Source organism: Rhinoderma darwinii, chromosome 2, assembly GCF_050947455.1.
Source record: "Rhinoderma darwinii isolate aRhiDar2 chromosome 2, aRhiDar2.hap1, whole genome shotgun sequence".
Classification (NCBI taxonomy): Eukaryota; Metazoa; Chordata; class Amphibia; order Anura; family Rhinodermatidae; genus Rhinoderma; species Rhinoderma darwinii.
This window is the reverse complement of record NC_134688.1, coordinates 110,845,799-110,917,887: the sequence shown is the minus strand read 5'-3', so window position 1 is coordinate 110,917,887 and position 72,089 is coordinate 110,845,799. Positions and strand designations below refer to the sequence as shown.

Here is a 72,089-nt window from a genome sequence, read left to right as displayed (position 1 = left end):
ATTTTTGTGTGTTTGTGTTTTTTTTTACAGGTTCGGTTGTTGGACTTCGGATACGAGGACTTCAATGACGGCGTGTTTTTATTCTCAATAAAATGGTTAATGAGGGTTGTGTTTTTTTATTTCAATAAAATATTTTTTCTATGTGCTTGTATCTTTTTAAACTTTATTATCACCGCCTTAGTAATGGCCGCTGGCTGATTGACAACCTCCATTACTAAGGCGGGGCTTAGTGTTAGCCGGTGCAGAGGCCAACACTAACCCCCATTATTACCCCGGTACCCACCGCCACCAGGGGTGCTGGGAAGAGCCGGATACGAACCAGTACCCGTCCATCTGTAGTGACAGTCAGGCACCGGGGTGGCCGCAGGCTGGTAGTATTAGGCTGGGAAGGCCAAAAACAGTGGCACCTACCACCCTGGTAATGCTGCCTGCTGCTGCTGTGTTGAATCCGGCTGGTTATGAAAATTGGGGGGGACCTGACATCGTTCTTTCCAATTATTTTTTTTAAATGACGTGGGGTCCCCCCCATTTTTCATAACCAGCCAGATACAATAAAGCAGCAGCAGCCTAGCATTAACAGGGTGGGAAGGGCCACTGTTTTTGGCCTTTCCCCTCCTGATAATACCAGCCTGCGGCCACCCCAGTGGCCGACCATCACTACAGATGGTCGAGTACTGGATGGTACCCGGCTCTCCCCAGCACCCATGGTGGCGGTGGGTACCGAGGTAATAAAGGGGCTTAGTGTTAGCCTCTGCACCGGCTAACACTAAGCTCCGCCTTAGCAACGGACGCTGTCAATCAGACGGCGGCCATTACTAAGGCGGTAGTAATATAGTTTAAAAAAAAACACAAAGACATAGAAAAAATATTTTATTGAAATAAAAAAAAACCCACACAACCCTCATTAACCATTTTATTGATAATAAAAAAAAAGCCGTCATCGAAGTAGTCCTGGAATCTGCCGTAGTCCAACGACTGAACCTGTAAGAAAACACACAAGAAAAACGATTAGTAACACATGTGTTAGGCTTACATACAGGGCCCATGTGTGATACTGTCTGTGGGACCCTGTATCTAAGCCTACCACAAGGTCGGCTTAGATACAGGGTCCAGCAGACAGTAATCTTATACAGTATAAGATTACTGTCTGCTGGGGCCCTGTATCTAAACCTACAGTGTGGTAGGCTTATATACAGGGCCCATCAGACAGGATCACACATGGGCCATGTATCTAAGCCTACCATGTGATTGGCTTAGATACAGGGCCCAGCAGACAGGATCACACAATCTGTGATCCTGTCTCATGGGCCCCCTAAGCCTGCTACATCGTAGGCTTAGGGGTTGTGCAGTCCCTAAACATTGATGGCCTATCCACAGGATAGGCCATCAATAGCTGATGTGTCTCCCGGGACCCGCAAATCTGCTGTTTTGAAGGGGCCGCAGCACTCGTACGACAGCTGCTTACCCTTCATTTCATTACTCGCTCACACTGTGAATCGCCGACACCGATTCACAGTGTGACCGGAATGAAGTGACCGGAATGAAGGGGAGCAGCTCTCGTACGAGTGCTGCGGCCCCTTCAAAACAGCTGATTGGCGGGTCCCGGGAGTCGGACCCCGCCAGTCAGGGCTAATCTTACCTTCCTCTTCGGCCGCGGCGGGAGTTCTGTCCTCTCGATGCTGTGCGCGGCGCATAGCGCTGTGACGTCATGCGCTGCGCACAGCGCTTGACGTCAGGACCTCCGCTGCGATCCGGAACCAGGAAGGTAAGTACTGTCTGTTACTATAGTAACAGGAGCCCGCGGCCCGAGTTACTATAGTAACTATTTATTGATGTGGTGCGGGGGGTTGTGGGCCCCCCTGGCTTCGGGGCCCGGTTGCGATTGCGACCGCTGCGACCCCTATAGCTACACCAGTGACAGTTATCTATGATCATAGTCCCTCCCTTCCCGTCGGAATACTGTCCCCGGTCCCGTACTGAAAGCATCATTACAATATGGGGCAGTATTCCCGCGGAGGGGCAGGGACTCCCAGCAAACACTGATAACTATGATGCTAGGAGTCCGGCTCCATGAATTGTGGTCAGCCTGGGAAATACGGCCGATACACGCTCAGTATGTCACGGACCGAATGCGGCTGTCTGAATAAGACCTTAGTCTAGTTACACAGTGCGGTGAAATCCCATTCTTTTGCCACAATTTTTGCAAAATCGCGGCAAAAACGTGATTTGACCGCATTGTGAGAATATAGCCTAAAAGCACTTTTCAGGTCTTGTATCCTTTTTTTTATGCAATTTTCGTAATTGCGGCACAAATCACGCAGATTTGCCGCGATTTTTATATAATCGCGGCAAAACTGCGCCATTTTTGCCGTGATTACGAAAATCGCGGCAAAAAAAACGCTATGAAAACGAAAAAATACCCAAAAACATTTTTATCAACTTTATACATACTACAAACGGGCTCAGGGGGATGGGAAGCAGGAAGGATAGGGGAAAATACTCATCAGCCTGCAGGTCCGTTCGGCAGTGTAGAGGAGCTGGGGGGGCGGGATCTCCACACGGAGCTTCAGCACATGCTGCCTCTTCCCCTTCCAGTGAAGCTACAACAGGTATGCAGGGGGTGCCGCGAGCCTTTCTAGGGGGTGCCACGGGCGTTGCTAGGGGGGTGTCGCGGGCGTTAGTAGGGGCGAGGCGCGAGCGTTGCGAGGGGGGCCCGTGAGCATTCCGAGGGGGGGCAACAGTCCGAGGGGGGGGGCAACAGTCCGAGGGGGGGGCAACAGTCCGAGTGGGGGCAACAGTCCGAGGGGGGGCAACAGTCCGAGGGGGGGGCAACAGTCCGAGGGGGGGGCAACAGTCCGAGGGGGGGAGACAGCCCGGCGGGCCCCTTTTCTTCATCCATGTGGCCGGGCCCCTGACGGGAGTACCAGTAATACCCCCCTGATGGCGGCCCTGCCCCCATGTTGATTCCACTGACCACTTCCTAAATTCAGAGCAGTATTCCTCTACCGGCCTCTTACCCTGACGAAGTCCCCCTAACTGAGTTTCAGCTAACGCTGTCCTGTCGGGTTCATCATGGAGATGTCCCAGGTCGGAAAAGAAAGCCTCGACAGAGGAGTGTTCGGGACTAGTGGGAGATAAGGAAAGGAGTATGTGACAGTACTCAGTCCTGTCAGGTCACCCAGGCATCTCTGGTACCAGGGACCTTGTCACCCATGGGTTCTGGTTGCCAGGGCTGCTACGGGATGTCCGAGCCTACGTGGTCTCATGTGAGACCTGCGCCCGGTCTAAAACTCCCAGATCCCGACCTGCAGACTTGCTGTATCCTTTGCCCCAAGGACCCTGGACCCATCTAGCCATAGATTTTATCACCGATCTCCCTTATTCCCAGGTCAGGTCGGTGATCTGGGTAGTGGTAGACCGGTTTAGAAAAATGGCCCATTTCATTCCCCTGAAGAAATTGTCCAATGCCAAAGAGCTAGTTAACCTCTTTATTAAACATATTTTACGTTTGCAAGGGGTACCTGTTAACATCATTTCTGACAGGGTGGTCCAATTTGTATCGTTGTTTTGGAGGGCGTTCTGCAAGCAGTTAGGACTAGACTTGTCCTTTTCATTGGCCTTCCATCCAGAAACTAATAGCCAGACTGAGAGGACCAATCAGTCTCTGGAACAGTATCTCAGATGCTTCGTGGCCGACGCTCAGGATAAATGTTTCAGGTTTTTGGCCCTTGCGGAATTTGCCATCAATAATCACATCAGCACATCGTCAGGAGTTTCTCCATTCTTTGCTAATTATGGTTTTAATCCCCAGTTTTCTTCATTTTCCCCATGTGTATCAGATAACCCTGAAGTGGAGCTTCTCACTGGGAACTTGAGCGTCATCTGGGACCTGGTCCAGAGTAATCTCAGGGCAGCCCAGGACCGACAGCAGCTTCAAGCCAATAAAAGGCGTTTGGCCAATCCTGATTTCTTGGTGGGAGATCGGGTTTGGTTATCTTCCAAGAACCACCGCCTGAGGGTACCCTCCAGAAACTTCGCCCCCAGGTACATCGGTCCTTATGAGGTCAAGGAGAAGATCAACCCGGTCTCCTTCCGCTTAAAATTGCCCCCCTCCTTCCGCATCCATGATGTGTTTGATTCCTCCCTTCTTAAGAGATTTGTTCCCCCCATCCTTCCTATAGGGAAACCTCCCATACCAGTATTGACACCCGAGGGACAGGAGTTCGAGGTGGCCAGGTTGCTGGACAGTAGAAAGGTTCAGGGGTCTATCCAGTACCCGGTCCATTGGAAAGAATATGGTCCAGAGGAGAGGACTTGTGTCCCAGTCTGAGATATCCACGCTCGGACCCTTATAAAATACTTTAATAGAAAATTTCTGAATAAACCTGGTTTGGGGGTGGAGGGTCCAGTAGCCCCTTGTAAAAGGGGGTGTACTGTCACGTACTCCCTTCCTGCTGCTCCCTCGGTCTCCAAGACTCCAGCAGTCTGCAGCCAATAGGAGCTCAGGAGCGTCAGGCCAATCAAAGCCTAGCTGATGCTCCTGAGCTCCCGCCCTCTCCTTATTTCGTTCAGCCTGGGGTAGTAGGCCTTTGCCTGTAATTAGAGTTACCTAGCCTGGTGCTTTCCCTTGTTTCAGAGCGACTAGCATTTTGACTCCTTTGTGACCTGACCCCGGCTGGACTCCTGACTTTTCTTTGCCTTCTGACTTTTGTTTTTTCCGCACTCTCCTGGTTTGACACTGCCTGCCTGACTCCGCCTTTTGCGCCCGGACTTGTCTGTGGCGCAATTGCCCTGCCTCTCCCTCCGTGTACTTCCCAGGTGACCCTTTGTTATTTCGTACTGCCTCTGTCTTATCTGTTTGTCAGTTTCACTGGTACTAGTATAGGGAACGCCGCCCAATTGTGCGCCGTCGTCTAGGTCGGGTCGTACAAGTAGGTAGAGACAGAGGTTTGGGAAGAACAGGGACCTCACTGTTTACTGTGTATTTGTTAGTGACAACACTTGAGTAATGTTAATGTCTGTATAAGTGACTGCACATAGTGATCTAGCTAGATCACTATTGCTGTGTAAATGAATGGAGAGAAGTGTATGTCGCTGATTGGTCAGCGTCATACACTTCTCTCCACAACGACCACTTGGTCAAAAAGTAAAACACGCCCAGTTGTCCATTAAGAAAGTCATTAGCATAAAGCTAAAATAGGTCATAACTCCCAAAAATGATCGTTTTTCTAAATAAAAAACACTGCTGTAATCTACAGTACATTACAGCGCCGATCACATTATGTACAAGATAGGGAACTTATAATGTGATGACAGAGCCTCTTTAAGGCACTTTAGCAGTAAATATTGGGAAACGTCACTTATACTTGTGGATGGGGTTTACATAAAAATAAATTCTCTGACACACTTCTCAAGTCTCTCTTAGGAATCTTAACTACTTGCTGTCTATGTAGACACATCATGGCGAGCATCATTGTCATGATGATTGTGCAGGTATTGTTACTGTGAATGTGCGATGAGGAGCGAGGCAATGGCTGTAACACACATGTGCAGAGAAATGTTGGTCCAAGAAAATGTGTTGGAAGAAGGGGGCTGATTTACTGCCTCTGCATCATCACAATGCCAGCCCCTAGAAACAGGGCAGGCCTTTAGGGTGTGCGACCTCTGCGATCGCACATGGCGCATCACACCAGCAAGAAGAAGGGGGCACTGCGCTCGCTCCCCTCACATTTATGAAGGACCTGGCAGTGCCACGGGCCCTGTAGTGGCTGCTACAGGGCCCGCGGCATGAGGGCGCCCCCCAGCCCGGCACACAATATAACGGTTATCACCGGTTTGTTCGTGGATCCTCGGTGTTGTCTGGGAGATGGTGCTTGGAACCCAGGCAATGCTTGGCACAGCGGGTAGAGGCGGTCGGATGGATAAGCAGAAGTCAGGACAGGCAGCAGACGTCATAACGGGTATGGCAGCAATAGGTCAAGGCAGGCGGCAGGCGTCTTAACGGGTATAGCAGGAATAGGTCAAGGCAGGCAGCAGACGTCGTAATGGGTATGGCAGCAATAGGTCAAGGCAGGCGACAGGCAAGGATAGTCAAGTTCAAGCAGAGGTCAGTAATGGGAAATCCAGACAAAAGGCAGAAGGAACGGAAATAGGGAACTAGGGCACAGGGAACTCATGGGGAACTTGGTTGAACAAGCAGGAATAGCAGGGAGAAGGAACCTTAAATAGGAATTAAGGCGCGCGCTGGCCCTTTAAGGCAGGATGAGTCAGCACGCGCGCCCTCTAGTGACTACAGCCGCACATCGAGGATGCCAACTGTGGAAGGACGTAATGGCTGCAGTCATCTGACGCCGTCCAGGGCCAGCAGAGCGTCCGGACCGGGTAAGTGGAGCTCGGGATGAGCAGGTGATGAGGGAAGGCGCCGGAACCGGAGCAGAGGCCGTGGGAATCCGGTCTATGTAGGACTGAGGCAGAAGAGAAGGCAGCTTTGAGAGCTTGGAATGTGGCTTCGGCCTCTGCGGTCCAGTCTTTAGCATTAACCCCTTTTTTGGTCAGAGAAGAAATAGGAGCCGTCATAGAGGAGAAATGAGGAATAAACTGGCGGTAATAATTTGCGAATCCTAGCAGGCGTTGGACCGCTTTGAGTCCTTGTGGACGAGGCCAGTTGAGAATTGAGGACAGCTTGGCTGGATCCATTTGAAGACCCTGGTCGGAAATGACATACCCCAAGAAAGGCAGGCTGGTTCTCTCAAAGAGGCATTTTTCTAGCTTGGCAAACAGAGAGTTCTCTCGCAGACGTTGTAACACTTGGCGCACATGCACACGATGAGTTTGAATATTGGGAGAAAAGATTAAAATGTCATCTAGGTATACCACCACACAGCTGTACAACAGATCTCGAAAAATGTGCCAAAGGGCATGACAAGGTATTCAAAATGCCCATCACGAGTATTGAATGCGGTTTTCCATTCGTCTCCCTCGCGGATACGGATGAGGTTATAAGCTCCACGAAGGTCTAGTTTGGTGAAGATTTTCGCCCCCTGTAGACGGTCAAAGAGTTCTGAGATCAATGGTAGCGGGTACTTGTTCTTTAACGTGATATTATTTAATCCTCGGTAATCAATACAAGGACGCAGGGAGCCATCTTTTTTTTCCCACAAAGAAAAACCCTGTGCCAGCAGGAGAGGAGGACTTACGGATGAATCCTCTCTCCAGATTTTCTTGGACATACCTAGACATGGCCTCAGTCTCGGGCAAAGACAAAGGGTAGACTCTACCTCTGGGAGGCGTGGCGTTGGGGACCAGGTCTATGGCACAGTCGTATGGCCTGTGAGGAGTCAGCGATTCATCTTGTTGTTTGCAGAAGACATCCGAGAAGCTTTTGTATGGAGTAGGAAGTCCTGCTGAGCTAGGTTCTGTAGACTGAGGCATAGGTGAGAGAATAGATAGTAGACAATGTTGGTGACAGAAGTCACTCCAGCGGGTAATTTGACCTCCAGTCCAGTCAATAACAGGAGAGTGCTTCTGCAACCACGGTAGACCGAGAAGCAAAGGGTTCAGAGAGTTCTTTAACACATAGAAGGAGATACGTTCCTGGTGCAGCGCCCCTGTTAACAGGAGAATGGGCTTGGTGACTAGATAGATAGTTTCCTGTAGGAGCCTCCCATCTACAGAAGCAATGGACAACGGTTTGGTGAGTCTTTGCACTGGGATTTGGTAGCGATTTACCAAGGACTGGCACAGAAAATTTCCAGTGGATCCTTAATCTAGGAAGGCTTGAACATCGAAAGTGGTTCCTGCAAAGGACAGCTTCGCTGGTATGGTCATCTTCTGAGAGGAAGGTATTCCACCTAGGGTAGCCTCTCCTACTTGCCCTAGGCATTGGAGTTTTCTGGCCTCACTGGACAGCCTCTGAGGAAGTGCGTTTTTCCACCGCAATACAAACACAAATTCAACTTGCGTCTACTCTGGCGCTCCTCAGGCGTGAGTCTTGTTCTCTCCACCTGCATGGGTTCGTCCAACCGGGAGGAAGATGAGGCCAGAAGAGGTCTTTGGAAGGTTGGCGTCAATCGCGATGTCCGATTGCCTCGAGCAGATTCCTGTTGTCTCTCACAGAAACATATATCAATACGATTAGCTAGAGTGATCAAGTCATCCAAGGACAGTGGAAGGTCTCGGCCAGCAAGTTCATCCTTGATTCGGCCCGCCAGACCCTCCCAGAAGGTCGATACCAAAGCCTCATTATTCTACTGGAGTTCAGTAGCCAAGGTGCGGAATCGAATGGCGTATTGGCCTACAGTGGAGGTTCCTTGTCGGAGCTTGAGTAGAGAGGAAGCTGCAGAAGTGGCTCAACCGTGTTCTTCAAACACCCTTTTAAACGTGGAAAGTTCTGAATGTTGTACATGATGGGGTCGTTTCTCTCCCACAAGGGTGATGCCCAAGCCAGCACTTCACCAGACAGCAGGGACAGGTTGTAGGCCACCTTAGCCCGGTCTGCGAAAAAATGATGTGCCATAACTTCAAAATGGATGGTGCATTGGTTAACAAATCGCCTGCACGTCTTGGGGTCTCCCTCATAGCGGGCAGGCATAGGTAGGTGAAGTCCGGGACTGTAGACAGGAGCTTTTTGCGGTGGTGGTGGTATCGGAGGCGCCGGAGGTGCTAGTTCGTTCAAACGAGTGGACACATTCTGCAGTAGCTGAAACAGCTCATCTTGGTGGCCTCGTTGTCTAGAGAGCTCCTGAGCCATGTCAGCCGTGTCAGGCAGGGCTGTGTCAAGGGGATCCATGGCTTGTTCAACCTATAACGGTTCTCACCGGTTTGTTCGTGGATCCTCTGTGTCATCTGGGAGATGGTGCTTGGAGCCCAGGCAACGCTTGGCACAGCGGGTAGAGGCGGTCGCATGGATAAGCAGAAGTCAGGACAGGCAGCAGACGTCGTAACGGGTATGGCAGCAATAGGTCAAGGCAGGCGGCAGGCGGCGTAACAGTATGGCAGCAATAGGTCAAGGCAGGTGGCAGACGTCGTAACGGGTATGGCAGCAATAGGTCAAGGCAGGCGGCAGGCAAGGATAGTCAAGTTCAAGCAGAGGTCAGTAACAGGAAATCCAGACAAAAGGCAGAAGGAACGGAAACAGGGAACTAGGGCACAGGGAACTCATGGGGACTTGGTTGAACAAGCAGGGATGGCAGGGTGGAGGAACCTTAAATAGGAATTAAGGTGCGCGCTGGCCCTTTAAGGCAGGACGAGTCAGCGCGCGCGCCCTCTAGTGACTGCAGCCGCACATCGAGGATGCTGACCGTGGAAGGAGGTAATGGCTGCACTCACCTGATGCCGTCCAGGGCCAGCAAAGCGTCCGGACCGGGTAAGTGGAGCTCAGGATGAGCAGCTGATGAGGGAGGGCGCCGGAACCGGAGCAGAGGCCGTGGGTACGGCGGAGAACGGCGCGGCAGCCGTTACACATAACATGCCTGGTGGCATCAATGGAACTGGGGGGTGCTAGCAACTGCCACATTCACTTGTATCTGCGTCCTCAGGCCTGCAGCCTATAAGACACTGGGACAGAGTCCCTGCGCAGGCCGGCGTGATGACGTCACTGCATCACGCTGGCCTACACATGTGTCCTGTCTGGAGGATGTGGATCGCTCCGTTTGTCGCGGGAACGGGGCTGAGTAAGTAAATTTGCTTTTGGGGGGGCTGCATATCTAAAACAGCGGGGATTGCTGTGTGGCACTATCTACAAGGGGGGCTGTGTATCTAAAACAAGGATGGGGGAGTTGCTGTGTGGCAATATCTACAAGGGGGGGCTGTATATCTAAAACGGGGGATTGCTGTGTGGCACTATACAGGGAGAGCTATCTGGCACGATCTACAAGAGGGCTGTGTTGCAATATCTACAAGGGGGTGGCACAGTGTGGGAGGGCTGTGTGGCACTATACAGGGGGTGTGGGGTTTGTGGCACTATACAGGGGAAATGGCTGGGTGGCACTATACAGGGAGATGTCTGTGTTGCATTATACAGAGGGGGGCTGTGTGGCACTACACAGCGTGGAGGGCTTTGTGGCACTATACAGCTGGGAGGGCTGTGTGGCACTACAGGGGGAGGGCTGTTTGGCACTACAGGGGAAGTACAGGGGAAGTGCTGTTTGTCACTATCTAGGTTGGCTGTATGACACTATCTAAAAGCAGGGTGTGGCACTATCCACAAGGGGAGCTGTTTGGCACTATCTACAAAGGGGGGCTGTGTGGCACGATCTACAAGAAGGGGGCAGCGTGTGTGGCACTATCTACAGGGGACGTAGTTGCACTATCAATGGGTCACAAAGGGGCATTATTACTGTGTGGGGGCACAAAGGGGGCACGGTTACTGATGAGACACTTTTATTGTGTCAAGCACTAAGGGATCACTATTACCATCTGGAGCACTGTGGATTACGAGTTTGTTTAGAGGGTGGGGTATAGGTGTAGAGGGTGCTGGAAAAACGAGAGACCAACATGTCTGTGTGTCAAATTCTTCAGAGATGAGTCGTGACTGGAATAAGTTGTCAGAGTGGTCTGGGCTGGATGGAGAAAAAAATGTAAAGTGAACGACTCTAATCAGAGAAAACTTCACCTGTGAGTCACTAGATATAAATGTGCTGTAATCACTTATATCACCTGCAGAGCTCCTGTGTATAACTGACATATACCACTATATGGTCGCTATATGGTATTAATATTATATAGTCTGCAGAGCTCCTGTGTATAACTGGTATCTACAACTATATGGTCACTGTTTAGTTGTTTTTAGTCAGTAACTGTATGGTGGTATTATTCAGTCACTATGTGGTTATGGTTTGGTGGTGTTATTCAGTAACAATATGTACAAGCAGAGATAAGCAGCACTCATTGTCAAAATCCAAAATGGTAGCGGGTGAAAGCGGGTAATCCCAATCCAAGGATTGTAGATAAATATAGAAGAAATCCACAGCACTCCAATGCAGCAAAAAGATGTGGTTTATTCATGTTCTTGAAAAAGGTCCCATAGTAGGACGGAAATGTTGCAGCTGTGTGTTGACTGAATAAACCACATCTTTTTGCTACATTAGAGTACTGTGGGATTTCTTCTATGTATGTATATATATATATATATATATATATATATATATATATATATACACAAAGGAAAAGCAGCAGCACTCACAATGCAATTCCAAGATGGTCTCAGGTGCAAGCAGGTAATCCCGATCCAGGGGATATAGATCAATATTGATGAAAATGCTTGATAAAGGTCCTATAGCAGGACGGAAACGTTGCAGCTTGTGCTGGCTTAATAAACTATCATTTTTTTCACTAACACGGAATAACACATATGATAGGCAATAATGCTATAAACTCAGAAGGTGGTGTACAGAGAACTGCATCGCTGATTTCTACCGCGTCTAGGAGCGTTGCAAGCCCCAAAGCATATGTGATAGAGGGGACATATGCTTTGGGGCTTGCAACGCTCCTAGACGCGGTAGAAATCAGCAATGCAGTTCTCTGTACACCACCTTCTGAATTTATTGCATTATTGATACAATAATTCAGCATTTAAGGCCCTACTTTTGACTTTGCCCAGGGTCACACTTTGTCAAAAGCGGCCCTGGCTCCTGGGCCTATGATTCTGCAGCTGCCTTCCGGCCCGGGGGGTTCGCCTCTGGTCTGATGCTGGCGCTAGACTGAAACTGACACGTCACGTTACGTGTCATGTGACGTTACAATGCAATGTATGTCAGACTCAGTGCAGCGCCGGGGGCCGAAGCAGAGAAGGAGCGGTGAGTGAAAACCAACCAACATTCACTCCCCGGGCCTCCAAAGCATTATTTATACTTTGTAGGGACATTATACTATGTTGGGGGCATTATACTGTGTGTGGGGCAATATACTGTGTGGGGGAACTAAAAAGAACATTATACTGTGTGGGGGCATTATAGTCTTTTATGTTTTTTGTTTTCTTATGATGGGGTGGGGCGCCGAAAGAAAATTTTGCACAGGGCGCCATCTTTCCTAAGGCCGGCCCTGCCTAGAAGTCATGTGTATTGACGACGTGCTGACACAACAGAAGAGGGGGAGCGCTCTGGGTCATGTGGGCATGTGCCATTAAAACTATAAGAACTACAGCTCTTCCAGGAACACGTGACTGTGTTCCAAATCGGGGGAATGGGCACACTAAAGAAAGAACATCTATATTAGTAATTGAAGCTGGATAAAACCGTAGTGATAACGGTAACCGTCAGCAGGAGTGAAGCGAGGGGCAAAGCCTGAGTGGAGGGCACCAAATAGGAGCTGACAGTCCTGCAAGAACTTCAGAACAGATTTACCCTGTGTGAAAGCTTCTATCAAGAACGAAAAAATATACAAAAAAACAAAAACATACCTAGCTTGGGTTCATTATTCTGCCAAAAAAAAAGATTTGCACTGGGCGAAATGCCCATTTATACTTATTGATATGACCCATAATTACCTGTCCTGTTATATTTATAATTGTGTGTAATAAAAACCTTTAGTCCAACACATTTGTCCAACACATTTGTTTGAGATAAGATAATTTAAAATAACTTGCAATAAAAAATAACAATAATGATAAAAGAATACTAAATAATACATGTTATAAACATCGACTCGTAAACTAGCCATGCGCGAAGTCTCCTGGCTGCACTAAGTTTGACTCTCTCTTCTTTCCTTCCTTTTTCTCAACTAATCGCCTCCGCAGGTTCCGTCAACAAGCTGCTTTTAGGCAGCAGGCTCTTTCTAGAGATCTAATTGGACTCGCCCTTACAGTGCTTCTCACTTATCCGTTCTGATTGGTGCACTCAACTGTCCGTCAAGCCGAGCTTGTAGGCGGTGATAGGTTGTGGCGCGGGTGGCTTCATACAAAGATGGTCTCGTAACAGGTAATGATGGGTTAGATATGTTTGTTTAGGAGATGGAGCCTACGTTGTGTGCTTTGCGGTCATGGACGGAGGGGCAGCAGCTATATTACCCCATCCAATGTATATATGTTGATTTTCTATTCCTATGTCTCAGTTATGCAGCTGTGCCAGTATGCGAGCTCCTGCCAGTCATCTGTCATGGCCACGTATATATATATTTTTGTTTGTAATTGCACTAAACTCTATAGACAAACATGCCTATGCTCCATTTATAACATTGTTCATTCTTGGTAATCGTTGGCATCTTGGTACTTTTCAATGGGTGGGTTGGTACTGGCAAGCTCTAACATTATGTCATGTATTGAATTTATACACATTTTAGGCAATGAGGGAAAATACTGCAAATCGACAAGTCTTTGATTGCTGCTTTGCTTACCCTGGTGGAACTTTGTCAATTAGCCTTTGAAATGTTTAGTATCCAAACTATATATAGATGGAATAAGAGACATCTGTGCTGTTGATGGTTTTGCTAGACTTGCACATTATTTTTTTTTTTTCCAGTTGCACATCCGTCGTATTTACCGGTCATCATGAATTTTGATGGGCTGGATCCAGCTCTGACGGAGTACGCCCCTGCCTTACATGCTCCTATGGATCCAGTCCTTGATCCCCACTTGAACCCGAGTCTTCTGCAGTCTGTAGAGTTAGACCATGATCGGGTTGGTCTGGATGGGATTCCAGTCCCAGAGACTGTGCGCATCATGGAAGGCATGTACTCGGAGTTGCATACGACTGTATCTGAAGTTGGAGTCCCCGTGTCAGCAGTACACTTTGATGTACATGAGGAGATGCTCTGGGTTGGGAACCATGGAGTGAGTATTAACATAACAAAAATGCAGTGTATTGCATTTTGTCTTTATTGGACTTGTGCATTTTAGTTGTCATTTATACTACCCAGAGATTAATTTACACTTCTGGAATCTTATTCTGGTGAAAAGCCTTGTTGATATATTGAGTGTGCGTGAATTTGTTTGATTTTTAGGATGTAAAAGTGTTTTAATTTAGAGGGATGTTGGCTTCTTCTGTTTTGTTAACGCACTTAAAGAGGCTCTGTCACCAGATTTTGCAACCCCTATCTGCTATTGCAGCAGATAGGCGCTGCAATGTAGATTACAGTAACGTTTTTATTTTTAAAAAACGAGCATTTTTGGCCAAGTTATGACCATTTTTGTAGTTATGCAAATGAGGCTTGCAAAAGTCCAAGTGGGCGTGTATTATGTGCGTACATCGGGGCGTTTTTAATACTTTCACTAGCTGGGCGCTGTGAAGAGAAGTATCATCCACTTCTCTTCACAACGCCCAGCTTCTGGCAGTGCAGATCTGTGACGTCACTCACAGGTCCTGCATCGTGACGGCCACATCGGCACCAGAGGCTACAGTTGATTCTGCAGCAGCATCAGCGTTTGCAGGTAAGTCAATCTTACCTGCAAACGCTGATGCAGCTGCAGAATCAACTGTAGCCTCTGCTGCCGATGTGGCCGTCACGATGCAGGACCTGTGAGTGACGTCACAGATCTGCACTGTCGGAAGCTGGGCGTTCTGAAGAGAAGAGGATGTTACTTCTCTTCACAGCGCCCAGCTAGTGAAAGTATTAAAAACGCCCCGATGTACGCACATAATACACGCCCACTTGGACTTTTACTTTTAAACACACCCACTTGGACTTTTGCAAGCCTCATTTGCATAACTACAAAAATGGTCATAACTTGGCCAAAAATGCTCGTTTTTTAAAAATAAAAACGTTACTGTTATCTACATTGCAGCGCCGATCTGCTGCAATAGCAGATAGGGGTTGCAAAATCTGGTGACAGAGCCTCTTTAAAGGGGTTGTCCGAGATATATTTTTATTTTAAATTTAAACACACAATGCACACATTAAGTATTCCCTAATATACTTACCTGTGCAATCTTGCTTCTGTTCTCCGTTCTGGCAGCTCTTTTCTGCCGATCACATATCTTCTGACGTCACCTATTCTTCCTCCTCCACTGTCGTGTCGTATCCCGATCACATGGTCTCGCCCCAGCGAGACCTCGGATGGGACACGACACGTCACTGGAGACGTGACGTTTCTGCGGGTGCCCGCCCAGCCTATGCATCTTTTCACTGTGAGCGCGCCTATGCGTGTTCACAGTGAAAAAAGTGAAGAGGGACGGCACCTGCGGACTAGAGAGGTACAGTGACCTCTGTACTTTTAGTTCTTCCCGTATCAAAGCCTACACATAGTAGGCTTTGATAGGGAATTATACAACACGATGCAGCACACGGGTCGCATGCAGCCCTTGAGGCTGTTATCTGCTGCCCGCGGGACACTGTACACTGTTTAACAACTGGTTCCCGACCGCTGGCTGTATTTTTACGGCCAGCGGTCAGGGACGGGTCCTTAAAACCCGAGCCATAGACTTTCTACGGCTCGGGTTTTAACTTGCTGCCCGCGCGATCGGGCAGCTGAATGTCGGGTCTCCGGCTGTCAGTGACTGCCGGGGACCCTGAGGAGAGGATAGAAGCAGCTTTAGCTGCTTCTGTCTTCTCCGATGTCTTTTTACACAGCGCTCAATGAACGCTGTGTATAGGAATAGAGGCAGTGGCCCCACGCCGCTGTCCCCATTCCTCCCGGTGATCATGTGACTGGTCACATGATCGCCGGGTGCCGTTACTGACAGACTGCTGCTGGGTCTTACTAGACCCAGCACAGCCCTATTAGTGACAATCGTCACTATGAGAGAGCCGATTTCCCCTGTAACTGGGGCTGCTGTGCAGCCCCAGTTACAGTGGAGAAACATGTAAAAGAAAGAAAAAAAATATATAAAGTTCCCCAAAGGTTTTTTCTGACCTTTGGGGGACAGACCATAGTAATAAAAAAAATAATAAAGTAAAGTGCAAAAAAAAATTAAATAATAAATACACATAAAATACCCACCCCAAAAAAATACCGTTCCCCCCCGCCAATCATTGTTGTAACGCCAGCGCTGACCCAATTACCCTAATATAGACATGTAATATATAAAAATTTACGGTAGACAATGACAATCACAAATAAAAGGTCTATTTTAGGGTAAAACTATGTTATTACCAAAAAAAATGGCTGAAACGTAAAAAAGCTTATTTTTTTTACTATTTTCAAACTTTATGAAAGAAAATTCTAAAATGGCAAAAAAGGGGTGTATAAAAAATGAAACCTGCATTGTCTACGGAAAAAACATCGCAAAAATCACGTCGTTAGCCATTTAACTAACACGTGCTAAAAATGGCTAAACGGTGTCTGGTCCTGAAGGCGCAAAATAGCCCGGTCCTGAACTGGATAAGATCTTCTGGGGTCCTGTATCTAAGCCTACATTGTTAGGGTATGTTCACACGAGGGCGTCCATAACGGCTGAAATTACGGGGATGTTTCCGCCTGTTTTTTTTTTTAAGTGGAAACAGCGTAGCAAAACTTGTAAAAAACGGCCCGAAAATGCGTACCATTGATTTCAATGGGAGGCGTCGGCGTCTTTTTCCCGCGAGCAGTAAAACTGCCTCATGGGAAAAAGAAGCGACATGCTCCATCTTCGGGCGTTTACGCCTCTGACCTCCCATTGACTTCAATGGGAGGCAGAGAAAGCGTATTTCCGTTGTTTTATGCCCGCGGCGCTCAATTGCCGTGGGCAAAAAACACCACGGAAAACGCAGCGAAAAACGCAGCAAAAAAAGCCGCAAAAACAACGCCAAATAGGCTACTATAAACGCCGCGAAAAACATCGCAAATAAAGCCGCGAAAAAAGAGGCAAAGAACGCCACGAAAAACGACAGGAAAAACGCAAAGAAAACGCAGAAAAAAAAACGCAAACAACGACGCAAAAAAAGAAACGATAAACTCCACGGAAAACGTTGCGAAAAAGCCGCAAACAAAGAGGCAAAGAACGCCGCGAAAAACAACTGGGAAAACGCCACGAAAGATGCAACGAAAAACGCAGCAAAAATAGCCGCAAACAACGATGCAAAAAAAGAAACGATAAACGATGCGAAAAAGGCTATGATAAACGCAACGGAAAACACAGCAAAAAAAGACGCAAACAAACAAGCAAAAAACGCCAAGATAAACGAAGCGAAAAACGGCCCGAACAAAGCGGCAAACAAAACCGCAAATAGCGCACAAAAAAACTCCGGGAAAAATTACGCAAAAATCAACGTGCAGGGAGAGGTAAATCTGCCGCAAACTTCAAGACGGAATTTTGAGGCAGATATTCCTCCGGCAAAAAAACTCTGTGTGAACATAGCCTTAGTGGAGAGAGACGTGAGATAGAGGAGGGTGGGCGAGGGTTAGGGTAGACACGAAGGGGTTTATAGACCTGAAAAGAGAAAGAAAACATAATGGGGGGAGAACATTTGCTCATCATCCTTCAAGAATGTCAGCAAGGAGACAAGTCCAGTGAAGGAGGTCAGCGGGGAGGAGCAAGGACAACTCACGTGAACTCTTGGAAGGTACGTGCACGCTCATTGCAGCCTGCAATGAGCGTGCACGGGAAAAAAGTTTCATAACAAGGAAAGATCAACAAACCAGACCTGAACTGCATGTAAACAAGCTGTGCTAAATTCAAAGCAGAAATGTGCTAAGTAGAATTTTTTTTTTTAAATAATGCTTTATTTAGGTTGTCTGTATAAGGGGTAATGTATGACACAGTTTTTGAAAACATTTTGGTATCTCGGACAACCCCTTTAATTTTTGCAAAAGTGACGAGGACAATCGTTTTGTCGCCCTAGTTAGCCTAAAGTGACATCTGACATCACTCATGCTGTGATTTTGACCTGGTGACCGCACTAGTTATCCTTCTGATAACCTTTTAGTGCATCAATACAATTACTTGCGGCGCTGTGGCTCTTTTATAATAGATGTGATTGCTGTCACACGAGTGTTTTGTGACCGTTATAACTGTCAGAATAGTCTGTCAACAACGTGAGTTTACGATCATTTATTGAGAGGCAGATTCAAGTGACATCCAATATGGCTTTCTGTTGTCACTTCTGCATAAATGGCTGCCACACTAACAAACTCCCTTCTGTGTGTAAACATGGCCATTTACTACTAAAGTGTGTGTGTGTGTGTGTGTGTATATAATAATTTTTATTTTTTCGTGCACTGGCCAATTTTACAAAAGTGCGGTCGGTTGTTACTTTTTTGTATCCTCAAACATCAAATTCGAATGCCTTTCTGATCATACATCCTTATTTGCAGCCAGTCATTCTGTGTATTTTTATTTTTTTCTAGGGTCATGCCTTTTCCTTCTTCAGTCCGGCCCTTGAGAGATATTCATCTTTTCAAGTGCATGCTAGCAATGATATCCGACAGATCCAAAGTGTGGACACTGGGGTTCTCTTCCTCACAAAAAACAATCTGAAATGCATGACACGTGGAGGACTGAACCTTTTTGACTACCTGTGAGTTTGACTTGCCCTGATTTAATTGGATATTGATCACAACATTTTAGTTAACCCTTTCAAGACCGAGCTCATTTTGGCCTTCAGGACCAGCCCAATTTTTTTTCAAATCTGACATGTCACTTTATGTGGTAATAACTCCGGAATGCTTTTGCCTATCCAAGCGATTCTGAGATTGTTTTCTCGTGACATATTGTAATTTATATTAGTGGAAAAATTTGGTCAATAAATTCATTGCTTATTTGTGAAAAACACCAAAATTTAGAGAAAATGTGCAAAAATTATGATTTATTTTTTTTCTAATTTTAAATGTATCTGCTTGTAATACAGACCGTAATACCACACAAAATAGTTACTATTTCACATATTCCATATGTCTACTTTATATTTGCATAGTTTTTTGAACATTTTTTTATTTTTCTAGGACGTTACAAGGCTTAGAACTTTAGCAGCCATTTCTCACATTTTCAAGAAAATTTCAAAAGGCGATTTTTACAGGGACCAGTTCAGTTCTGAAGTGGCTTTGAGGCCCTTATGTACTAGATAGACCCCATAAATCACCCCATATTAAAAACTGCACCCCTCAAGTATTCAAAACAGCATTCAGAAAGTTTCTTAACTCTTTACACAGGAATTAAAGCAATGTAGAGGGGAAATTGACAAATATTTTTTTTTTTGCTGCAATTCATTTGTAATACATTTTTTTTTCTGTAACACAGAAGGTTTTACCAGAGAAACGCAACACAATATATATTGCCCAGATTCCTCAGTTTTTAGAAATATCCCACATGTGGCAATAGTGTGAAAATGGACTGAAATACCGGCCTCAGAAGCAAAGGAGCGCCTAGTGGATTTTGTGGCCTCCTTTTTTTTTTTTTAGAATATATTTTAGGCACCATGTCGGGTTTGAAGAGATCTTGTAGTGCCAAAACAGTGGAAATTTCCCAAAAGTGACACGGTTTTGGAAACTGCACCCCTCAAGGAATTTTTCTAGGGGTATAGTTAGCATCTTGACCCCACAGGTCTTCTGCTATATTTATTGGAGTTTGCCTGTGAAAGTGAAAATCTACTTTTTTTTTTTTTTTTCTGAAAAAATATTAAAAAAAAAAAGATATTTGCAAGGAATAAAGAATAAAAAGCACCCCAAAACTTGTAAAGCTATTTCTCCCGATTACAGCAATACCCCATATGTGGTACTAAACTGCTGTTTGAACCCACGGCAGAGCTCAGAAGGGAGGGAGCGCCATTTGGATTTTGAAGCGCAGATTTTGCTGGATTGGTTTTCAGTGCCATGTCTCGTTTGCAACGCCCTGGAGGGAGCAAAATGGTGGAAACCCCCCAAAAGTGACCCCTTTTTGTAGACTACACCCCTCAAGGAATGTTTCTAGGAGTATAGTTAGCATTTTGACCCCACAGTTTTTTTTGCTGAATGTAGTGGAATTAGGCCGTTAAAATGAAAATCTACATTTTTCTGAAAAAACATAGAAATGTTTAATTTTTACAATGAATAAAGGAGAAAAATCACCCCAAAATTTGTAAAGCAATTTGTCCTGATTACAGCAATACGCCATATGTGGTAATAAACTGCTGTTTGGACCCACGGCAGGACTCAGAAGGGAAGGAACAATATTTTGCTTTTAGAGCTCAAATTTAGCTGGAATGGTTTTCGGGTGTCATGTCGCATTTGCAAAGCCCCTGAGGTACCAAAACAGTGGAAACCTCCCAAAAGTCCCTTTAGGGGACTGGAACGAGCGATCATTAGGTCGCTGGTACAATACACTGCAGTACTAATGTATTGCAGTATAACTGGTCAGGGTCCTTAAAACCTGAGCCATAGACTTTTTACAGCTCGGGTTTTAACTTGCTGCCCGCGCGATCGGGCAGCTGAATGTCGGGTCTCCGGCTGTCAGTGACTGCCGGGGACCCTGAGGAGAGGATAGAAGCAGCTTTCGCTGCTTCTGTCTTTGATGACTTATAGACAGCGCTCAATGAACGCTGTGTATATGAATAGACGCTGTCTCTATTCCTCCCGGTGATCATGTGACTGGTCACATGATCGCCGGGTGCCGCTACTGACAGACTGCTTACTAGACCCAGCACAGCCCTATTAGTGACAATCGTCACTATGAGAGGGCTGATTTCCCCTGTATCTGGGGCTGCTGTACAGCCCCAGTTAGTGGAAAAACATGGTGTAAAAAGAAAAAAAATATATAAAGTTCCCCAAAATCTTTTTTGACCTTTTGAGGGACAGACCATAGTAATAAAAAAAATAGTAAAGTCAAGTGCAAAAAAAAATTAAATAATAAATACACATAAAATACCCACCCCCAAAAAAAAAACAACGTCCCCCGCCAATCATTGTTGTAGCGCTGACCCAATTACCCTAATATAGACATGTAATATATTAAAATTTCCGGTAAACAATGACTGTTAGAAATAAAAGGTCTATTTTAGGGTAAAACTATGTTATTACCAAAAAAAATTCTGAAACGTAAAAAAGCTTATTTTTTTTTTACTATTTTCAAACTTTATGAATAAAAATTCTAAAATAGCAAAAAAGGTGTGTATAAAAACGCTAAAAAAAAGAAACCTGCATTGTCTACGGAAAAAACGTCGCAAAAATCACGTCGTTAGCCCAACAAATAAAAAAGTTCTAGCCATTTAACTAACACGTGCTAAAAATGGCTAAACATTGTCTGGTCCTTAAGGTGCAAAATAGCCCAGTCCTGAACTGGTTAATATCATTTTTACAGGCTCCTGTAGCAGCGCGATCGCTGTTCCTGTACATTAGTCCCGGGTGTCAGCTGTAATACACAGCGGACACCTGCAGAATATGGCACGGGCGCAGCGCATGAGCCCGCTCCATATATAACCCCCCGCACCACGACATGCTATTAAGTCGTGGTGCGCAAAGGCGTTAATGCGCAGCGGATGGTGCAAAGTGAAAATTTTAATTTTCCACTGATATGCCATTTTAACGCACAATATGTTGTGCCCAGTTTGTGCCACTGAAGACAAATACCTCATACAATGTTGAGCGGGTTCTCCCGGATATAAAATATCATATATGTGGACGTAAGCTGGTGTTTGGGCACGCTGTGGGGCTCAGAAGGGAGGGAGCGCCATTTGGCTTTTGGAGCGCAGAGTTTGCTTGGTAACTGTTCTGTTTGGGGTTTTGCTGGTATTTCAGTTTGTGTAAATTGGGCAGAGTACATCAGGACATAAGAGGGTATAATAATTTGGTAAATAAATAATAATCCGCAGATCTTATCCGCTTTTGGACACTGCACAATTTCAGTCGCCATATTCTGAGAGCCAGAACTTTTTTTTTTTTTCTTCACCGGAGCCGTGCAAGGACTTATTTGTTGTGGGACAATCTGTAGTTTTCATTGGTACCATTTTAGGGTACATGTGTGTTCTGTTTTTTTTTTTTTTTTTTTTTTTCCATCACTTTTTATTAGATTTTTTTTGGCAAGCAAAGTGACAAAAAAACAAATTATGACTGTTTTTTGTCTTTTTTTTTTTTTTTTTTACACTCTTCACCGTGCGCTATAAATGACATTTTACTTTATTCTGCGGGTCGATACGATGACGGCGATACCATATGTATATAGTTTTTTAATGTTTTGTGGCATTTGCGCAATAAAATCACTTTTCGATAAAATTTATTTATTTTTTGTCACCATATTCTGAGAGCCATAACTTTTTTTTTATTTTTCAGTCAAAAAAGCTGTGTAAGGGCTTGTTTCTTGCGGGACGGGTTGTCGTTTTTATTAGTACTATTTTGGGGTACATGCGACTTTTTGTTCACTTTTTATTCTATATTTTTGGAGGGTTGATGACCAAAAAAATAGTGATTCTGACATTGTTTTTAATTTTTTTTGCGCTGTTCACCGTGCGGGAAAAATATTATAGTTTTATAGTTTGGGTCGTTACGAACGCGGTGATATCAAATATGTTTTTTTTTTTTTTTAAATTTTCATTTTTTTTCCTATAATAAAAGACTTATAGAAAAAAAAGCATTTTTTGTTTTGGTAACTTTTATAAAACATTTTTATTATTTTTTACTTGTTTTACTCGAAGACTGGCAGCACTGATCGCTGCTATAATACATTACACTACCTAGGTAGTGTAACGTGTTATAAACTGTCAGTGTGACGCTGAGTGTCACACTGACAGAAGCTTATGAGGACCGGCCTCCGGCTGGTTCTCATAGGCTGCCGTGCATGGCAGACCCGGGGGCCGTTGTGTGGCCCACGGTTCTGCCTTATAACCGACTGCAGCACCCGCAATCTGTCCCCGGGAAAGTTTGTTGTAGCAACAAACTTTCCAGTTCGTTGCTACAACAAGCTTTCCCTGCGATCACATGACCGGGACCTGAACCAATTAAGTCCCGGTCATGTCTCCGGGACCAGAGTCAGGGGTTAATAGCGCGATCCGGGTGTCGGCGCTACTCTGAGACACCCGGATCGCGCTTTTAACACCCACCGTGAATTCACATCAGCACTGCACAGAGCCCAGCAAGTGCCGACGTGAATATACAGTGGGCGGTCAGGAAGCGGTTAAACCGTTTTATAATGCAATACTACAAGTTTTGTTTAATGATTTGATTCTCCTGTTCTATAAACAGGCTGTGCATGGGCTTTATTTTCATGTTTGACTTTATTTTGTCATTTATGCTTTTATAATGTGCTGTTATATAAATAAACGTGTTGTCCATACATATCACAAATTGCTTATACTATTAATTTGTTGTGGCTTCTAGGATGGATGAGAGTATAGACAACCACAGTCTCCTACTCACAGATAGTAATACCCTCCTCATGGGAGGTATGCAGAATCATGTCATCCAGATGGATCTGAACACTGTGCAAGAAACACAAAAGGTAACTGACTTAACTTAATATAAGAGCCTCCTAAGATATAACTTCTAAGGTGCCTGACGTCCTCTAGACCATCTTCACCCGTAGCCTTATTGTTTACATGCGGATTTGTGCTGTGCAATAATTGTGACGAACTGCTTGTGGCATTGGGGGAACACCACAACCTTGGATATAGGCCCACCCTACCACTAGGAGACTGATACTAAAGATCCTTTTGTTACAAAACAGCCATGAAAATAAAAATGGACAAATGTCTGTCTACCAAACATGGCAATTTGAAATGCAAGTTAAAGTGTATGTTCACAAATGCCAGAAGTCTAGCAAGCAAAATGGGGGAGCTAGGTGCCTTGGTACTGGAAGAAAATATCGATATAGTTGGTGTTGCTGAAACATGGCTGGACTCTTCACACGACTGGGCTGTAAATCTACAAGGTTTTACACTATTTCAAAAAGACAGGACAAATAGTAAAGGCGGTGGTGTATGTCTGTATGTGAGAAGTGATATGAAGGGGCGTGCGAAAGATGATAGTGGGTGAAGATTGTGAGGAGATTGCAACCTTGTGGGTGGAATTACAAAGTGAGGTAAAAAATTTACCCCCCCAATAACTCAGGAGATGATGGAAGGTCTGCTATATAAACAGACGGAGCGGGCAGCACAGGGGGGTGCTGTAGTGATAGTGGGAGATTTTAATTGCCAGGATGTTAAAGAGACTGTTACCAGATTATAAGTGCCCTATCTCCTACCTAATCTGATAGGTGCTGTAATGTAGGTAACAGTGGTTTTTATTTTGAAAAACTCATTTTTGAGCAAGTCATGAACAATTTTAGATTTATGCTAATTAGTTCTTAATGACCAACTGGGCATTTAACTTTTTACCAAGTGGGCGTTGTAAAGAGAAGTGTATGACGCTGACCAATGGGCGTCATACACTTTTCATTCCAGCCCAGCTTGTTTCACTGCACAGCGTGATCTTGTGAGATCACGCTGTCATGGGACTTCCTCCCACAGGTTCTTCATCGGAGCCATGTAAGACTGAACAGACATTGCCTCCAGCCACTGCATATTCGGATAAACGTCCTGGCACGGCTGGAGGCAATGTCTGACTCTCTTCCATCGCTCCAGTGAAGGACCTGTGGGAGGAAGTCTCGTCACAGCGCGATCTCGCGAGCTCACACTGCAGTGAAAGAAGCTGGGCTGGAATGAAAAGTGTCACTGGTCAGCGTCATACACATCTCTTTACCACGCCCACTTGGTAAAAAGTTAAACGCCCAGTTGGTCATTAAGAACTAATTAGCATAAATCGCAAATTGTTCATGACTTGCTCAAAAATGATCGTTTTTCAAAATAAAAACCACTTCTCTACATTGCAGCGACTATCCGATTAGGTAGGAGATAGGACACTTATAAACTGGTGACAGAGCCTCTTTAATTGGCGTCCTGGTTCGGTTTCAACTGCAAAGGAGAAATTTCCACAACCTGTTTCATGAAAATGTTATGGGCCATTTGAAGACCCGACTAAAGGTGAAGCTCTATTGGATTTGGTAATTTCTAATCATGCCGAGCTTGTTAGGAAAGTCAATGTTCGTGAACCTCCGTAACAGTGATCATAATATAGTTATATTTTACCTATACTGTAAAAAACAAACACCGGCTGGGAGGGCAAAAACACTTCATTTTAAGAAGGCAAATTTCCCCAGGATGAGGGCTTCTATTTAGGATATAGAGTGGGAAGAACTAATGTCCAACAATGGTATAAATGGGAGATCTTAAAATCTACTTTATATAATTATAGTGCAAAATGTATTCCTATAGGTAACCAGTATAAACTACGAAAATGAAACCCCACATGGCTTACACCTTCTGTAAAATGGGCAATATGACAAAAAAGTGTATTTGAAAAATACAAATCTGAGGGTACAGCTGTAGCCTTTTCAAATTATAAAGAGGTTAATAAAATCTGCAAAAAGGTATAAAATCAGCAAACCTACAAAATGAAAGGCAGGTGGCCAAGGATAGTAAAACAAATCCCAAAAAATTCAAGTATGTAAATGCAAAAAAGCCAAGGTCTGAACATGCAGGACCCATAGATAGTGGTAATGGGGAGATGGTCACGGGATCAAGACAAGGCAGAGTTACTAAATAGGTTCTTTAGCTCTGTATATACAACAGAAGAAAGAGCGGCTGATGTAGCCGGTGCCAGTGCTGTTGGAGAACCTTTCACCTCCCCATACATGTGCAGCATGTAATGGGGAGGGCTGAACAAACCCTGGGGCACTTTACAATTTTTTTTCTACCTCCCTCTGTTATTTAGATATCGGTGCCGTTATATTTGGCGCCCAATATTTAAATAACCCCCTGGGATGCCAAAGTCTTTTTGGGATGCCATTTTCACTAGCATTATCAGTGTGACCGCGCCTGTTAGGGCATTACTAAACTAGTGACAGATCCTCTTTAAGCTTTTCTTTGCTTTAGTCTCGGTTTACATCTGCGTTGTCTATGGTTCATAAGGTGTCTGTCGTTTTGACAGGAAAAAAAGCACGGATGCAGATGCAGACGTAGCCTTAGGCCTCACGTGCACATGGCAACATGCATTATTTCCTATGAGCCTGGACCGCAGAACACGGCCGTAATAAGACATGTCTGTTCTTTCTGCGGTCCGGGCTCCTGAGCTATGCACCGACTGTGGAAACCACGGTCATGTGCATGGGCCCATAGGACTGGATGGGGCCACAATTCTGACATGGATTTTCAGGGGAATTGCGGCTGCAAAATCACGTTCGTGTGCATGGGGCCTTACTTGGGATATTTATTTCAAATGGAATGAGAAGAACATTGACTAGGTCAAGCTGTCCAGCCTTACTTCAGTATTGAGTTAGGCCAGCGATGAGTGTTCTCTTTGACTTGTTGCATTGATTACATTTGGTTCCTGCTCTCCATTTATTAAAATCTAGCCCTCGTATTCTTCTTGGGCCTCTCTGGGTGGTAGGGTCCTTCATCCTGCATTCGGTCACCAGCCTCATGGCACCGGACAACTGTAACACGTGCTTGCCCCATGGGAGTGGTCAATTTTCCTTGTCTTTCAGTGCTGCAGGACAAACAATTGGGTCCTAGGTCTCCCCAGGTCCCCCATGGCATTGGAATTCCCTTCTTGACTTCGAGGGTAATACATGGTTTGCTGTGGCCTTCACAATGTGCTAAAAAAAATCGAAGGCACAGGATTAGACCACAGCGCCATCCTCCATTTAAGGAGAGGCTTATGCCGTCATGCGGTTGCCTAGGTGTTTATTATGAGAAGCGTAAGTTTTATTAACCTGATTCGTTGTGTTTTTTTTTGTGTTTTTTTTCAAATGAATAGAATTGTAGGTTTTGTATAGTTACTAAATTTTAATGTTTGTTTAACTCTTAGTATGCAGTTGAAGTTCCTGGTATCACAGTCATGCGACATTCCAACAGATTCTTTTTCTGTGGACATACGTCTGGAAAGGTATGTCTGTTTTGGAGTATAGAACACTTTCTGCAATCTTCTAAATAGAAATGTTATCTCATGTCTTTTATTGTTAGAACACATGCAGGACTCCTAGAAGTTGATAGATTCACAGGGTAATGACAGGAAACTATATGGGTTTCTAACTACAGTCTATGGTAAAATAGCCTCTGTATTATGGATGTACTAGGATCTCTTTTTGAAAAATGCATTATTTAGCTTATTCAATGTTCAGTTGTCTTAATGGAATAGAGTGCATTTTTCTTAAGAGTAGACTTTTTGTCTTAGTGCATCGCCATATCCCAGCAAGCTAGGAAGTGATGCTGAAATGTTTTTTTCTGCTTGCTCATGATAGGTTTTATAAAGCTGGGTTGGATCAGAGATCCGGCATTCTGGACTTCCCAATATGCATGTGGATAAAGTGCAAAAAAAACCCACGAGTGGGTGGACAGAGTGCATTCTTTCACCCAGTCTTCTGTATGACGTGATCTTGCTGTGTGGCTCCCATTTTAAACCATAAAACCGCACCAGCTCCATACTGCAGACAAAAACCTGGGAGAACAGATCTTACGCGCAATTCGTGTTATGTAAAAAAATATTAGTGTGGATTGTTTTTTTAAATTCTAGCTTTCCATTGATTTAGGCATATGGGGGCTTTTTTAGTCTCTGATCCCAGCAGTTTCGGCAAGAGCACGACTCTTAGACGCGCTCCTGCCACGTTCTCGTGGGTACACTGGGCAGTACCCAAGAGAACCCAGCGACCGTTATATTCATCGCAGTTGTTGAGGGATTATTCAAGAAGACCAGATCAAAATATTTTTTTTTTTTTTTATATTTAGAACTGAAGGTATGCTTTAATAGGAAGTAAATTATCTATTTGGCAATGTACATTATAATTTGGGTGAGGATTTTGTTGGCCTGCTTCCTCTATTTTGGACTGATTTTATAATGTGCTGTCGTGGTTTCCTCTTAACATTTAACTTTATCCTGGTTAACCCTGCAGCTTTCACTTCGAGATCTCCGCACATTTAAAGTTGAGCACGAGTTTGATGCATACTCTGGTAGTTTGTCTGACTTTGATGTTCATGGAAATCTTGTGGTGACGTGTGGACTCTCCAGTCGTATGAACGTTCTTGCTTGTGACCGTTTCCTGAAAGTGTACGACTTGCGTATGATGCGGGCTATCACTCCTCTCCAGGTTCACATTGATCCCCTCTTTCTGCGTTTCGTCCCTACCTACACAGCCCGTCTAGCCATTATTTCTCAGCGTGGTGAGCTCAAATGTCTTATTTTATATTTTGTGCATGGGGTTGGTTAGTTAAAACAATGTTGTGGAACATGTAAAAAAAACAAACTAGTTCCATGGAAAGCATTGGACAGCTGTCCAGTATTTATTTATTTATTGCATGGTATGAATTCGGCAGTTTTTATGGCTATACAGGCAAACGCTCCAGTGTTTCTTTGCACTAGCTTTCATTCGCCTTCCCCAATAAGTTGTCTTACTGAGGCTTGCTTGAACTCTGACGCAATAAGTCATTTGTGATGGTCCCTGTAATGCACATTAGTTACAGCATACCAGGAGATGTAAATTACAGCAGAAATACAACTGGTGTAAAGAAACTTATTTTGGGTGCAACGTGGGTGTTTTATTTATGGATTGTTTATCGGTATATTAGCAGCTGGTGTTCAAGAATTGAAGTAACCATTTTCTTCCACTGTCGTTTTGCAGGTCAGTGCCAGTTCTGTGAACCCACTGGTCTGGCTAGTCCTGCAGACATATTCCACGTCAGCACTGTAAGCCAGCTCATTATGTCTTTTGATGTGTCTGCTAGTAAACAAGTTCTGGCATTTGGAGACTCTGATGGATGCGTTCACTTATGGGCAGATACCCCAGAAGCAACGTTTAACACATACCCTCGTGACACTGAGTTTGCATTGCCCTGCATGGTGGACAGCTTGCCACATCTGGACTGGAATCAGGATCTTATGCCTCTTTCTCTTATACCTGTGCCACTGATAAATGAAACATTGCTCTCCGATTGGCCATCGGCTAACTCTACACCAGCTCCTCGGTACTTTTGCCTATTTAATTCTTTGTTCTGCAGTGGATCTGGCAGGAAAATTTAGCGCCCTGGTTATTGTGGGCAGTAAATCTGGTCCGACGGGTTGATTAGACAAACTGCAATATTTTTTTGTGCAGTTTGTCTTATTATAAATCTGTTACACTGAACTCATAAGCATCTGTCTATTTGAGGGCCTCCTGCTTCCTTCGCTCGAAGGGGGGGTTCTCATAAACTTGCCAGATAAACACAAGTCCAATGTTTTTTTGTTTTTTCCTCTGAGCACAAATTGTGATTTTACTTATTTTTTTGCCATTTGTCCTTACTGACCCTTTGGACCTAGAAGCATATCCTGCTTATGTTATGTTAGTAGGGTTAGCGAGAAGTTCAACCTATCGGGAAATCCCCAAACATACACTTCAAATGCAGCTTGCAAATTTCTTGTTCTTTCTGTTTACATAAGCTATAGTTTGTATGGTTTCTTAGCCTGTACTCACAAGGCTCTCTCTTCCTTCAGTCGTGCTCCTCCTGTAGATCCAGAGATCCTGCGTGCCATGAAACAAGTTGGGTTTATTGGCTACTCTCCCAATCCTAGGACAAAGCTCCGGAATCAGGTCTGGCATAATAACCATAACTATTTCCTTTACTCCTAAAGGGAGCAGTTCTGATACACTTATGTGTTAGGCGTTGTTTGCATTATGTTCACCAAAGTGGAATTTTTGACTTTAATGCGCGTTTTTGGTCTTAAAAGCTGAGGTAGAATCTTGACCGATCATAATGGGGGGGAAAAAATGTCGTTCTCTGAAAAAACCTCTTTAATGTTTGAGGAACACTCTCCATTAAACGGATACTCTGTTATGCCTAGTGCAGGGCCTCAGGGGGTGCAGCATTAAATTCTACTGTCATCCTCCACCCCCTTTAGGCTTTTCACTAGATGTCACTGTATCAGATTTTCCCCTGAGTGTACCTTTTACATAATGTTGCTTTTTTCAATTGTAACCTCTACAGATGTTCACCTACATTGTCACAAGTTTTTATTCCTTGTCTTTTAGGTGCCGTATCAATTGGAAAATGATTTTGACAACTTCAACCAAGTTCCAGAATCTCCTATAGGAAGAGAGGAAGAACCCCATCTCTATATGGTGCCCAAAAAGTACCGGAAGGTAGTTTAAGTTCTTCTCCTAAATTGTCTGTCCTTTAACCTCTTAACGCCGAAGGACGGATATATCCGTCCTCTGCAGCTGCTAGTTCGCGCAGGAGGACAGATATATCCGTCCTGTGATCGCGCGGGTACTGCCAGTGTACCCACGCAATCAGCGGCAGGCGCACGGCTGTTATACACTGCCTGGCTCCTGCTGCAACTGAAGGGCGCGCCGATTCCGACAGTTTAACCCATTTAATGCCGCTTTCAAGTGATGGCGACATCTAATGTGTTTGACAGAGGGAGTGAGCTCCCTCTGTCACTCCATCGGCGCCCCCGCAAAGAAATCGCGGGTCGCTGTCGGGTTTCCATGGCAGCCGAGGGCCTAACAAAGGCCCCCAGGTCTGCCTTCAGCAAATGCCTGTTAGGCCATGCCGGAGGCATGACCTAATAGATTGCCTGTCAGTTTTACACTGACAGGCAATAATGCTTTGTTATACTAAGTATACCAAAGCATTATATATGCGATCGGCAGATCGCATAGTGAAGTCCCCTGGTGAGACAAAAAAAAAAATGTAAATCCGTTAAATAAGGTTTATGAAAAAAAATTAGTCAAAATCAAATAAAAGAACTTTTTTTTTTTTTCCCAAAAAGTGGTTTTATTTAGTAAGTGTCAAAACAAATTACACATATATGGTATCCCCGCGATCGTAACGACTTGAACAATAAAATGAACACCTTAATTAAGCGCCGGATGAACTGCGTCCTAAAAAAAACCGCAAAAAACAATGGCAAAATTCTTTTTTCTCCCCTTCCCTCCATAAATTAAATAAAAGTTAATCTATAAGTCCTATGTACCCCAAAATAGTACTAATGAAAACTACACATTGGCCCGCAAAAATCAAGCCCTCATACTGCCACATTGACTGAAAAATAAAAAAATTACGTCTCTTGGAATGCGGCAATGCAAAAACAAGTAATTTTTTTCTAAAAGGGTTTTTATTGTGCAAATGCAGGAAAACCTATAAAACCTTTACATATTTGGTATCCCCGTAATCGTGCCGACCCATAGAATAAAGTTAACATGTTATTTACACTGCATAGTAAACGGCGTAAACTTATAACGTGAAAATCAATGCTGGAATAGCTGCTTATTTTCAATGCTCTCCTAAAATAAAGTTAATAAAAGTTAATCAATATATTATAAGCATCTAAAAATGGTACAATTACAAAATACAACTCGTCCCGCAAAAAACAAGCCCTTATACGGCTGTGTTGATGGAATAAAATAAAAGTTAAGACTCTTCGAATGCGACCGTGAGAAAACAAAAAATAATCCTTTGTCATTAACGTGCAAAATGGCCTGGTCATTAAGGGGTTAATAAATGCATGTCCTAGAAAATACGTTTTATAGGTCAACTGGGAACCAGTTATTGCGTTTTTTTGTTTTTTTTTAGTTTTTTTTTTCTGCAGTCATAATCTTCCATATGTCCCCTCATTTCATGCTAACCTACCAAATGTATGTTTGTAAGATGTGGGGGATAAATGGGAGTATGACTGCAGGGTCAGACTACACATGGTTTGGTGGGATAGTTTCGATTAAAACTGACTTGGAGGACCAGCCAGCTATCCGCTCACGTCTGTTTTGGTAAATGCTACTTTTCTTGGTTTTCGTTATCCCAAACCCCTGTTATTCCTTCTGATAATGAATTAATAAACCCAGTTATTCGTTTACTCATGCATTGCAAGGAGGATTAACAGAGGAACAGCACAAGTTAGACAGAGGCGTAGCTAGGTTCTCCAGCACCCGGGGCAAAGATTCAGTTTGGCGCCCCCCCCCCCCCCCAACCTCTTTCCCGACATCTCCTTCCCCCTCGCCGTGTTTGTTTTCTCTACCAATCGACGTGTCATTTCTTTTTATGTAACGCGAGCATAAAATTATTTGTACATTTCACAAGCAATATGGTTCTATACACAACACAAGAACCAAGCTCGGTACATATATACAACACCGGCACAAATATAGCTCAATTTAGTGCAACCCCTGCCATATAGGTTTGTACGGCGTAAAACTACAGCTCCCAGCATAGCCCGAACAATGGTGAGGTTATGCTGGGAGATGCCGTTTCACAAAAAATAAATCCTATCATAATCATACCACCCATCATCTCGCTGCAGATCACACAGTGACTACATTACTGATTAGAGGCAGAATAAACATTTACATTAAGTGACTCACCGGTGACATCTCAGATTCTAGTTCTTTCTCTCCATCCGGTCCAGACCTCTATGATGACTTCTCCCGGTCACAGCACATTTCTGCAGTTTGCTGCTCAGATGTCTTCAGCTTCTCACTTTTCCAACATTTCTGCACCTATAAATAAATATAGTTATCATTATACCACACACTACACCCCTAAATATAATAGCGCCATACACTGCACCTCTAATTATAATAGCACCATACACCATGTCCCCCACACACACACTGTGTACCCTGTAGATAGTGCCTGCCATAGAGCCCCCTGTAGATAGTGCCTGCCATAGAGCCCCCTGTAGATAGTGCCTGCCATAGAGCCCCCTGTAGATAGTGCCTGCCATAGAGCCCCTGTAGATAGTGCCCCCATATAGACCACCCCTGTATATAGTGTCCCACAAATAACTCCCCCCTATAGTGCTCTACAGATAGCCTACCCCTGTATATAGAGCTCTACAGATAGCCCAACCATGTATGTAGCCCCCCTGTAGATATAGCCCACTCCTGTATATAGTGCTACACATATAGTCCACCCCTGTATATAGTGTTTCACAGATAGCCCACCCCTGTATATAGCCCCCCCTTGTACATATAGTGCACCCCTGTATATAGTGCTCCACTAGATAGTCCACCCCTGTATATACTATATACAAGGGTGGGCTATCTGTGGAGCACTATATACAGGGGTGGACTATATGTACAAGGGGGCTATATACAGGGGTGGGCTTTCTGTGGAGCACTATAGGGGGAGCTATTTGTGGGATACTATATACAGGGGTGGGCTATATCTACAGGGGGACTATATACAGGGGTGGGCTATATCTACAGGGGGACTATATACAGGGGTTGGCCATGTCTACAGGGGGACCATGTCTACAGGGCTGGACTATACATACAGGGGTGGACTATATCCTGGTGTGGGCTATCTATGGAGCACCATATACAGGGGTGGGCTATATCTACAGGGGGCTATATACTATATAGCCTACCCCTGTATATGGTTCTCTATAGACAGCCCACTCCAGTATATAGCCCCCCTGTAGATATAGTCCCCCTGCATATAGCCCAGCCCTGTAGATATAGTCCCCCTGTAGATAGACACCCTCCGTAGATAAAGCGCCACGTGTAGACAAAGTCCCCCCCGCAGATACAGCCACACACTTCTATTACAATTAAAAAAAATAATAATAATTCAAACTCACCTTATTCCTGCTCCCACGCCGTCCGGCAGCCATGGAGACCTGCTCTCTTCTGCGCAGGTCTCCAGGGGGTTGAACACAGCGTCTATGAAAGGCGCTGATTGGCTGGGCAGGATGACTTTCCCTGTCAGTCAATCAGCGCCTTTCATTGACGGAAGCGTCACTGGTACAAAAGGTACCAGTCGCTTCATTCGTGGAAAGGTGCTGAATGGCCGGGCACGGAACGTACCCGGTCATTCATAGCTTCTAATTGTACCTGTGTCCTTGCGACACAGGTACAATTATAGTGCAGGAGGAGGGGGCGCTGGCGTCCCCCTCTGAACTGTGCCCGGGGCACGTGCCCCGCCTACCCCCCCCCCTAGCTACGCCCCTGAGTTAGAGTTCTAAGGAATGATGATTTAATGGGAAAAGGTTCCCTTAATTAAATACAGTGTATATGATGTGACTAAACCAGTCATTATGAATAATTGTTACATCTGTGGAGCCAAAACTATAGGCTCCTCAATGTAATTCTCTTAAGGCCACATTCACGTTTGTATTTTGCATCTGTATTTGTAAGCCAAAACCATAAGTGGAACAAACAGAAAAAGTATAATGGAAAGGTTTGTACTTCTTCCATTCTAATGCAAGACACTGACCTAAATACCCCCATATGAAAGGCCTAAGCAAGTGTTGACATGTTACATTTTTGTCTCTATTTTAATTAAAACCGCTGAAAAATCCCATGGATTTGCGAAAATCGTGGGCGGAACAATCGTGCATTAACACAGCCGTAATGATCTGAACTGTGTTCAAATTTTTATCTACATCTGTTGAGGCATATGTATAATATATATTTTTATTTGTAACTTCTCTCAATATTGTGTTTATAGCATTAATAATAATTTCTCTGTAGGACGCATATATTGTGTATTGTCAATTTGTATCCACTATGGATGTGTAATAAACATTTTAAGGTGCCTTTCTTTCACAGGTCACCATAAAATATTCTAAGCTTGGTTTAGAAGACTTTGACTTTAAGCACTACAATAAAACCTTGTTTGCTGGCCTAGAGCCTCATATACCCAACGCCTACTGCAACAGCATGATCCAGGTAAGCAGGGGGCTTGTTCTGCGTGGGTGGTGTTGTGATGACTGGCCAAATTATGGTGGAGTGAATAAAGTACAATTGCCCCTGATTGACATCAAGAGCCTGTGGCTTGACACATTAATAATATATATTTATATGTTGCACTTTAAGCCAGGAATTCAGTTGTAAGTAAATAAGATGGTGTTCTAGTACGGACATAGGCAGGACATTTCATAGTTTCAGCTCTTTACAACAGATGTCTCGGGATACACCGGAACACCAATGCTATCCAACTCCTCTGAGCTGATACTACAAACATACATATGAATTATACATATATAAGTGGATGTTGTCCCCACTATCCACACCAAATACTGCATCCATCTTTACACGAATGTGACTTGTTTAAAACCCGGCTTCTATTTATGTAGGTGATGTACCTGTTGGAACCAGTACGTTGCCTGGTCCAAAATCACCTTTGCCAGAAGGAGTTTTGTTTGAGTTGTGAACTTGGGTTCCTGTTCCATATGTTGGATTTATCACGTGGAGACCCTTGCCAAGTAAGAATATTAAAGTGGGGTTAGTTCCTTTTGAATTGTTTTAGGTAGGCTTTTAAGTTTGACAAGTAGAAAGTTGTTTGGTCCCTTGCATTAATTTGTATAATATAAATGATCTGTGACACTAAATAACAATCTGAATTCTACATTCATAGTAAAAATTACAAGTGAACTGTATAAACAGACTTGACTTGCAATTTTTCTAGTGCACAAACTATAGTCCTGCCTTATGGAAATTAATGCCAAGTAGCAGAGAATAAGGAGTTTGTTGTGCCTAAAAAAAATAATGTAATGTGAGCAGTTTTATTTGGCTATGCTCTAATTGTAACAATAAATGAAATTAGGGCCTAAAACACAAATGAGCGCATCTGTGTGTTGCTAAAAGTAGTATTTACTAAATGTACTATCCCCATTGTAAGGTGTAGGCAAAAAATCTTCAGTTGGTCATGGTAGTACAAATCTCCTTCGTAACGTGGGCCTAATTCTCATACTACACAAAGCTTAAAGAGACTCTGTCACCACATTATAAGTGCCCTGTCTCCTACATGAGGAGATCGGCGCTATAATGTAGGTGACAGTAATGTTTTTTATTTAGAAAAACTATTTTAAACCACTTTATGAGCGATTTTTTTGCTTTATGCTATGAGTTGCTTAATGCCCAAGTGGGCGTGTTTTTACTTTCGACCAAGTGAGCGTTGTACAGAGGAGTGTATGACGCTGACCAGTCAGTGACAAGTCAGCGTCATACACTCCTCTCCATTCATTTACACAGCAGCATCGCGTTCTTACTAGAACACTATGTGCTGCCACATACACAGACATTAATAACGTTCATCTAGTGTCCTGATAATGAATATACATGACAGCTGAGCTCCTGCTCCAACGCCCGCGATCGAAGTTTACTTTGATCGCGGCCGTTTAACCCGTTAAATGCTGCCGTCAATAGCGACCGCGGCATTTAACTTTGTTTACAGAGGGAGTGCGCTCCCTCTGTCACCCATCGGCGGCCCGCGAATGAAATCGCGGGTCTCCGATGGGGTGTCATGGCAGCCGGGGGCTTGATAAAAGCCCCCAGGTCTGCCCTGGACATATTCCTGTTAGGACGCGCCGGAGGCACGTCCTAACAGATTGCCTGTCAGATTTACACTGACAGGCAATAATGCTCTGGTATACGAAGTATACCAGAGCATTATAGCAGCGATCGGAACATCGCACAGTAAAGTCCCCTAGTGGGACTAATAAAATAAGTCATCAAAGTGAAATAAAGATTATTAATAAAAAGTACAGTAAAAAAATAAATCCATTTTTTTCCATAAAAAGTGGTTTTATTTAGTAAAAGTGTAAAAAAAAAAAAAAAGTACACATATGTGGTATCGCCGCGACCGTAATGACTCCATTAATAAAGTTAATATGTAATTTTAACCGCAAAGTGAACACTGTAAAAAAAAAACGCAAAAAAACATGGCGAAATTGCAATTTTTTCCCATTGCCCCCCAAAAAAGTCATAATAAAAATGAATCAATAAGTCCCATGCACCCCAAAACAGTACCATTTAAAACTACGTCTTGTCCCGCAGAAAACAAGCCCAAAAAATCACTACGTTGATGGAAAAAAAAAAAAATTACGGCTCTTGGAAAGCGATGATGCAAAAACAAATGATTTTAGTTCAAAAGTGTTTTTATTGTGCAAAAGTCGTAAAACATAAAAAAACCTCTACATATGTGGTATCGCCGTAATCGTACCGACCCATAGAATAAAGGTAACATGTTATTTACGTCGCATAGTGAATGGCGTCAATTTAAAAACGCATAGAACAATGGCGGAATTTCAGGTTTTTTTTATAATCCCCCCCCCAAAAAGGTTAATAAAAGTTAATATAAAAATTATATGTACCCAAAAATGGAGCTATTAAAAAGCACAACTAATCCCGCAAAAAACAAGTCCTCATACAGCTATGTAGACGAAAAAATAAAAACGTTATAGCTCTTTGAATGCGACTATAGAAAAACGAATAAAATAGCTTGGTCATTAGGGCCTAAAATGGGCTGGTCACTAAGGGGTTAACGTTAATGTCTGTATGTGGCTGCACATCGTGTTCTAGTAAGAATGCGATGCTGCAGTGTAAATGAATAGTGCATGAGGCTGATTGGTCAGCGTCATACACTCCTCTGTACAACGCCCACTTGGTCGAAAGTAAAAATACACCCACTTGGGCATTAAGCAACTCATTAGCATAAATCTAAAATCGCTAATAGTGGTAAAAATAGATAGTTTCTTTAAATAAAAAGCACTGCTGTCACCTACATTACAGCGCCGATCTCCTTATGTAGGAGACAGGCCACTTATAATGTGGTGACAGAGCCTCTTTAAAGGGGGACCACTCGAGCGGGCACCTTTACGGAGACCGCTTGCCACAGCATTTGGGCAGAGCATGCGTGTGCACAGTTCTCTCCATTTACTTCTATGGGAGTGATACTGTAGATACTAGTGTAGTAGAACGGACTAACACGATTACAAACTCTGCTCTATTAGACCTGCTACAGTACATGCATTTGGCTAGGGTGACCCACAGTTTTGATGCTCTTTTGAGCCAAACACACAGGACTGGACACAAGAAACGAGATGCATTAGTCATTATACCTTTCGTTTTTGGATCCACTTCTGGCTTTGGCTAAAAAAAAACCTGCCACAAGAACTGCATCAAAGTGGTATGTGTGATCCTGGCCTTTTGATACCGTTTTAGGTTTATTGTCCCTCTTTAACCCTATCTAAAACCACAGTGCATGTTATATAGTAATGCCTTGTTAACCCAATTCCTTAAACTTCTGTTAACTTTTCAAAGGCTAGTAACTTTTTGCGAGCTTTCCGAACTATCCCTGAGGCAGCGGCATTGGGACTTATTTTGGCTGATTCAGATGAGGCCACAGGAAAGATGAATCTAGGTCGTCTGATACAGAGCTGGTGTCGTTTTCTTTTGACACAACTTCACCAAGAAACACAAGAGTTGGAAGGGCCTCAAGCTTATCGTGGTGTTGGGAGCACTAGGTACAACATTGTATTATCGCTGATTTATTTTCTGTAGAGCATGTCAAAAAGCTGACGACTGATTGGAGGGTTGAAAAATCGTTGGCGATAAACTCTCGGTTCAATCCTCGGAGGTGATGAAGGGACAAAAGTCATTGCCCTGTGAGATGTGCTAGGCAGCACTACAAATTGCCAGTTCTGAATATACCTATAGGCACAATAGGCCTGCGCCTATAGGCTGCCCTGAGGGGAAGGGTGCCTGCTAAAGATAAAATGTATGTATTCATACGCTGACACCCAGGGAGGGACAAGGAGAAAGCTGCAGAGGGTGCTAGATGTTTTATACCTCCCAAGCTTCAAGTATTGCAAAGAGGGACAACCAATGCCAAGCATCAAATTGTTTTTTTTCTACCCTGTTAACCCATGCCTCCAACAATGCCCATACACACCCATTTCATCCCACACAGTATCCTGCTCCCATAGCTGCTCTTCGCACAGTATAATGCCCCATAGTGTCGAATATAAAAAATAAACACTCACCTGGCCCAGTTCCCACGACGAGCGGAGGAGATCCTTCTGCTTCTCCGGTCTGTGTGGTTCGGCGCAGGCACGATGACATTAATGCATCACGCGTGTCTGTGCTGAGTCACTCACGGCTGGCGTTTTACACGATGAATGGTGGAGCAGAGAGCTGAAGGCTCCTTGCTCCAACATTGGGTTCAACTGTATCTGTTATCTGGAGGTATGGATGTTGTGAAGTGTGCTGCTTTATTTTTGAAAGCGCCATTAAACATTTTAAAGCCAAACATGACTTTAGTTGTGGTGTACTTGTTGGATAAAGTCTAAGACACCAGACGATGTGAAAATAATAAAACACAGACCTGTGCTGCTTCAGTGACTAGGTAAAAATTATAAGTAAAGGTGGTAAAATAATAGACAGGGAAAAGTAGGAGGAATCCACCAGCTCACCAGTGTTCTCTGTTCATACTGCGCCCAGATCTTCGTGACTGCTCACGGCAAATACATGTTTACTTGTTTCTAAAAGGAAACAGTGTTCCAATTTTATTTACAAAGTACCAGAATTGGATTAAAGTTCCTCTCTTTTTCCATGGTAAAAGAATACGTCGCTCTTATAATCTCAAATATTAATGTAGCTAGTCTGCATTACCGTAAAGGAAAGGACTCACCAGCCTCCAATAGTGAAGCAACGTCAAACTTTGTTTATAGTAATCTCACGATATATAAAAGATAAACGGCATAAAATATGCGAACAAACTGCAGAAGCTGCCTCGTGACTCTATACGCCTGCGTCTACAAGCTCCTGAAATGATAAATCTAGTACTGCAAACAGCAGCACAATGGATCAAATTCAATGATCTCTTTCTGCACTCACGCTGGCAAATTATTACAATCGCTCGGAAACGTGTGAATTGTGGCAATAGCTGTCCAGTAGAATTGGTGTTTTTAGTTTGACTTATCTGTAAAAATGGGTGTGGGGATGGAAAAGGTCTTGTATAATGAAGTGAAACTTTGGAAACCTTGTATACTTTGAAAGGCTGAAATCCCAATTTGATCTTGTCCTTCTCATACAGCTAATGTGCTTGCTACAGTGTACCTATCTAGATAAGATCAATCCGCCATGGTTATGGGATTGGGGAAAAATTTGTGCTTCACTTAGAGAATTGCCCAAAGTGGGTCTATTGCAGTCAGCAATCACCTATGAGCAGCACTACATCAGGACTGGTTTCAACCTACAAATATAAACCTTCACTGACTGCAAGCAGAGTACTTGAAAATGGTGATAAACTTGAAAAGCCTATATTAGGAGCTGCATAACTTTTCATAATACAATACCTAAACTTTATTTACATAATGCTAGTGAATCTTTGTAATTTAATGTTATAATTTGCATTTAACCTCATACTGACTCATTTGCTCTTCTTGCAGCGGTTTTTCATCTTCAGGAGGCTCTGTGGTTGGTCAGCTTTTTGGATGTGAAGTGGAGAACTGCAGCATGTGCCGCTGTGGCAAAGAAACAGTTCGTTTATCTACAACTTTGCTTTTTACTTTATCTTACCCGGAGACTAACAGTAATGGTATGTGATTGTGTACAGACTAATATATATATATATATATATATATATATATAATTTTTTTTTTTTTTAAACACCTAGTACATGCAAAAATACTATTGAATTAAATTCTGTAAACCGAGTTGGTAATGTTGCTTCATGAGGTTAAGAAAATACATGATACGTGGATTTCCTTAACTTACATAGATATACGATGCATTTGGAAAGTCTTCAGACCTTTTGAATTTTTCACATTTTATGTTGGTCTTGAATTATTTTTATTTAAGCACAAGTTTTTTTTTCCCCTAATCATTCTGCACTCAATACCCTAAAATGACAAAGTGAAAACGGAATGTTAGTAATCTTTGCTAATTTATTGAAAAGGAAAAACGAAAATCTTGCATTGACATAAGTATTCAGACTCTTTACTCAGTACTTAGATGAAGCACCTTTGGCAGCGATAACAGCCTCCAGTCTTCTTGGGTATGATGCCACAAGGTTTGCACACCTGGATTGGGGGATTTTCTGTGACTCTTCTCTGCAGATCCTCTTAAGCTCTGTCAAGTTGAATGAGGACAGTCGGACAGCCAATTTTAGATCTCTCCAGAGATATTCTATTGGGTTTAAGTCAGGGCTCTGGCTGGGCCACTTAAGGACATTCACAGAGTTGTCTCTAAGCCACTCCTGTGTTGTCTTGGCTGTGTGCTTAGGGTCATTGCCTTGTTGGAAGGTGAACCTTCAGCCCAGTCTGAGGTCCAGAGCACTCTGGATCAGGTTTTCATTAAGAATATCTCTGTACTTTGCTCCATTCGTCTTTGCTTCAACCATGACCAGTCTCCCTGTCCCAGCTGCTGAGAAACACCACTCCCCCCAGCATGATGCTGCCACCCCAATGCTTCACCATAGGGATGGTATTGGGCAGGTCATGAGCAGTGCCTGTTTCTTCCAGACATCATACTTAGAATTGAGGCCAAAAAGTTCAATCTTTGTTTCAGCAGACCACAGAATCTTGTTTCTCAGTCTGAGAGTCCTTTAGGTGTTTTTTTTTTTTTCCAAACTCCATGCGGGCTTTTGTGTTTCTTTTACTGAGGCGAAGCTTCTTTCTGGCCACTCTGCTATAAAGCCCAGATTGGTGGGGTGCTGGAAGTTTGTCCCATCTGCACACCGTATCTTTGGAGCTGAGTCAGAATGATCATTTGGTTCTTGGTCACCTTTCTTGCCAAGGCCCTCCTCTTTCTCCCCCCCCCCCCCCCCCCACGCTTCATTAGTTTGGTGGGGCAGCCAGCTCCTGGTAAGAGTCCTGGCTGTTACAAACTTCTTCCATTTAAGAATAATGGAGACCACTGTGCTCTTGGAACTTTCGGTGCAGCAATTTTTAGTATTTTTTTTTTTTTTTGTACTCTTCTCTAGATTTGTGCCACCTCTTTTGGCTCTACAGGCAGTTTTCTTCCTCATGGCTTGGTGTCTGCTCTGATATGCATTGTCCGCTGTGAGACCTTATATAGACAGGGATGTGTCTTTCCAAATGTCCAATCAAATTAATTTACCACAGGTGGACTCCAATCAAGGTGTAGAAAGATTTCAAAGATCTACAGAAATGGGAGGCACCAGAGCTCAATTTCAAGTGTCATCGCAAAGGGTCCAAATACTTATGTTCATGTGAAATTTGAGTCTTTAATAAATTTGCAAAAATGTCTAATTCTGTATTCACTCTGTCATAATGGGGTATTAAAGAGGCTCTGTCACCAGATTTTGCAACCCCTATCTGCTATTGCAGCAGATCGGCGCTGCAATGTAGATTACAGTAACGTTTTTATTTTTAAACGAGCATTTTTGGCCAAGTTATGACCATTTTTGTATTTATGCAAATGAGGCTTGCAAAAGTACAACTGGGCGTGTTTAAAAGTAAAAGTACAACTGGGCGTGTATTATGTGCGTACATCGGGGCGTTTTTACTACTTTTACTAGCTGGGCGTTCTGACGAGAAGCATCATCCACTTCTCTTCAGAACGCCCAGCTTCTGGCAGATCACGCTGTGACGTCACTTCCCCAGGTCCTGCATCGTCTCAGACGAGCGAGGACACATCGGCACCAGAGGCTACAGATGATTCTGCAGCAGCATCGGCGTTTGCAGGTAAGTCGATGTAGCTACTTACCTGCAAACGCTGATGCTGCTGCAGAATCAACTGAAGCCTCTGGTGCCGATGTGTCCTCGCTCGTCTGACACGATGCAGGACCTGGGGAAGTGACGTCACAGCGTGATCTGCCAGAAGCTGGGCGTTCTGAAGAGAAGTGGATGATACTTCTCATCAGAACGCCCAGCTAGTAAAAACGCCCCGATGTACGCACCTAATACACGCCCACTTGGACTTTTACTTTTAAACACGCCCAGTTGTACTTTTGCAAGCCTCATTTGCATAAATACAAAAATGGTCATAACTTGGCCAAAAATGCTCATTTTTTAAAAATAAAAACGTTCCTGTTATCTACATTGCAGCGCCGATCTGCTGCAATAGCAGATAGGGGTTGCAAAATCTGGTGACAGAGCCTCTTTGTGCAGAATAAAAAAAACTTGCTTTTTTATTTTGGCACAAGGCCTCAACATAACAATGTGATTAAAGTGAAAGGGTCTGAAGACTTTCTGAATGAGATATATATCTCTCATTTATTTTTCTTTCTTGCTAGATAAAACCCCTCCCCCAGATTTTGAATTTGTAGAGGTTCTAAGGAGAAGCATTTGCCTGGAGCAGAACACTCAGGCCTGGTGTGAAAATTGTGAGAAATACCAACCTACAGTAAGTGCGTTTAGCATGTGCAGCAGTGATCACTGCAATATCGAAATAGTCACAAGTACTTGTATGCTGATGTCTGATGCACTTCTTGTGGGATCTTTCTTCCACCCCTATTTTTCTGTCTTGTTGCAGCGTGTTCCTCGTGCAATAATAACTACATTTGTATGAACTGCATCATTCATGCGGTCCATTTTTTTATTTGTTTTTTCCCCGAAGTTGAACCTGAGATTTAATATTTTCCTTCAGTTTAGGATCTATTCCTGGTTTTGGCAGAAAAATAAAACAAGAGAAAAATACTTTAAAAACTCGACTGTGTGACCAAAACATTACTCACAGAATGTGTATTTCCCTAACACTTACTATTGGGTACTGCAGTTAGATTAATACTACAAAAAAACATCAGAATCCATCATGGGAGGTTTTCCTGCTTTGACATGTCTGATCCAGTTTTTGGCGCTAAATGTAAGGCTCATCTTATTAGTGTTGCTCTTTCAATGTTTTCTTGCCCATAGGTTCAGACTCGTAACATTCGTTGTCTTCCTGATGTACTTGTCATAAACTGTGAAGTTAACAGCACAAAGGAAGCTGAGTTTTGGAAGACGCAGGCTGAGGTACAGTTGAGTACACAATACGACCACTTTTACTATCTGACAACTTTGGATGAGTATTCATAAGCAAGAAGGAAAAGACATGGCACTCCCCAAATCCAGATTTTCTTCACTTTTATTTTCGTAATCCTATATGATAAAAACCACATTGGCTGCATGGACACACGCACACGCACACTAAAACACACACACTAAAACACACACACACACACACACACACACACACACACACACACACACACACACACACACTAAAACGCAACACACACACACACACACACACACACTAAAACGCAACACACACACACACACACACACACACACACTAAAACGCAACACACACACACACACACACACACACACTAAAACGCAACACACACACACACACACACACACACACACTAAAACGCAACACACACACACACTAAAACGCAACACACACACACACACACACTAAAACGCAACACACACACACACACACACTAAAACGCAACACACACACACACTAAAACGCAACACACACACTAAAACGCAACACACACACACACTAAAACGCAACACACACACACACACTAAAACGCAACACACACACACACACTAAAACGCAACACACACACACACACTAAAACGCAACACACACACACACACACTAAAACGCAACACACACACACACACTAAAACGCAACACACACACACACACTAAAACGCAACACACACACACTAAAACGCAACACACACACACACACACTAAAACGCAACACACACACACACACACTAAAACGCAACACACACACACACACACTAAAACGCAACACACACACACACACTAAAACGCAACACACCACATATACAGAAGTAACAATATGGCTTAGAAAAGACAAACGTTTGCACAATATTGTGGATGTGCCATAAATGTCCTTAACTCCTTAACGCCGAAGGACGGATATATCCGTCCTCAGCAGCTGCTAGTTCGCGCAGGAGGACGGATATATCCGTCCTGTGATCGCGCGGGTACTGCCACTGTACCCACACGATCAGCGGCAGGAGCACGGCTGTTATACACAGCCTGGCTCCTGCTGCAACTGCCGGAATCGAAGCGCGCGCCGATTCCGGCAGTTTAACCCATTAAATGCCGCTGTCAATAGTGACAGCGGCATCTAATGTGTTTGACAGAGGGAGGGAGCTCCCTCTGTCACCCGATCGGCGCCCCCGCAAACAAATCGCGGGTCACCGTCGGGTTTCCTTGACAGCCGGGGGTCTAACAAAGACCCCCAGGTCTGTCTTCAGCATCTGCCTGTTAGGCGATGCCGGAGGCATGACCTAACAGATTGCCTGTCAGTTTTACACTGACAGGCAATAATGCTTTGGTATACTAAGTATACCAAAGCATTATATATGCGATCAACAGATTGCATAGTGAAGTGTCCTGATGGGACTTAAAAAAAAAATTACAATCAGTTAAATAAAGTTTGTGAAAAAAAAAATTACAGTCACAGTCAAATAAAACTACTTTTTTGGCCCAAAAAGTGGTTTTATTTAGTAAAACGGTCTAAACAAATCACACATACACATATATGGTATCCCCACGATCGTAACAACTTTACCAATAAAATGAACACATTAATTAAACCGCCGGATGAACGGCGTCCAAAGAAAACGCAAAAAACAACGGCAAAATTCTCTCTTTTCTGCCATTCCCCCCATAAAAAATAAAATAAAAGTTAATCTAGAAGTCCTATGTACCCCAAAATTGTACTAATGAAAACTACACATTGTCCCGCAAAAATCAAGCCCACATACGACCACATCGACGGAAAAATAAAAACGTTACGGCTCTTGGAACGCGGCAATGCAAAAACAAGTAATTTTTTTCTAAAAGGGTTTTTATTGTGAAAACGTAGGAAAAACATATAAAACCTTTACATATTTGGTATCCCCGTAATCGTGCCGACCCATATAATAAAGTTAACATGTTATTTACGCTGCATAGTAAACGGCGTAAATTTATAACGTGAAAATCAATGCTGGAATAGATGCTTATTTTCAATTCTCTCATAACATATTGATTAACTTTTATTAACTTTATTTTAGAAGCATCTAAAAATGGTACAATTACAAAATACAACTCGTCCCGGAAAAAACAAGCCCTTATACGGCTATGTCGACGGAATAAAAAAAAAGTTACGACTCTTGGAATGCGACCGTGAAAAAACCAAAAATAATCCTTGGTGATTAACGTGCAAAATGGCCCGGTCATTAAGGGGTTACTGGGAATTTTCCTACTTGGCATCCCTTCAGATATAAAACTCTCCCCTAATGCAGCAGCTCGAATGGGTTGACTTGTTCACATGAGGTATCCTGGTACTGTTTTTGCATTTGACTTTAAATACAGGTTGCATTTTTTTAAATATATTTTGTATCTAACTTTTTTTTTTTCTTATATTGCAGTATGCTTTTAAAAAGGCCCTGCGAAAAGTAGAGCTGAAATACCCAAATCCCAATGAAAGCAGCAAAGAAGAATGGTAAGACCACAATTCAAAGGGGCATAAAACTATGTCCTGTTAACTTGAAGCAACCCACTACTGTTAAGTCAGCCACACAGGGGCTGCTTCTCTGCAAACATTGGAGGCCAGATAATCCTTTAATTTTGTCATATGCATAGTCAAACTTGTGTTTAATTGAAAGATTAAAAGAGCTTGCGCTATTTTTGAATATTATTTCAATGGATTTTCACGTGTGACTTCAATAACACCTATTGGAACATAAAATAACTTGCGCTAAATTCTGCAATTTTACGGCAAATTCCATGCGACTGTCACCCCAACCTTAAATTGACACCTAACCAATATTAATCTCCAAGTGTACAGTGGGCGATGCCATGGAGCCCTAACAAGCATAATTATATCTTCAATGTTCCATGTATTACATGAGCAAAAAAGTGTAATTTGCAGAATAGAGGTGGTAACACAAGTCATTTAAGTTATTACAACCAATATGGAATATGAGCTACTCTGTGTCAAAGGCTATATTAAAAATGATCAATTCACATAGCTAATTGACTACTGTTAGTCTGAACGTTTCACTAGCATAATATATCGGCACATTTAGTAGATTGTATGAGCCACGCATACTGGGGAAATATTGGACCGTGGTATGTGAACTGGCTTAATCTAACTTGTTCCATGTGGGACGTTGAGCTTTGTTTTACTTTTGATATGTGTATACTGTATGTTAATGTAAAAAAAAAAAAAATACTTTTATTTTAAATTCTAACTGGAGGTACACTTCAATGTTGAAATGCTCTAGGATGAATGCACGCACTTTGTTTTAACTAGCAGGAATGACCTTAGCAATTCTGAGAGTGCCCCGCCGCCTCTATTGCCTTCAGTGGAAGAACTTCGTAACGTGTGGGTCCCTTATTCCTTAAAGATGAAATTGTCCAAAAACAAAGCGTTGGAGGTTCTCAATTGTTCAGAGAATGAGGAGGTAAGGAAACGTAATCAAGGGGTGTGCTTTTTTTCCGCCCCTCTCTCTGGTATCTGTAACGTGTATATAAAGATCATTGACAATCCATACCATACCTAAATGGCTTAAAGTCAAATCTGTAATGAAACTCTTTATATATTAGAAAAAATTAATTTACCTTAAGTTTTGTCTTAGCCAAGCCAGTCCGAAGATAACTCCGATGAAGCGACAAATGTGTATGACCTTATAGCGACTGTGGTTCACATCCTGGACCCCCGAACAGGTGGTAGCCTGGTAGCACACATAAAAGTGGGCGAGACCTATCACCAAAGAAAAGAGGTATGTATAAATAGGCAAACCTACAAGCTTAGTTGTGGTCTAGTCCTCATTTACACAGCTGTATTATGGAGCTGTAATACAGAACCAATATAAATCTCTGGGCCCATACTGTGCCTCAGATTTTATACAGGCATACAGAAGTATCGTGGCATGAAACCCTGCATGCCGTATTACAAAGGTATTCTCTAGATAAATTGCTTTTATGGGAGAATACGATTCCATACAGAGGGTACACAGAGTGCCTACGGCTCCGTAATGCTGAACCACGGCGACTGTGCAAATGTACATGTTCATGAGGTGGAGTCCGTTAAATAGCTACCTTTTGTAATTGTTTATTTTTACTTAGGGAGTAACACACAAACAGTGGTATCTGTTCAATGATTTCCTCATTGAACCTGTGGATAAGGTAAGCTGAACATGAAATTTCATAAACGCAGCGGTTTTATTAAGAGGTTTAGCTTCTTAATACGTGTATCTTGACTATTTCTTATCTTAGTGTGAGGCTGTACAGTTTGACATGAACTGGAAAGTCCCTGCAATATTATTCTATACCAAGAGAAATCTAAACTCAAAATTCAACTTAACAAGTAAGATTTTATTCTTGTATTGATTTCACTATTCTTTTACTACTTTACCAATGTAAGCTTAAAATTTATTTTTTTCTACAGTTAAGAACCCAATTGAAGCAAGTGTATTGCTGGCAGAAGCTTCTCTAGCGAGGAAACAAAGGAAGTGTCATGCCACCTTCATTCCATTATTGCTGAATGAGATGCCGCAAACATCAGAACTGGTGGGGCTTGATGCAGAGTTTGTTACTTTAAACCAGGTAAAGTTATTATAGAAGGTTATTGCTTTGTGGTCACTGCGTTTTAGATCCATGTTTGACTATTAGAAGAGCCACCTGGTCTTCTGTTAAACTAGGAGATATAGAGCTGGAGGGAATTTACAATCTTTCTCTAGCATGTTGAAGAGACACAATCATCGCCACATTTCTATTCCATCATATTTTTATTAATTTTGGAAATAGTTTTTTCAATCCATTCAAATGCATAACGAAACAATCATAATACAAAGTGTACAGTAAAATTCATCAGATGACATTACAATTGATGCAAGTAAATAAAACAGACCTTCAGATGTATAGTGAAGGAATTAAGTATTTGATCCCTTCCTGATTTTGTAAGTTTGCCCACTGTCAGACAGGAGCAGTCTAGAATTTTTAGACTAGGTTAATTTTACCAGTGAGAGAGAGATTATATAAAAAAGAAAATCGCATAGTCAAAATTCTATATATTTATTTGCATTGTGCACAGAGAAATAAGTATTTGATCCCCTACCAACCATTAAGAGTTCAGCCTCCTCCAGACCAGTTACACGCTCCAAATCAATTTGGTGCCTGCATTAAAGACAGCTGTCTTACATGGTCACCTGTATATAAGACTCCTGTCCACAAACTCAATTACTCAGTCTGACTCTAACCTCTACAACATGGGCAAGACCAAAGAGCTTTCTAAGGATGTCAGGGACAAGATCATAGACCTGCAACAAGGCTGGAATGGTCTACAAAACCATAAGTAAGACGCTGGGTGAGCAGGAGACAACTGTTGGTGCAATAGTAAGAAAATGGAAGACATACAAAATGACTGTCAATCGACATCGATCTGGGGCTCCATGCAAAATCTCACCTCGTGGGGTATCCTTGATCCCGAGGAAGGTGAGAGCTCAGCCGAAAACTACACGGGGGGAACTTGTTAATGATCTCAAGGCAGCTGGGACCACAGTCACCAAGGAAGCCATTGGTAACACATTACGCCGTAATGGATTAAAATCCTGCAGTGCCCGCAAGGTCCCCCTGCTCAAGAAGGCACATGTACAGGCCCGTCTGAAGTTTGCAAATGAACATCTGGATGATTCTGAGAGTGATTGGGAGAAGGTACTGTGGTCAGATGAGACTAAATTGAGCTCTTTGGAATTAACTCAACTCGCCGTGTTTGGAGGAAGAGAAATGCTGCCTATGACCCAAAGAACACCGTCCCCACTGTCAAGCATGGAGGTGGAAACATTATGTTTTGGGGGTGTTTCTCTGCTAAGGGCGCAGGACTACTTCACCGCATCAATGGGAGAATGGATGGAGCCATGTACCGTCAAATCCTGAGTGACAACCTCCTTCCCTCCACCAGGACATTAAAAATGGCTCGTGGCTGGGTCTTCCAGCACGACAATGACCCGAAACATACAGCCAAGGCAACAAAGGAGTGGCTCAAAAAGAAGCACGTTAAGGTCATGGAGTGGCCTAGCCAGTCTCCAGACCTTAATCCCATCAAACTTATGGAGGGAGCTGAAGATCCGAGTTGCCAAGCGACAGCCTCGAAATCTTAATGATTTACAAATGATCTGCAAAGAGGAGTGGGCCAAAATTCCATCTAACATGTGTGCAAACCTCATCAACTACAAAAAACGTCTGACTGCTTTGCTTGCCAACAAGGGTTTTGCTATCAAGTATTAAGTCTTTGCCACAGGGATCAAATACTTATTTCTCTGTGCACAATGCAAATAAATATATATAATTTTAACAATGTGATTTTCAGTTTTTTGTTTTTTTTTGTTTTTTTTTATATATATATATAATCTATCTCTCACTGGTAAAATTAACCTAGCCTAAAAATTCTAGACTGTTTATGTCTTTGACAGTGGGCAAAAGTACAAAATCAGCAAGGGATCAAATACTTATTTCCTTCACTGTATCTTTATCTTGACTTTTATTGCATTAAATAGTGTCAAATGTTAACTTAACTTAATGGCTTTTGTTTTGTGCTGCAGCAAGTGGAGTCAAACTTTGCTACATCTACACATCGAGATATCGTAAAGCATCCTGTACATTGACTTGGTTATAAGTTTCAAATGCTTAAATGGCCACTAACTTTTTGAACAACTTAGTCTGAAATCATAGTATATTTGATCCTGAACAAATCTGCCAATCACTGATTAAAATGTTTTCCAGTTTCCTCTCAAACCTGTTTGAAAGCTCTGCCACTAGGGGGTCTCCCTTCTTTGTAATTTTCTGTCCACTCACTGTTAAGGCAAACCAGACTTAATAAGGCAGCCCTGGGGCATTCATTAGGCCCTCAGGCTGCTATGACCCCAATCTGCTCCCCACTATCACATCGCAGGGGGCGATGTGCTTTTGGAGGTGGCAGTCACCCCTCTTTCTAACTGCTTATATGCCGCAGTTGCTATTGACCACAGCATCTAAGTGGTTAATTGGCGATTTCTCTCTGTTCCTTTGCTGTTCGTGCGAGATGTCGGTTGTAATATACGGCTGACAACCGGAGCGTATGGAGTGGGCTTAGTCCGTAAGCCTGCTCCATTCTTCAACCCCTGCATCAGGCTGTACAGTTCGTCCTGGTGTGTCCAGGGCTTAAACTGTATATAATGCTATAATTTAACTATTCTGGGGTATGACCACAAAATGTGAAGCAGGTTACTGGGGTCATTACAGCCCCTGAAGCAACAAGATGGGTAATTCGTACCTGCACGGATAGCACACTATGTACAGCTCAACCACCTCATGAAGGAGTAAATGCTAATTGAGTATTTGGATACAGTCGTCTACATATCTTCCCAGTCCTAGATGCCAGTGTTTGACATATGCATGTTGTATATGATGTGATTTCAACCGGAAGTGAGATTTAGTGGTACAAAGTGATTCATAGTATGTACAAGTCCGCACTGCGTACAAAGGTGGCGGTCCAAAGTTTTAGTTGAGAGAACGAAAGATCTGAGTTTGGGATATCAGGTGATGCACTAGGTGATGGCCATAACCTTTCCTGCAAACACTAAGAGGGGAGATGAGACCTGGTTGAAATCTGGGAAAACCCTAGATGTGAGTGGCATGTGTTGAAATGGCCTTTTTTTAATTTATTTGTTTTTAGCCCAGTTCCATTAAAGAGGGGTTAAGGAGAGACTGTAGACTAATCGCCACGATTCATTGTAACAATGGCATAGCTGGCCAATGTCCTGTTTGCACACCTCAAAATGTTTTATATTACTTGGACAGCCCCTTTCTATATGTCCTAGGGCGGGTCATCTTTGTACAGATGTCTATTAGTATGAGACTAAACGGTGACATGAAGTTGAACATTAATTGTGGTACAATTGCGGTCATAACCAATTCAATTACTCCCTATGGCGAGGAAAGTTGCAAGACCTCTTATAATGATGGCAAAATTTCCAACTCTCCCATAATAAATGCATAGAAAATGTAACACCGATCTATACACAATTCCAGAATTTGTTGCTAGGGTGTTTTTGGTTGTTTTTTTTATATGGCTATACAATATTTTTTTAATAAAGTGGTTTTTAATGAAAACATTTTTCAAATTGGATTACGATACAAATAAGAAAACCCAAAACAACCATAAGATGTATTAGTACATTGCTGTACATCTTCATGTTTGTGTAACTCCAAAGTAGTATACCTAATTATAGCAGTATAAAGCCATGACCTCACTAGTAAACCGTAACTACTAGAAACATAGAAGTGAAGATAGCATTGTCTCGCCCCACACTATGTATCGTAGACATTATGTGCATTGATAAATGACCCAGCAAACGTTGGTACACCATTGTAGAATCTCAAGGTTATAACAATGAAACTAGAACCTCCCTAGGCACTTGACTATGTTCTACTGCTGGAGAGTGGGACTGGCTTCCTTTCATGTGTCAAGTCAGCCACCTTGAATAGATTTGAGTGGTGCCCCTTTTGGTATAAATTAATTTCTCAGGGGTGAGCAACCAATTGATTTTAGAAATAAGCTCTGAAATACATGGTGGAGATTAATCTAACAATGTTGCGCAATTTGTTTCCTAGCCATGTATAGCATACGGCTAGCAGCTAATATAGGACCCTCGGTCAATGGGATATCGCTGATGTACCCAAGAATGCATACAAATGTGTTTTGTGGTAAGGAAGTATGATGGATTGAAATTATAAAGTCTAGAACCTCCGCTCAATATCTGAAGTGTTTTGGGTATCTCCACATAATGTAAATGTGTCCTGAGCTCCAATTTAAAAACAAATTCCAGGGTCTGATATACTGTGAATCGGGTAAATGTGGGACAGCATTTGGGCTCCGCTATTAGACAGTTTGTGGGATTGCCTTACAATCTTGCTAACCTAATAAATTACTATTCAAACCATGAATTCTGTTACAGATGCACCATGAATTGTACCTTTTCTGTAATGTATCTATGCATGGTTTTTATTTCCTATACTTTTGCCTGAAAATGCAACTTTAAAGTGTGGGATAAATAATGATATGCCACATTGTCTAATGCATTAACAGGAAGAAGCTGAACTTCGAAGTGATGGCACAAAGTCCACAATAAAACCTAGTCAGATGTCTGTTGCTCGCATTACCTGTGTAAGAGGGCAAGGATCTAATGAAGGTATCCCTTTCATTGATGATTACATTTCCACTCAGGAACAGGTGAGTTATTCTGCACCTTGTACATGAAACATATATGATAAAGCTTTTAAAATGGTCTGGCTTTCCATTAGAGAACTGAGGTTTTTTTTTTTTCGGTTCTAGGTGGTAGATTACCTTACACAGTACTCTGGAATAAAGCCTGGTGACTTGGATGCTAAGATCTCCTCCAAGCATCTGACTACATTGAAGTCCACATACCTAAAACTAAGGTTTCTCATCGACGTAGGGGTGAAGTTTGTTGGTCATGGCCTTCAAAAAGATTTTCGGGTCATAAACTTAATGGTACGATTTGAACATTAATTTGGGATTGTATCTCAAAGGAACGCTAAACATACAAGTCAACAGGAGATAATCTTGCTCACACAGTTGTAAGTCTGCAGGATCTTCTGCATGTTCCTGAAACAGTCTTGGGGAAAAAATCAAGACAATCGGGGTAAAACAAAGTTCTATAGTTCCTCCCATCCCTTGGTTGATAGACATGTCTGTTTTTTTTTTTTCAACTGCACTAACTATATAACTGCAAATCCTGCAGAGAACTAAGGGCTTAATTTTCTCCCGATCTGTCACCTACGACTGGTGAACAGCTAAGGGGTAGGACTCATCAGAGGCATTAGTTGCAAGTTGAGACCAAATAATCAAAGTAGATGAAAGGAGTAATTGCTCTGGGATATTGGTTTGTTTTTCTTGCGCAATTTGTATGTTTAGTGTTCCTTTAAATCATAGTTCAGATGTTGAACAGATCTCTTATTTATTGGATGTAGGTTCCAAAGGATCAAGTGATTGATACAGTCTACTTGTTTCACATACCTCGTAAAAGAATGATCTCTCTACGATACTTGGCATGGTATTTTCTTGGTGAGCGCCCAGTTTTTTTTTATGTTCAAATGTTTGGAATTCTGCAAATTCTGGCAGATTTGACAAAAGAAATGGCCCAGACGGGCCTCATTGTAAGTCTTTGAGGTCCATTAGGTGCCAGTGGTTTCCATCATAGGACTGATCTGGCAAAGTCATCAAGGTCCATAATGGAAGCAATAACATTGAGTTTTTTTTTTTTCTTATGCGAATTGTTCCTTTTTATTAACCAATTCGTATTTAAAATCTATCTTCACCCACTGTCCCAGACTGGGGATTGATTTGTGATGGATATGAGCGTGTCCATTCCTTCTGGTTTAAGAAGTTAATCAAGTAAATATTTTCTTTGGATTGTAAAGTATGTAATGTGCTGCCATTTCTAAAGTTCAATTCTGGGTTCAAAAGTGGCCACTCCATTATATTCTACAGTGCTGGCGGTCGTTATGGTTGTTGGAAGCCATGGAGACCGAGCAGGATGCTCTGTCTCCTAACGCAGTGTTATGACCATTTGGCAGCATGGACTACAGACAATCTGTGCTGTATTTAAAAGCCAAATTGCTAGTAGAAGTAATTTAGAAAAAAACTATGTACAGGCTTGTGCACAATAGGTTTTCTATATATATACCCTAAAAGAAGATGCTCAAAATACAAAGGAGTATGCAAAAATAGAAATACTTTATTGAATATACATAAGTAACAATAGATAAAAGAATCCATAAACCAACAGATATTTGGATTTTCTATGTCTGTCCAGTTCGAGGTACTATTTAACCCCTTCCCGCCGCAGCCCTTTTTCAGATTATCATTTTAGTTTTTTCCTCCCCACCTTCCAAAAGCCAAAAACTTTTTTTCATTGATAGTCCTATGAGGGCTTGATTTTTTGCGGGACAAGTTGTAGTTTTTCGTAGCACCATTTATTGTGCCATGTAATGTACTAGGAAAGAAAATAGGATACTAGGGTAGAAAACGAAAAAAAAAAAAGCTTCCTCAGTTTGTGTTTTATGCTTCGTTTTTACAGAATTCACTTTGCAATTAAAATGACATGTTAATTTTATTCTGTGGGTCAATACGATTTTGGTGATGCCAAATATATAGTTTTTCTATATTTGACTACCTTTACAAGTAGAAACCTAAGTGTAAAAAATTTATTGTCGCCAAATTCAGAGAGCCATAAGTTTTGTTTTTTGTTTTTGTTTTTCCGTCTATTTTAAGTGGTATGAGGGCTTATTTTTTGCGGGATAAGCTGTAGTCTTTAAAGATACCCTTTTGGGGTACATGCAACGTTTTGATCACTTTTTATTTCATTTTTTGGGGGAGATAAGGTAACCAAAATGGATTCTGGCGTTTACAATTTTTTTTTTTTTTACTGCGTTTACCGTTTGGATTAAATGTTATATTGTAATAGTACAGACTTTTACGGACGCGGCGATACCAATTATGCTTTTTTTTTTTTTTACTATGCTCTAGGGGGAAAATCGTAAAAGGCGGGGTTTTTTTAACGTTTGTTTTTTTGACGTAAAAAAAACACTTACTAATTTTGACTTTTTTTTTTTCATTAGTCCCCTAGGGGACTTCAACCAGCAATCGTTTGATCGCTTGCACAATATACTGCAATACTAATGTATTGCAGTATATTGTGATTCTGAGAGGCTTCTATTAAGCCCTTAATAGGAGCACAAAGATGGCAGACCTGGGGTCCTTCATTAGGCCCCCAGGCAGCCATAGCAACCATCGCCCCCCCCACCCCTCGATTACGTTGCGGAGGTGCGATGAGCTGTTGGAGGGGGTCGCCCCCCCCCTCTTTCTAACGATTTAAATGCTGCGGTCGCTATTGACCGCCACATTTAATGATTTAAACGAGCGGGATCGCGCTCGTTACTCTGAAGTGTCTGTTGTAACATACAGCCGGCATCATGTGGAGCGGGTTCACTCCGTGAGCCCGTTCCATACTCCCCCCCTACCTGACTTTGGCGTATGGATATGTCAAACGTCGGGAAGGGGTTAAAGGGGTTGTCCACAGGTTGTGGATAATTTTCTGATTGCTGGGACCCTGCCGCTCCATTTAATGTCTATGGGACATGCGAACAGCTGACCACTGTACTCTGCTCTTTCCATCGTTCTCAAAGACTTTAAATGGAGCGGCCTCATGCATGTTCGACTGCTGCTCCATCCAAAGTCCTCACTGTGGTCGAGCAGTGAGTAGGAACAAGGGGTTCGGTACCCACGTTCTTGTGACCGGTGGGGCCTCCAGCAATGTGATCGTCCTGGGACAATCCCTTGTATCTAGAGATTGAAATTACATTTTCTACACGCAAAGATATTTTTTTTTCTTTACCCGTGATAAACTGCTTCCTCTAGGAGGTCGACATTAAGCCAAAAGTGCTAGCTCCTTTAACATAAGCTTTACACAAACTATATGCATCCTGCAGACACTAAGCTAATCCGTTTTTGTCTGTAAGAGCCACTTCCCTGTATCTGCCACACTTCTCTCTAAAGATGGCTCCGTGTCAATTTCTACTCATTTGAGCAGCTTTCTACTGCCCCTTTTTGCCTGAGCCAGCTTATCCTGGTCAAGTCGTGCATTTGTTGTCAGCCACAGCTCCTACTGGAGGCCCCTGACTTCATTAAGACCTACCTGGCCGCACCATTCTAAAGTAGGGATGGTCCCCCCCCCCCACCCCTTTTTTTTTTTTTTTTTAATTTTTTTGGGGGCTTTCCTCATTGGCAGCCTGTCAGTATTTGGAGGGCAGTCTCTCCTTAGGCCACATAAGGGGTGTGATTTCCTCCTTCTTTGGCTCTGCCAGAGGCACATTCTATTTTCTGACTGCCTTCACATCCACATGGTTCCTGCCCTACAGACACAGCACCTTGACGAAGAGCATCCTGGTAGGTCCAGCATGGGGCTAGTTTCTTTCTCTCTACACTCCTCCATATTTTATGGAGCCTAATTGTACATTGTAGCAGTTACTGTATGCATCAGGGAACCATATTACCCTCTCACTAGGCGAAGTTATCACCTACTTCTGTCTGATTTCAGTAGCGAGTCTACCGGCTCATGCGCCACGTTGTTTGCTTTCACTAGGTGCAACACAAAGTTTCAATGCAGTGAATCAGATTCCCTCTGTCCTGCCTGGCTCATAGACTGCCACCTGTTGCTCCTCCTGAGCCAGTCACACAAACTTTGAAAGAATGGAAGCACTTTGACAGGCACTTATCCCACTCCAAACCAAGTTAGAAGCATAGTATCGGTGGAACTGCATTCCCCCTCCCCTCCTAAGAATAGTTACTGAGATATGGCTAAGGGCCTGTTCACATCGCCGTTAATTTCCGTTCCGGGGTTCCGTCGGAGGGTTCCGTCGGGTGAACCCCGCAACGGAAAGTGAAACTGACAGCACAGCTTCCGTTTCAGTCACCATTGATCTCAATAGTGACGGAAACCTCGCTAATGCTCTCCGTTCGTCACCATTTCGGCTGGTTTCCGGTTTTCCGATGGAATCAATAGCGTAGTCGACTCCGCTATTCCCTTGGTTGAACTTGATGGACATGTGTCTTTTTTCAGCCGTACTAACTATGCAACTATATGGTGACAAACGGAAGCTGTGCTGTCAGTTTCACTTTCCGTTGCGAGGTTCACCCGACGGAAACCTCCGACGGAACCCCGGAACGAAAATGAACAGTGACGTGAACAGGCCCTAACTGATTGATACTGTGCTTTCACCTATTTTACTGCTTTTCATTGCATGTTTACCATGTAGCACCCGAACAAAAAAAGATGACCATGCATATTGCAAGTTTTTCTTAAATAAAATATTGCTTTGCTATTTTATAGATCTTAAGATACAAGGTGAGACGCATGATAGCATAGAAGATGCCCGGACTGCTCTACAACTCTATCGCAAATACTTAGAGCTTAGTCGCAATGGAAAAGAGCCAGATAATTTCCGCAAAGTTCTCAAGTGCCTTTATGAAAAGGGACGCAAGATGGACTGGAAGGTTCCGGAACCAGAGAGTCAAAGCAGCCCAAAAAGTAAAGAGGACGTGATTCTTCTTGACCCTGATACTAACGATATCACATCAGCTCAGTGACTGTCCCTTTACCTTACTTGACTGTATCGCATCTGTTTCTTTAATTTGCCCTTGCTGTACTAGTCTTATTCACCTTCTTACTGACCACCAATACGCAAAAGACTACATTTGAAATGTACATATCTTTTTATGATCTAATGTACAAAAATGTTCTTAGAGATTATTACCTGCCCATTACTTGGCTTTACTTACGTTCTTGGCTGTGATTTGAATTAAGATACGTTTCATTTAAACTGACCGTTACTTGGACAGACAGTTGGACACTATCTTTTTCTGCAACTTTCTGACTAACCTTTGCGTGAATGATTGTCTACCTTGGAATGACTGTCTTTGTATTGCTGTGAGATTTCCATTCCTAGTGTTAACCTATTTTAGCTGTGGTATGCTATTAAAAACAAAGACCTGCAAATTATTTACATTGGATTTTATTCTACAGTGGTTGACTGTCTCCTCAAAATCTTTCTAAAAAAAAAAAAGTTTTGCCCTGAATCAGTTTGTTTGACCTTACTGTAATTGAGAAGTTGTTCCAGGGTAGATTTTTTTTATTTTTTATTTATTACACCTACTAGTTCCCTGTATATCGTTTGTAACATTTTGCTATATTAAGACTTATTTTCAAAAACGTGCCCTTGGAGATTTGTCTTGCCATTTAGTAGTTTTATGTATGTGCAGATTTGCCATATTGATAAGACTTGATGTACACAAGTAGGTTTTCTTTAGCCACAGTATTTCTATAATTCAGAAGTGAAATTTACCTAACTGATTTCCAATTCTGTTTTATCCACAGATGTGCCAGTGTATTCATCTATGGTGGGACTTTAGTGTTTTTGCTTTTTTTTTTATTTCTTTTTATGAACTTGGTAAAGTGGAAACTAGTTTCCATTTACTATTTTTATTGATTTTTATTTTTTACCCATAATTGTAAAGCCGTTCTGTGAACGAAAGCACCTCTTTTAATAAAATCCAAAACAGAATCCAGTGTATTTCATTGACTCCATAAGGTAGCGTTCTACACAAACTTGTTCATATTCCAAGAATAGTGAATTACATCTTGTTCGTCTGGTTTTAAGATGTATTTTTCAAATCTCATTGCTAAAATAGTCAGGTTGCTCTTTCTTGTTAATATGAAACATACACTGTATGGACAAAGGTATTGGGACACCTACACATTACACCTACTGGAGCTTTTGACTTGCCATTCGAAGTCTATAGGCATTAATATGGAGTTAATCCCCCGCCCCCTTCCTTTGGAAGCTGTTTTAGCTGCGCTCTTCTGGGAAGACTTTCTACAAGATTTTGAAGTGTCAGCAGGAATTTTTGTGGAGTATTTGTAAGGTCAGACACTGATGTTGGACGAGAGGGCCTGGCTTGCAATCTCCAGTCTAGTTTATCTCAAAGGTGTTCAGTGGGGTTGAGGTCAGGAATCTGTGTGGGCCAGTCAAGTTTTTCCACACCAAACCCACTTGACCATACCTTTTTATGGACCTTGTTTAGTTTACTGAGGCACAGTCGTGCTGGAACAGTAAAGAGCCTTCCTCAAACTGCTCCTACAAAGTTTGAATCATACAATAGTCCAAAATGTCTTGGTATGCTAAAGCATTAAGATTTCCCTTCACTGGGACTAAAGGGCCTAGGCCAATCCCTGAAGAAAAAAAACCTCCATAGCATAATCTTCTCCACCAAACGTTACAGTTGGCACGATGCAGTCAGGCATTTGCCAAAATCAAACTCCATCAGACTGCCAGATACAGAAGTGTGATTAGTCACTCCACAGAACACACTTCCACTGCTCCAGTGGTGGTGTTTTACACCACTCCATCCAACAATTGGTGATGCAAGCTTGCATGCAGCTTCTTGACCATGAAAACCCATGCCATGGAGCTCCCTGGGCACAGTTTTTTTGAGGTGGTGATAGATCCAGAGGAGGTTTGGAACTCTGCAGTTGTTGAGTCAGCAGAGTGTTGGCGTCTTATTTATGCCTTGCAGTACTCTGCAACCTCGCTCGCTTTTTACATGGCTTGCTGTTACAGGAGTTGCTGTGATTCCTAAACTCTTCCACTTTGCAATAATACCACTCACAGTTGGTCGTGGAATATCTAGGAGGGAAAAAGTTTCACAAACTGACTTGTTTCAACAGTGGCATCCTATTACATTATCACGCTGGAATTCAATGCGCTCTTTACAAACATTTGTGAAAGAATGGGTCGTTCCAAAGGCGACTGCATGGCTAGGTGCTGGATTTTTATACACCTGTGGCGATGGGACTCAATGAGAACCTGAATTCAATGATTAGAGATGTCCCAATACTTTTGTCCATATGGTGTATATCTCTTGGCGGGACTAAGATTCAGTTGTGTTGGCTATCCATGTCTGATCATTGTTTCAGCGAAGGCAGATGTTAGGCTATCCCCATACACATTAGGCATCATGCAGCCTATCTCTTCAGTTTTTTTGTAGACTATGAAACACAGATCCTAGTGGCTTCTGTGCACTGTCCCCCTGTGGCACTGTTAGGCTTAAAATAAACATTCCCTAAAGTAGAACTAAACTTAAAAAAAAACTATTGACATGTCCGGTATTGATCTGTGGGGGTTCTGAGCGCGGAGACCCCCACTAATCACTTAAACGAAGCGGCTGTGCTGCTTCGTTTCTGATGGGCTTTTCTTGGAAAGGCCAGCAAGTGGTGTATTGGCTCAAAGTCCGTGAGCCTCTACACCACTTGCTTGGCTTTCCAAGGAGAGCCCATCAGAAACTAAACAGCACTGCACTCTCCCAAGTGCTTCTGCTGCTTTGTTTTAGCAGTCAGTGCTTGGACTCACTGACCAAAACTTCTGACTTGTCAATTTTTGTAAAGTTTAGTTACCCTTTTAGCATCCTTAAAGGAACAGTGTCGCCACAAATTTGGACTTGTGGATTTGGACTTGTGCACATGGAGCAGCGGCAGCAGACAGAGCGGACGGTCCGGAGGGAGCGGCGGCGACTGGAGCAGGTAAGTGATTTCTATGTATGTTCGTGTTTCAGTGTGTTTTACTAGTGTATGTTAACCTACTACACTGTGTGTTAGCTCAAAAAATGGCGACACACAGTGTAGGAGGTTAGACCGTTCAATCCCCTCGTTTCTCCCGGCACTAGCCAGGATAAAGGAGGGGGGGATTCTGAGAGCTCACTAGAGCGAGGGATTTTTTTTCCCAATTTTGCAGCATAAAGCAATGTGCTTGCTTTACCACATGCAATGCTGCAATTTTGGGAATTGCTCCATCTAGTGACCAGCAATGGGAAATATTATAAATTAGAATCCAATTGAATCCAATTTATAATATTTCCTGACTCGTGAAAAAAATAAAAAAATTAGAACAATGTTTTTAATCACCCACACACTAATTGTTTAACTAAAAAAAACAAAAACATTTTTTGCTAACACATTCCCTTTAACCCCTTAATGACCGGGCCATTTTGCACGTTAATGACCAAGGATTATTTTTTGTTTTTTCATGGTCGCATTCCAAGAGTCGTAACTTTTTTTTTATTACGTCGACATAGCCGTATAAGGGCTTGTTTTTTGCGCGACGAGTTGTATTTTTTAATTGCACCATTTTTAGATGCTTACAATATATTGATTAACTTTTATTAACTTTATTTTAGGAGAGAATTGAAAATAAGCAGCTATTCCAGCATTAATTTTCACGTTATAAATTTATGCCCTTTACTATGCAGCATAAATAACATGTTACCTTTATTCTACGGGTCGGCACGATTACGAGGATACCAAATATGTAAAGGTTTTATATGTTTTCCTATGTTTGCACAATAAAAACCCTTTTAGAAAAAAATTACTTGTTTTTGCATCGCCGCGTTCCAAGAGCCGTCATTTTTTTATTTTTCCGTCGATGTGACCGTATGTGGGCTTGATTTTTGCGGGCCAATGCGTAGTTTTCATTAGTACTATTTTGGGGTACATAGGACTTATAGATTAACTTTTATTTTATTTTTTATGGGGGGAATGGGAGAAAAGAGAGAATTTTGCCGTTGTGTTTTGCGGGTTTTTTGGACGCCGTACATCCGGCGGTTTCATTAATGTGTTCATTTTATTGGTCAAGTTGTTATGATCGCGGGGATACCATATATGTGTATGTGTTATTTGTTTTGACACTTTTACTGAATAAAACCACTTTTTGGGCAAAAAAAGTAGTTTTATTTGATTTTGACTGTAATTATTTTATTTTTTTTCAACAAACTTTATTTAACTGATTGACATTTTTTTTTAAAGTCCCACCAGGGGACTTCACTATGCGATGTGCCGATCGCATATATAATGCTTTGGTATACTTAGTATACCAAAGCATTATTGCCTGTCAGTGTAAAACTGACAGGCAACCTGTTAGGTCATGCCTCCGGCATCGCCAAACAGACAGTTGCGGAAGACAGACCTGGGGGTCTTTGTTAGACCCCCGGCTGTCATGGAAACCCGACGGCGACCCGCGATTTGTTTGCGGGGGCGCCGATCGGGTGACAGAGGGAGCTCCCTCCCTCTGTCAAACACATTAGATGCCGCTGTCACTATTGACAGCGGCATTTAATGGGTTAAACTGCCGGAATCGGAGCGCGCTTCGATTCCGGCAGTTGCAGCAGGAGCCAGGCTGTGTATAACAGCCGTGCTCCTGCCGCTGATCGCGTGGGTACACTGGCAGTACCCGCGCCATCACAGGACGGATATATCCGTCCTCCTGCGCGAACTAGCAGCTGCTGAGGACGGATATATCCGTCCTTCGGCGTTAAGGAGTTAAGTGACAAACATCTTGGTTCCGTTATCAGGTTGTTTCACACAAAATGCAGACCTATATTCTATGAAGCATGTCTCTGCCCATTGAGAGGGATAAAAGGAATAGTTCTCACCATGATTGGCTGCTGGGAGGCCAAAGTGACAAATACAAACCTATGACTGCTATGTGCTACCAAAGAAATGGGGCATGTGTAGTTTTAGTGTTCATTTTACCTATGTATGGATACATCTGAATTACTGTATTTTTTGGGAAAAGTGCATGGGCTGGTGATTTTTAATTAGTGCAGGAGTTGCATATATATTAGTCGCTGTCTCTAATTTTTTTAGGGGCAGAAAAGCGCAAATGGAAACTGCAACAATCTTTCCTGTAACCGAACAAAAAGATAAGAAATACTGGGGAAATGTCTCTAAACGGCTGCGTAGGAAAAGTAGAGTAGTTGCATGGCAACCTCAGATTCCACCTCTATTCTATTTTATTTTATTTTTTTTATCTGATCGGTTGACATTGGCAACATGAGGTTTGATGTGAATAGTTTTATTTATTTTCATGGCCTAAACAGGATGAGCTTTCTATGCTTTTATTAACTAATTTTGAATCCTAGCCGCTTTTTTTTTTTAAGGTATAATTAAAGAGTTGTTTTTATATAGTTACAGTTCGTACGGTTGAAAAAAAAAACCCGTCCAAGTTCAACCAAGGGATAGGAAAAATTTCTACACATTAAGGCTCCATGCACACGACCGTGCCTGCAATCACAGCCCATTTGGACGCCGACTGACAGCCGCATTTTCGGGCCGTGCTCCCATACAAAGTATGGGAGCACGGCCCGCAAAATGCAAAAGAACGGACATTGTCCATAAGTTTGAACATTTCCACGACACGGACACCCTTCCGTAGCGCTACGGAAAGGTGCCTGCGTTCAATGAAGGTGAATGGGTCAGTGTTTTTGCGGTCCGCAAAAAGAGGTTTTTTTACGGTCGTGTGCATGGGGCCTGACAGATAATTTCCTGGAAGGAAAAACCATCAGCTCCTAAGTCTTTTTAAAGCCAGCTACTATCCCTGCTGTGACCAGCTCCTGCAGACAGCTATTCCGTAGATTCATAGTTCTTGCAGTAAAGAACGCCTGTCGCCTCTTCAAATTGAACTTTTTTTTTTTTTTTTTCCCTCGACTGAGGGAGTGCCCCCTTGTTTGTTTTTTGGGGCTTTTACATGGAACAGTATTTCACCAAGGGTTTTTGTATGTGCCATCCATATATTTATATACGTTAAACATGTCCCCTCTTAGTTTCCTCTTTTCAAGACTAAATAGGTTTAATTCTATTAATATTTCCTCATATCTTGGATTCTCCATGCTCCTTATTAGTTTAGTTGCGCTGCTTTTGTATCTTTCCAACTCCAGGGCATCCATTCTATGAACTGCATATTCTAGATGAGGCTGCACTAATGCTTTGTAAAGTAGTAATATTATATCCCTGTCCTGCGAGTCCATGCCTCTTTCAATGCACAAAATATCTTGCTGGCCTTTGAAGCAACTGATTGACATTACAATCTGTTATTTAGTTTATCATTTACAAGTACACCCAGATCCTTTTCAACAAGTGAATCCCCCAGTGTAGCTCCCCCTGGGACATACGATGCATGCAGATTGTTGGTACCCAGATGCATAACTTTACATTTATCTATAGTGGATGCCCAAACACTCAGTGCTTGCAATTTACGAACATCTATAGACTGAACAATACTACATAGCTGGGTGTTTTCTGCAAAAATAGAAATTGTGCTATTAATCCCATCCTCTATCATTAATAAATAAATTGAATAATAGTGGCCCCAGCACTGAACCCTGGGGTACACCACTTATAACCGGGGACCATTCAGTGTAGGAATCATTGACCACAACTCTCTGGATACGGTCCTTGAGCCAATTCTCAATCCAATTACAAACTATACTTTCTAAACCGATAGTCCTTAATTTACCCATTGAACGTGTATGAGGGACAATGTCAAATGCCTTTGCAAAGTCTAAAAATGCTTTCTACAGTGGCTCCTCTCTCTAGGCTTCTGCTCACCTCTTCATAAAGACAAATCAGGTTGGTTTGACAACGTCTGTCCTTAGTAAAACCATGCTGGCTGTCGCTTATAATACAATTTTTTTTTTTGTCACAATCCTGTATAAAGTCCCTCCAATAGCCCTGCAAACCTTCCCATGATTGATGTTAAGCTAACTGGTCTATAATTTGCCGGGAAAGACCTAGAGCCTTTTTTTTTATTTTTTTTTATTTTTTATTTTTTTTAAAATAGGCACTGCATTTGCCGTGTGCCAGGCCCTTGGCACTATACCAGTCACTAGAGAATCTCTAAATATTATGAAGAGGGGGACAGAAATAGCAACTAAGCTCTTTAAGAACTCTAGGGTGTAACCCATCTAGTCCTGGTGCCTTGTGCACATTTATTTTATTTAGCTTGGACCATAGCTACATTCATCCAATTCGGTATATTAATTGATGTATTAACAACACTGGCACCGGCTACATCAGTTGCTCTTTCTTAACCTGTTGTCTAGTACTCTCTCCACAGTTTCTTTCTCTCTCTCTCTCTCTCTCTCTCTCTTCCCCCCCCCCCCCTCTCTACCAATATAGTCTGACCCCTCTCTAACCTGACTACTCCTTTATTTTATACATTGACCTCCCGCCTCAGTCCTAGTTTAAATACTCCACTACCCCAGCTAGAATTCTCTCCCTCTGCACAGCTGACCCCCTTCCATTTAGGCGCAAATCATCTGCAGAATACAGTTTGTACCCCAACAAAAAGTCAACCCAGTGCTCCAGAAACCCAAAGCCTTCTCCTCAACACCAAGACTTCAGCCATGCAGTTAACTCCCTGAGTTCCTGCTGTCTTTCCTGTGATGTGAATGGCACAGGCAGTATTCCTGAGAATACTACCTTGGAGGTCCTTCCCTAGATCTTTAAAATTATTGTTAAGGCTCCTCCACCTACCATGTATTCTGTCATTGGTTCCCACATGGACCGCGACAGCTGGATCATCACCAGCCTCTCCCAGTACTTTGTCCACCCATTCCATTACATGCTGAACCCTGGCACCAGGGAGATGGCAAACCATTTGGTTGAGGCAGTCTTGGTGACAAATTATTCTATGCATCTTCCTAATTATAGAATCCCCTACAATTACCAATTGTCTTGCCTTACTTGCATTATCATCCTGCCGACTACTAGCTGTGCTGTTCTCCCGGCTGGTAAGGAGATCAGTATCCACTAGGTCTGCCATTTCTGAGACTGACACCCCTGCATCATCCTCGCATATGATTTAAATGTAATTTGATATTGTGAGAAGGTTTTTTTTGTGGTCTTATTTTTTTTTTTAGATTATCTTTAATTTGTAAAAAAAAAAAAATATATGGATGTTTCTGGGGCCCTGTTTGTGCAGATATGCTACTCGGTCTTCAACTCTGTTGCAGCTAATAATCCCTAGGCAAGGCCCAATGTTACATATGGTGTAGAAGTTACTGGTCTTCTGAACTGGTCTGTGACCCACCTTTTAGCTGTGTGTCTTTAACCCTCCTGAGGGCAGGAATATAGATAGTTGATGCACTGGTGTATAGAGACGCTGTGGCTGTACTGAGACTTTCTCCTCACCCCCAAACAGTGGCATGATGGAAATGTATGTTCTGGAACAACTCAACACTTCCTACAATGGGGGTCTGTGAAGGAAAAGGGGTTCCTTTCAGATGATCTCTCTGGTGCTTATGAGTGTATTTTTCCCTGGGCCTTAGCCAAATCCTAGATGCGGTATAAGCCACAAAGCCAGTAGCTCATGGTGGCGCAATCCTGTTGCACTGCCTTGTGCTTCAGTTCTACAAATTAGGTAACCAATGGGCCAATCATATGCTTTGAGGATATATCCTACCATTGTTGGCACTGGGCCTTATTTATCAAAGCTAACCCCAGCAGACTCAAAACCTGCCTTGCCAGACAGCTGAGAGATAACATGGAACATAAGGTGAGGCTTTCTGCCTGCCAGCATACCCGAACTTCTTTACCACAGCAATGTGTTACCAGTCAGTTCCTTGGTTATCTTGTCCACAAGATTCTACCTACTAATAGCTGGCTCCACGCCAACCTGTATTAATGGAGCATAATCAGGTGCTGGCTATTTCACCGCGCTTCCCTAAACCAGGTATCACCCTTTTATCTAGAACTAATACAATAGTACCTTCAATTTTTAACTTCTCCAAGAAAGGAAAAAAGAGGCATAATACAGAATAACACAGTGTATAAATGATCGTTCAAGATTATTCACAGGGCGAATTATTGGATCAATGTGTATTGAAATAGGGGCCACAATTCCGGCATATGTGTAAAACATCTATTCTTGAGACAATTGAACTATGATGTGAGGATTGAATATTTGCCATATGGAATTCCAGACACACCAATCATCTATAGAAAAAAATGGGAAAAGAAAGCGTGTCAGTGGATCACAATAAAAAACGAAAAGTCAAGATCCAATTTATATATCTCCTTTTAAAGGACGAGTGTCACGAAAAAAAAATTTTTTTATATCAATTTGCATTTAGTGTTTTATTATAAAATCTTTTATTTATGTGTGTGTTTGTGTTTTACTTATTTCTTTTTTTTCTAACTTTTACTTCACTATGGGGCTGCCATTTTGTTTTTCATCTCTGTATGTGTCGATTAACGACACATACAGAGATGGAATACGGCAGCTACAGTGCATAGGAGTCAATGAATGGGAGCCGTTCCATTGACTTTGCTCTATGGCTCTGTTCTGCGCAGACGCAGGTCAGTCACACTGAGCAGAGCAGCTGTTTGCAGGGAGAGAGCAGGCGCCATCTTGAAGACCAGCTGCACTGCAGGTAAGATGTGTGTCTCTGCATGTCCCACTCTCTATCACAGACCCCCGCTCTCGTAACCCCTGACGGGCCCCCCCTTGTATGAAGGACACATGATGAAACTGTACTAGGAAAGCCCCCAGTAGGAGGGGTAATGGTGGTCACTCAGCTTTCCCAGACCCCTGAACGGTAAATCTCTCTAGTTGTGCTGAGACTGTTTGGGGCCATCACTGCAGACAGAACCACACAACTACGGCATGAGGGCAGGGCTTGTCCTGAGTGCACTGTCTCTTGTTATGGACAGATCTATAGTCACATGAACCCCATCTGATGAACCGGTAACCTAGGTCCGATCACATGACAGAGGGGGATCACCAAAATCCCTGTGCACCCTCAGCCCGTCCATCCAGCCCTTTCCTGGTTATATCTGCGTCTGGGAAAGCTGGGTGACCACCATTACCCCTCATACTGGAGTGTTTAGGGATGTGACAAATGAACCTCTCACACTCCAGTGGGAGGGGTAGTGGTGATCACCCAGCTTTCCCAGACCGCTGAACGGTAAATCTCTCTAGTTGTGCTGAGACTGTTTGTGAATGTGACTAATGAACCTCTCAGTCTCAGCACAACTAGAGAGATTTATCATTCAGGGGTCTGGGAAAGCTGGGTGACCACCATTACCCCTCCTACTAGAGTGTGAGAGATTCATTAGTCACATCCCCAAACACACTCCACTAGGAGGGGTAATGGTGGTCACCCAGCTTTCCCAGACCCCTGAACGATAAATCTCTCTAGTTGTGCTGAGACTGAGAGGTTCATTAGTCACATTCACAAACAGTCTCAGCACAACTAGAGAGATTTACCGTTCAGCGGTCTGGGAAAGCTGGGTGATCACCACTACCCCTCCCACTGGAGTGTGAGAGGTTCATTTGTCACATCCCTAAACACTCCAGTATGAGGGGTAATGGTGGTCACCCAGCTTTCCCAGACGCAGATATAACCAGGAAAGGGCTGGATGGACGGGCTGAGGGTGCACAGGGATTTTGGTGATCCCCCTCTGTCATGTGATCGGACCTAGGTTACCGGTTCATCAGATGGGGTTCATGTGACTATAGATCTGTCCATAACAAGAGACCGTGCACTCAGGACAAGCCCTGCCCTCATGCCGTAGTTGTGTGGTTCTGTCTGCAGTGATGGCGGTGGGTGGCTCTGACACCCGCCTCCCCCGTCGGGTCATCTCAGGACAAAAGGGGTGTCCGGATTGGAGACACAGCGCCGCACCTGTCCTCAGGTTGTGTCTGGTATTGCAGTTCACCTCCATTGAAGTGAATAGGACAGAGCTGTAATACCACACACACGACCTGAGGACAGGTGCGGCGCCATGTTTTCCTGGACGACCCCTTTAAGACTTTTCTCGTGTGTGTGTGTGGCAGAGCGGAGTGTGCACGGGCGCCGTTGCTACTTCATAGCCGCTTATCAGCTGTTTTGAAGAATCAGCGGCGAGCACCACCCCCCCCCACACACACACACACACACACACACACACACACATCCCCCAAACACGCAAAATCAAGTGTAATCAAGCGTTTTTTTTTATGTGTTTTTTTTGTACGTAAAATGTGCAAAAAAAAAAACATGTCAAATACACGGCGTGAACCGGTCAACTGAAAAGTCATTCACTTCACTTTCATCATTCTAAGGCCTCATTTACACGAGCGTGTGCGTTTTGCGTGCGCAAAAGGCAGTTGACAGCTCCGTGTGTCATCCGTGTATGTTGCGCGGCTGCGTGATTTTCGCGCAGCCGCCATCATAGAGATGAGGCTAGTCGACGTCAGTCACTGTCCATGGTGCTGAAAGAGTTAACTGATCGGCAGTAACTCTTTCAGCACCCTCGACAGTGCATTCCGATCACCATATCGCTTAACCTGTTTAAAAAAAAAAAGAGGTTTGTACTTACCGAGAACTTCCCGGCTGTTGCCTTGGTGACGCGCCTCTCTTGACATCTGGCCCCACCTCCCTGGATGACGCAGCAGTCCATGTGACCGCTGCAGCCTGTGCTTGGCTTGTGATTGGCTGCAGCTGTCACTTGGACTGAATTGTCATCCAGGGAGGTCAGACTGGAGGAAGAAGCCGGGAGTTATCGGTAAGTCAGAACTTTTTTTTTTTTTACACGTTCACGTATATTGGAAGTCACTGTTCAGGGTGCTGAACCAGTTTAACTCTTTCAGCACCCTGCACAGTGACTGTCTCCTGCCGGGTTCGGTCAAAACGAGTTCGGCCGAACCCGGTAAAGTTCGGTTCGCTCATGTCTAAGACACTCCGTTTGGATGTTTGTAAACAGAAAAGCACGTGGTGCTTTTCTGTTTACATTCAGTTTGACAGCTCTTGCGCGAATCACACAGTTCGCACGGAAGTGCTTCCGTGCGGCATGCGTGGTTTTCACGCACCCATTGACTTCAATGGGTGCGTGATGCGCGAAAAACGCACGATTATAGAACATGTCGTGAGTTTTACGCAACGCACTCACGCTGCGCAAAATTCACGCATCGTCTGCACTGCCCCATAGAGTAATATAGGTGTGTACGACACGCGTGAAAAGCACGCGCGTCGCACGCGCGTATATTACGCTCGTGTAAATGAGGCCTAAGGCTGGGTTCACACGACCTATTTTCAGGCGTAAACGAGGCGTTTTACTCCTGAAAAGACGGCTCCAATACGCCGGCAAACATCTGCCCATTCATTTGAATGGGTTTGCCGACGTACTGTGCCGACGACCTGTCATTTTACGCGTCGCTGTCAAAAGACGGCGCGTAAAATAACAGCCTCGGCAAAGAAGTGCAGGACACTTCTTGGGACGTAATTTGAGCCGTTTTTCATTGAATTCAATGAAGAACAGCTCCAAATTACGACCGTAATTGACGCCCCGCAAAACGCGAGTACGAGCAATTACGTCTGAAATGACGAAGCTGTTTTCTCCTGAAAACAGCTCCGTCATTTCAGACGTAAATGCAGTTAGCGTGTGCGCATACCCTAAGGGTATGTTCACACACAATGTTTTCAGCTGAAAAATCGGAAGCAGAACGCCTACAAGCATCTGCCCATTGGTTTCAATGGGAAATACGGCGTTCTGTTCCAACAGGGCGTTTTTTACGTGGTCGTTTTCCAAAAACGGCACGTAAAAAGACGCCCGACCAAAATGAAGTGCACATCGTTTCTTGGGACGTTTTTGGAGCCGTTTTTCATTGACTTTATAGAAAAATAGCTCCAAAAACGACCGTTAAAAAACGCGAGTTTGATTAAAAAATGGCTGAAAATCATGAGCTGTTTTCCCTTTGTTTAGTAAGCGTGTGAACAGAGCCTTAGCCTTTTGGTGTGTCCTATAACTTCTTCCAGCTGCAGAATCACACCCAATATGGCTGCCGGACACTGCTTAGCAATTTGAAGACACCTTTACCTGGCTTGTGAGAGGGGGGGGGTGAGGTTCCCTCCCACATTTACAGCAGCTGTGAGTCAGGTTGCTTTGCCTTATTCACCTTGCTGTAATTCTGGGAAGTGCTCCCCCTGGTGGCCAACATTGGAAAACATGTCAAATTATTATTACATTTTTAATACTTTCCACCATACGGGAAAAAAAAAAATACAGCAAAAAACTTAAAAAATCTAATAGAAATAAGTAACGACACTTAAAAAAAAAAAGGTTTAATTTGCGACACATTCCCTTTAAGGAGTACACTTTATCAACCCCCTATACAGAGAAAGTCATGGAACCGGGTCCACCAGTTAAAAGGAGGGCAAGTCGATCCACTCAAGTCAGGCTACCCAGTTTATAGTCAATATTTAAGCCATGGGGTCTCAGAGTATTTAATCGAAAGATCCACTCTAGTTCTTTCTTTTTAAGTGAACGTGCCCTATCCCCCCTCGTCTTAGTGGGGGCACACTATCGATAATCCGAAATCTCCATTGCTTTTCGGTATGTTTAGCCTCAAGTGTTTGGGAACTGTTTGGGATCCAACCGTTTACATCGGATAGTATATCGATGTTGGTTAATTCTGATTTTTAAATCCAATGTTGTCTCTCCCACGTACAATAAATTACAGGGGCACTGCAATAAGTATATCACGTGGTCACTGTGGCATGTCAAATAATTATTAATTTTATAAACCTTATTGGTGACAGGATGTGCAAATGTGTCTCCCTTATGCATTAGTTTACAATTTATGCAATTCAAGCATGGGTAATATCCCTTTTTTTTCTAGGGGCAAGGAGCATTTGGGTATCCTTTTTCCTTGTGCCCAGATCCGACCTAACCAACTTATCTCCCAGGTTAAATTCAGTTATTTTACAGAAATAATCACGTAATATCGACCAAAGTTTGCGAATTATTCTAGAAATGGGTTGACTTATTTCATTGTAGGTAGATCTAAATGGGATTCTATTGACCTTTTTATTGTCATCTGCAGTAGAGACACTTATTTTTGGGTGGACCTTAAGAAGATCCCCTCATATTATATTTTGAATCCTTTGGCGATGTTCCTGTATAATCGTGGAAAAGTATCCCCTTTCCTTAAATTTATGTGAAATGACATTCAGTTTCTCATCTAATAGTCCCTCCTCACTGACTATTCTTTTGACTCTAATGAAGTGGCTTAATGGAAGGGATCTAACCATAGAGCGTGGATGGTTACTCTCGAACCTCAATA

General features: G+C 43.0%; 1 protein-coding gene across 2 annotated transcripts; it reads left to right on the top strand.

The window, feature by feature from the left end:
* The first annotated feature begins 12,764 nt into the window (after positions 1–12,764).
* Positions 12,765–58,718, top strand: PAN2 (poly(A) specific ribonuclease subunit PAN2). Of its 2 annotated transcripts, XM_075852113.1 has the most exons (26): positions 12,947–13,013; positions 13,455–13,765; positions 18,197–18,366; positions 23,132–23,252; positions 26,657–26,734; positions 27,738–28,005; positions 28,464–28,806; positions 29,312–29,408; positions 29,847–29,957; positions 34,365–34,484; positions 34,892–35,020; positions 37,860–38,062; positions 39,989–40,137; positions 42,799–42,908; positions 43,418–43,516; positions 45,962–46,035; positions 46,852–46,999; positions 47,174–47,317; positions 47,664–47,723; positions 47,814–47,904; positions 47,986–48,143; positions 52,663–52,806; positions 52,909–53,088; positions 53,568–53,661; positions 57,488–57,685; positions 58,532–58,718. In XM_075852113.1, exons 1-26 carry the CDS (start codon positions 12,947–12,949, stop codon positions 58,564–58,566), a joined length of 3,702 nt encoding a protein of 1,233 aa, XP_075708228.1. In that variant the 3' UTR covers positions 58,567–58,718. The 2 variants fall into 2 exon arrangements, with proteins under 2 accessions (XP_075708229.1, XP_075708228.1); XM_075852114.1 differs by lacking the exons at positions 12,947–13,013; positions 58,532–58,718 and adding an exon at positions 12,765–12,914 and having other exon boundaries at positions 46,849–46,999; positions 57,488–58,525.
* The last annotated feature ends 13,371 nt before the right edge of the window (positions 58,719–72,089 follow it).

What these genes read in the sequence shown, in the direction of transcription:
- PAN2 (XM_075852113.1), top strand. Translation starts at nt 12,947, where the DNA reads ATGGAGCCTACGTTGTGTGCTTTGCGGTCATGGACGGAGGGGCAGCAG. An exon ending in TCATTGAACCTGTGGATAAG is followed by an intron (nt 47,724 to 47,813) that starts GTAAGCTGAACA and finishes TTCTTATCTTAG; the next exon opens with TGTGAGGCTGTACAGTTTGA. An exon ending in ACATTTCCACTCAGGAACAG is followed by an intron (nt 52,807 to 52,908) that starts GTGAGTTATTCT and finishes TTTCGGTTCTAG; the next exon opens with GTGGTAGATTACCTTACACA.